The 71,776-nt window shown below is 44.1% G+C and overlaps 2 protein-coding genes and 1 long non-coding RNA gene across 4 annotated transcripts; 2 read left to right on the top strand and 1 right to left on the bottom strand.

Moving 5' to 3' along the window:
• Positions 1 to 11,988: 11,988 nt before the first annotated feature.
• On the bottom strand, positions 11,989 to 17,975 carry LOC112912512 (C-C chemokine receptor type 1-like). 2 transcript variants are annotated; one of them, XM_025989203.2, is made up of 2 exons: positions 17,573 to 17,975; positions 11,989 to 14,418 (listed from the first exon to the last, which is right to left on the bottom strand). In XM_025989203.2, exon 2 carries the CDS (start codon positions 14,353 to 14,355, stop codon positions 13,288 to 13,290), a length of 1,068 nt encoding a protein of 355 aa, XP_025844988.1. In that variant the 5' UTR covers positions 14,356 to 14,418; positions 17,573 to 17,975; the 3' UTR covers positions 11,989 to 13,287. The 2 variants fall into 2 exon arrangements, with proteins under 2 accessions (XP_025844988.1, XP_072577189.1); XM_072721088.1 differs by lacking the exon at positions 17,573 to 17,975 and adding an exon at positions 16,967 to 17,558.
• Positions 17,976 to 41,101: 23,126 nt separating this feature from the next.
• LOC112913258 (C-C chemokine receptor type 3) lies at positions 41,102 to 57,858 on the top strand. The gene is made up of 2 exons (XM_072722451.1): positions 41,102 to 41,181; positions 55,199 to 57,858. The coding sequence occupies exon 2, from the start codon at positions 55,209 to 55,211 to the stop codon at positions 56,286 to 56,288; it is 1,080 nt and encodes a 359-aa protein (XP_072578552.1). The 5' UTR covers positions 41,102 to 41,181; positions 55,199 to 55,208; the 3' UTR covers positions 56,289 to 57,858.
• Positions 57,859 to 62,947: 5,089 nt separating this feature from the next.
• Positions 62,948 to 68,535, top strand: LOC140593943 (uncharacterized). The gene is made up of 2 exons (XR_011994428.1): positions 62,948 to 63,183; positions 67,109 to 68,535. It is a non-coding gene; the product is annotated as an uncharacterized lncRNA (long non-coding RNA).
• Positions 68,536 to 71,776: the final 3,241 nt, after the last annotated feature.

Raw genomic sequence — 71,776 nt, 5'->3', positions numbered from 1 at the left:
AGATGAGAAGCTTTCTTCTCAGAAAGGGAGGCAGCAGGATAAAATAAGAAGCAAAGGGCTTCACACTTTTGACTAAAGGCTAGGCTCCTGTCAATAACAGTGCCGAGCAAAGACCTCCAATATATGAATATTCATGTTGCGATTGAGTTATAGGGGTTCCCTGTATATATCAGATATTAACCTCTTATCAGGTAGATGGTTTGCAAACATTTTCTCCCTTTCAGTAGGTTGCCTTTTTCATTTTGCTATTTCTTTTCCTGTGCAGAAGCAATTAAGTGTGATGTAGTTCCATTTGCTGATTTTTGCTTTGTTGCTTGTGCTTTTCATGTCATCCAAAACATTGTTGTCAAGACCAAAGTCCTGTATGTTTTCTTCTACTAGTTTTACAGTGTCAGGCCTGATGTTTTAGGTCTCTAATCCATTTCAAGTTGATTTTTGTGAATGATGCAAGGTAGGGGTCCAGTTTCATCTTTTTGCATGTGAATGTCCAGTTTTCCCAGCACTGCTTATTAAAGTATTGACTATTTAATACTTGTCAAATGTTAGTTGATCATGTATATATGGGTTTATTTCTGAATTCTTGATTCTGTTCTATTGGTCTGTGTGTCTGTTTTTGTGCCAATACCATACTGTTTTGGTTACTATAGCTCTGTAATAAAGCTTGAAATCAGGAGTTGTGATGCCTCCAGCTTTATTCTGCTTTCTCAGGATTGCTTTGGCTATTCAGGGTTTTTTATGGTTCTGTACAAATTAAAAACATTTTTTTTTCTATTTCTGTAAACAATGCCATTGGGATTTTGATAGGGATTGATTTGGCCAATCTGTAGATGACTTTGAGTAAAATGAACATTTTAATGAACTTTAATTCCTCCGATCCATGAACACAGGTTATCTTTTCGTTTACTTTCCAATTTCATGTAATTTTCAATGTACAGATATTTCACCTCCTTGGTTAAATTTATTCCTAAGTATTTCATTCTTTTTTGATGCTATTGTAAACGGGATTGTTTCCTTGGCCAAGCCCAAAGTCTGAAGATTTCCTTCTGTGTTTTCTTCTACAAGTTTATTGTTTTCGTTCTTACATTTAAGTCTATGATTCATTTTGAGTTAATATTTGTGTATGGGGGCAACCCGAGTGGCTCAGAGGTTTAGCGCCGTGTTCAGGCCAGGGTGTGATCCTGGAGTCCCGGGATCGAGTCTCGTGTCGGGCTCCCTGCATGGGGCCTGCTTCTCCCTCTGCCTGTGTCCCTGCCTCTCTCTCCCCCCCCCCCCCTTCTCTCTCTCTCTTTCTCTCTCTCTTATGAAAAAATAAATAAAATCTTTTAAAAAATATTTGTGTATGGTGTGAGATGAGGGTTTAAGTTCATTTTTTTTTACATGCATATACTGTTTCATGATGAGACTTTTTTTCCAGCACGTAAGTATCAGTATCAGCTTAATATTCCATTTCACAAACATACTATAAACACTGGGGGCCTGGGAAGTGTTTAACAACTGTCTTTCAAAGTATGTCCTGATTTGTAGCATCCGCCAATTTCCCTGGTGTAAATACTCCAACCATATCTAATTTCAAGGTACTGATGTTACATGACTTATCATGGAATTGGGACGAGATTACCCAATTGGTTCTTGTGAGCCGTTACAAGCTGACTGTAGCACATGATGGGTTTGTTTTTTGTTTTTTTCTGGTTTTGGTTTGCTTCTTGTTTGTCCCCTTGTTTACCCTCGGTATACAAAAGGCTCCCCAACGCAGGAAGAAGCAGTCTATTTTATTCACTGCTATAAATGTGTGCTGGCTCTCTAGGGAGTTTCTGGTTCTCCCTCATAATGACCACAGCTGTGGACTACATCCTTGCAGCTTTTCTGTGATCACACTTCGTGATGCCCATTATATTTACCTTCAGGACAACTTTGAGCCTTGCTTCCTGGTGAAGATAAAGAAAATTGAGTTTTGCCCAAACAGGAGAAGTATGAAGCTGCTTGAACTTCTGCAATTTTACAGATACATGTTCAAAATTTAAATTATAGGAGTGACTTCTCCTTTTTTTCTCTCCCTTTTGGGAATCAAGTAAAGCAAATGCTGCAGGGTGAAAGAATTGTCTTGACAGGCACTGAGGTGAGGTCAAGTGTGAACACCACACTGCATCAGCTTCCTGAAGGTGTCTGAGGTATCAAAGTAACCGGAGGAAATCACTGGAGTGTGACATGGTTTCAAAGAAAATGCACCAAACCTTCCTTCTGAGGAAAACTTGTAAGAAAAGCAAAGAAATGGAGGGGCTGCTCTGGGGCAGTTGCCTTTCATAGATTATTGTTAAACATCATTTGCCACATCCTTATCTGCATTGGGTATTTTCATTAATGGAATTAAATGAACACAGTCTTATCAGAGAAAAGAAGCATCTGATTTTAATTAATGTTTCTCTTATTACTATTGTGATTAGTATTTTTATAGTAATGGTTAATGCATTTCTTCTATGACCTATGTATTTATATCTCCTTTCATTTCATAAAACAGTTGGTATATGGAAAAATTGTGTGATAGGAAAATCCCAATGGTTTTCCTATTGGTTTTATAAGATTCCCTTATGTATTATGGGTTTTGACCTTTGGCGTCTAATTTTTAGTTTTGGTGGGGTTTTTTTTGTTTTTATTTTTGTTTTTTGCTTAACATCTTTGTATGCACACTTTGTATTGTGTGTTGGTATACAATCGGGCATGTTTCTCCCTCAGTAAAATACTTTTTTGAAATTCGCTTAGAATGTCTCACACCTTGTTTCTCCAAGTGAATTTTAGATTTGTTAAACTAAGAGCCAAGACAAAATACTCTGGAGGTTGAACAAAAGCTACAAAGTAATTTGGTGCTGGCCTCCCAAGTCTTTGGTCAAAATCACTTCATTGGCCCTGTTTCCCCTCTGTTGAACTGACCACCTCATGCAGCTCCTGCCCCATTCTGGCACATAGAAGGTTCCAGTGCCTGTGGGAGTGGCAGGTGCTTCTCCCAGTGGTCTATGTACCCCAGGTGTCTGGCTCAAAGAGGTTGTACTGAATGAAGGGATGATGAATGAATGCATGATTGAATACTGGCATTTGGATGAATGAATAAACACACAAGTGGATGAATGAAATTTGCTGGTAGCCCTTCTTTTCCCCCTTCAGTGCCCTGTTCCAGGGATTGTTTCTTCTTGCTTTCCTACAAGGACAGGTAGCAAAAGAGACTTACAGGGTTTCTATAATGTAGCGGTGTCCAAAACTCTCGCTGATGGTTTCAGAACATCTCACAGCTCCAGGCTTCCAGGGTCCCTCTGCTTTAAGTGATCCCAAAGCCTTGGCACAAAGCAAGTAAGCCAAGCCACCCATGGCTGGAGGCTGGAGATGCTCCAGGGGGATGGGGCAGTGAGTGTAGCAGCTGCATGTGGCTAAAGCTGGAGGGAAGCTCTAGTTGAGGAAGTGCACATGGGCAGGCCCTCTCTCCCCTGGGGTATGGCAAGGAGATGGGGGAGATCTGAATAACCCCTTCCTTCTTCTAAGAGGCACAGTGCCCAGGGGTGGGGACAGAATGGAAGCCCTACCATTTTTCCTTTAACAGTCATGACCCTAGTTCCTTTCCTGCCATCCAGTTATTAGTTTTTACACTGTTCCTCAGCTACTAACACACACAAAAAAATGGGAATGGGAAATGAAAGACCAGAATAAATACTGGACAACTTCAAAGCAGGAAATTCTTGCATGACAGAGATCTGATTGCACTGAACTCTGTCTGAACAGAGTGACAGCAATGGACTTAAAAATCAGTTTTCTTTTTTAAAAATTTTATCCAGAGAATTTTATGGTACAAAGTATTAGTTATCGCACTGAGTGTGAAGCATCCCATTAAGAGGAGAAATGAGTATGACAGGGAAGGAAATGTAAAAATCAGCTAACATCAGGGTTTCTATTTGCCCCTGCCAATACTGAGTCCTCTACATGTGAAAAAATCAAAATCTATTCCATCTTGCTGGTGTTTCTCAAGCTTTAGTTATTAGAATCACCTTTTTGATTTTTACTACATTTTCACATGTTTAGTAACTTACTAAATGTGGCATGGATTTTATTACATCAAAATTGAGAATTTCTATTCAACAGAAGATGCTATACATAAAGCAATACAGCTGAGACAATGATAGAAGTCATTTGACATGTCTAAAGCATTAAGAAATTAAAATCCAGAATATACAAAGAACTTTTGCAAATCAACAACAAATGACAGAAAACCAGATCACTTAAAGCATTTTTCAATTCAATTGAAAAAATGATCAAAGATAAAAGTAACTTACAGAAGAAGTAACTCAAAACCCTGGCAAACATATAAAGATATATTCTAACTCATCAACAATTGGAGAAATGTAATATGAAGCAATTGTGAGTATCCATGTACTTGTTAAATTAGCAAAGATTAGAAAGGAGTATAACACAGTGTTGGTAAGGATGTGGGGAGAGGAACCTTCAGGCACAGTGAGTAAGAATGTAGACTCATCTCATTTATATCTCTTTATGATCCAGCATTTCAAATCTAAGTCTGTATGAGGATATTGCAGCTTTATTTACAAAATCGCAGAGTTGGAGGCCATCTTGGCACCCATCCTTAGGAGAGTAGATCAGTAAAATACGCAAAATACACTCTATGGTGTACTATGCAGGAAGTGAAAGAAATGGATTGGATATTTACATAGCAATAGATAAGCTTGCAAACCACATACGATATTTAAAAATGAGAAACATATCACTTGCTTAAGTAAAAAATTGTGCATAAAAAACCAATAACATATTCTTAACACACAAAAAGAAAATGAAATGGAATTACTAGCATTTCCACTTCTGAGTATTTCCACTTGAGTATATAGTCAAATGAACTGAAAGCAGGATCTTCATGTTCATAGCAGCATTATTGACAATAGCTAAAGTGTGGGAACAACTCAAGAGTCAACAAACGAAGGAGTAAGTGAAAGAAGTCCATCCATATAAGGGAATATTATTCAGCCTTAGAAAGGAAGAGAATTCTGACTTAACTACAACATGGATGAACCTTGAGGATATTATGTTGAGTGAAATAGCCAGTCACAAAAGGACAAAAAACAGCATGATTCTACATATATGAGGATCTGAGGGGATGGAGGAATAGGACATTGTTGTTTAATGGGTTTGAGGTTTAATTTTTACAAGAGTTCTGGTGATGGATGGTAGTGATGGCTGCACAACACTATAAATGTTTTTAATACCACTAAACTTTACACTTAAAAATGGTTAAGATAGTAAATTTTATGTGTATTTTACCACAATTTTTTAAATGGGGAAGAAAAAAAGAAAATGATACCCATTAAAAACCTTAACCACCAGACCTATCTTCCAAGAAATACTAAAGGAAATTCTTTCAGCAGAAGTAAAAGAATGCTAATTAACATCACAAAAACATAAAAAAGTAACATAAATTTCATGGTAATGATAAAGATATAGTCATAGTTAGATTCTGCAATATGGTAATAGTGGTGCATAACTCACCTACAACTCTTGTTTAAATGTTTTTTAAAAGGTGCAAGAAAAAAACTATAACTACAATAGTTTGTTATTAGTTACACAATACAAAAACATGTAAATTATAATAGCAATACCTTATAATATGGGGGGGTAAAAGTGTAAGATTTATGAATTTTATTGAAGTTAAATTATCATCAGTTTAAAATAAGGTGTTCTTAGTTTAAGATGCTTTATGTAAGCCATATGGTAACCACAAGGGAAAATCCTAAAGTAATTACACGGAAGAACATGATAAAGGAATCAAAGATACTGATACATCAAACCACTAAAACTGACAGCAGTATAAGAAACAAGGAACAATGGATCTATAAAAAAGCCAGACAACAAAGTGATAATATCAAATCCTCACCTATCAAAAATTACTTTAAACATAAATGGATTAAATTCTCCAATTAAAAACATAGAATGGCTGAAAGCATAAAAAACAAAATCCAACAATATACTGCCTGCAAGAAACTCACTGTAGTCTTACAGACATTCACAAACTGTGAGTAAAGGAATAGAAAAAGACATTTCAAACAAATGGTGACCAAAACAAAATACAGGAGTAGCTACCCTATCATACAAAATAGACCTTAAACTGAAAATGACAAAAAGAGACAAGAAGGTCGTTATATAATGACAAAGTGGTTAATACATCAATAAGATAAAAAAATTGTACACATTTATATGCCCAACATCGGAGCATTTAATTATATAAAGCAAACATTAACAGAGCTAAAAGGAGAAATAAATACGAATACAGTAATAGTTGGGGATTTTACTGCCCCAATCTGAACAGTGGATATATCATCCAGACAGAGACTCATTGAACAACATTGTAGACCAAATGGACCTAACAGACATATACAGAACATTCCATCCAGCAACAACAGAATACAAGTGGACAGATCATATGTTAGGACACAAACAAGTCTTAAGAAATAAGATACGATTGAAATAATACCAAGTATCTTCTCTGACCACAATGGCACGAAACTAGAATCAGCAACAAGAAGAAAACTGCAAAATTCACAAACACATGGAAATTAAACAGCACTGTCCTGAACATCCAGTGGATCAAGGAAGAAATTAAAGGTTTCTAGCAGCAATGTCCACAATAGCCAAACTGTGGAAGGATCCTCGGTGTCCATCGAAAGATGAATGGATAAAGAAGATGTGGTCTATGGATACAATGGAATATTACTCAGCCATTAGAAACGACAAATACCCACCATTTGCTTCAACGTGGATGGAACTGGAGGGTATTATGCTGAGTGCAGTAAGTCAATCGGAGAAGGACAAACAGTGTATGTCCTCATTCATTTGGGGAATATAAATAATAGTGAAAGGGAATATAAAGGAAGGGAGAAGAAATGTGTGGGAAATATCAAGAAGGGAGACAGAACATAAAGACTCCTAACTCTGGGAAATGAACTAGGGGTGGTGGAAGGGGAGGAGGGCGGGGGGTGGGGGTGAATGGGTGACGGGCACTGAGGGGGACACTTGATGGGATAAGCACTGGGTGTTATTCTGTATGTTGGTAAATTGAACACCAATAAAAATTAATTTATTAAAAAAAAGAGAAGCAGAAAAAAAAATAAAGGAGGAGATACAAAAGTTCCCTGAGACAAATACAAATGAAAACGACATACCAGAACTTAATGGATATTACACATAGAAAGATGAAACTGAATCCCTATCTTACACCACTCACAAAAATTAACTCAAAATGGATTAAAGACTTAAATATAAGACCTGAAACATGGAACTCCTAAAAGAAAACACTGGAATAAAAGTTCTTGACATAAGACTTGAAAATTATTTTTTAAAATATGATACCTAAGCATAAGTAACAAAATAAAAAACAAATGGATCCACATAAAACTAAAAAGATTCTGCACAGCAAAAGAAACTATCAACAAAGTGAAAAAACAAACTACGGAATGGAGAAAAGTATTTGCAAACTATATGTCTGAAAGGGGTGAATATCCAAAACATATAAAGAACTCATAGAACTCAATCACAAAAATAAATCACCCAATTAAAAAATAGGCAAAGTACTTGAATAGATATTTCTCCAAAGAAGATGTATGCAAGGCCAACAAGTGCATGAAAATATGCTCAACATTACTCGTCATCAGGGAGATGCAAATTAAAATCACCGTGAGATATCACTTCACATCTGTTTTATTTTTTAATTTTTATTTACGTATTCATGAGAGAGAGAGAGAGAGAGAGAGAGAGAGAGAGAGAGACAGGCAGAGGGAGAAGCAGGCTTCATGCAGGGAGCCCAACGTGGGACTCCATCTCAGGTCTCCAGGATCACGCCCTGGGCCAAAGGTGGCACTAAACCTCTGAGCCACCCAGGCTGCCCTCATATCTGTTTTAAAGACCATCATCAAAAAGACAAGAGATAACAAATGCTGGTGTCGGTGTGGAGGAAAGAGAACACTTGTGCACTGTTGGGATTGTAAATGGGAATAGCCACTATGGAAAACAGTATGGAGCTTCCTCACAAAATTAAAAATAGAACTATCATATGGTCCAGCAATTCCACTTTTCAGAATATATCCAAAGGAAATGAAAAAACTAGCTTGAAAATATATCTGCATCCTCATGTTCATAGCAGCATTATTTATAATGGGCAAGGCTTGGAAACAACCTAAGTGTCCATCAGTGGATGAATAGATCAAGAATTGTGATATATATATTTCAAAAACATTAAACCATCTTTCACATGAGAAATTATATTAAAATATTTTATATATATATATTACATATATATAATCAGCCATTAAAAACAAGGAAATCCCACCACGTGTGACAATATGGATAGACCTTGAAGGCACGACACTAAATGAAATAAGTCAGACAGAGAAAGACAAATATTGTATGATCTCACCTATATGTGGAATATAAAAACAACAGCAACAACAAACTCATGGAAAAAGAGCTGAGACTTGTGGTCATCTGAGGCAGAGGGTGGAAGAGAAGGAATCAGAGGAAGGGGGTCAAAGGGTACAAACTTGCAGTTAAAGAATTAGTGAGTCCTAGGGATGTGATGTGTGACATAATGACCACAGATAACACTGCTATAGGATATATAGCAAAGGTGTTAAGAGAGTAGATCCCAAGAGTTCTCATCACAAGGAGAGGATTTTTTCCTCTTTTTGTCTCCTTTTAAAAAACTGTATCTGTATGAGAAGGTAAGTGTTGGCTAAACCTATTGTAGTCATCATGTCACAATATATGTTAATGAAACCATCATGCTATATGCTTTACACATGCATAGTGATTATATATCAATTATGTCTCAATAAAACTGGGAGAAAAAAAACCTTAGAATGGGGCTTCCACTTTGGGTTGTCCACTTTCTTCAGTCATCTGTTGATGGAGACTTCTGTTGTTTCCATGCCTTGGCTGTTGTGAATAATGCTGCAGCAAACAGGGGAATACAGATGCCTCTTTGAGATAAATACTTTTTTTCCTTTGGGTAAATACACAGAATTGGAATTGCTGGATCATATGATAGTTCTACTTTTAATTTCTTGAGGAACCCTCCATACTGTGTTTTATAGTGATTGTACCACCTGACATTCCCACCAACAGTGTACAGAGTTCCCTTTTTCCCCACATCCTCACCAATACTTGTTATCTCTTATCTTTTTGGTAATAGATATTCTAATGGGTGTGAGATGGTTTCAACTTGCATTTCCTTGGTGATGATGTTTCCTGAGTGATGTTGAGTACCTTTTCATGTATCTGTTGGTTATTTGTATGTCTTCTTTGGAAAAATGTCTATTGAGGTTCTTTGCTTATTTTTAAATTGGGTTATTTGTTTTTTTTACTTTTGAGTTATATGAGTTCCTTGTATATGTTGCATATTAACTCCTTACCGATATGTGGTTTGCAAATATTTTCTTCTACTCCATAGGTGGCCTTTTTATTTTGTTGATGCTTACTGGTGCTGTGCAGAACCTAACACCATATATGCCAAAAAGTAAGAAAGAGCTCAAAAACTGATGGTAAAAATAGCAACAGCATGTAGGATCCTGCTCGAAGGGCTCCCATTAGATAAATCTGGGACAATTTGTACATCAAAACAATAAAAATAATATCATGTTCTATCCCATTGATATAAAGGGAAACTGTGAGGTCATGATGTTATAAGCAAATAAATGAATAAATACATAAGTGGAGGAGAAAAGATGCTTTTACTGTATGGTGAAATGCCCACTAATGGGCACTTATTAATTAATCACTACAATATACTTGACAGTAGAGAAACCTGGTGGAGACTTTCTGAAGCAAGTGATAAAGTTAAACATCTTTAGTCAGGGGGCAGGTTGGCACCAAACGCCTCCAAATATGATGCACCGAGAACAACACAGCATCAACTTCTGTGATGCTCTAGTTGCTTCCTGCTCTAGTTGTATAAACGGAATCTAATCATCAGGAAACATCAGGAAACCCACAACAAGGAACCATCTGCCAGATAACTGTGGCATTCAAGATGTTGAGATCAGGAAGGACCAGAAAAGTCTGAAGAATTGCTCCTGATTGCAGGAAACTAGGAAGGCATCATGACTAAGTAAACGATGATTCTAGATCCTGGGACTACGAAGGACATTATTTGCAAAGTGGGCAAAATTGGAAAGAAGGCTACATATTCCATGATGATATTGTGTCAGTTAGTTTCTGCTTTGATTATGTGGGAGAGCATCCTTGATGCTAGTAAAATCATTCTGAAGTACAAAAGGCTGACGCGGCATCATCTTCGCACCCTGCTCTCAGATGGTCCTGGAGAAAAATAGTACATTTATATCTATCTATCTGCCTGCCTGTCTTTTGAGAGAGAGGGGGGAGGGAGAGAGAGAGAGAGAGTGATGAATTAGAGCAAATGTGGTAAAATGCTGACAGCTGGGAAATCTGGATGAGAGTTACGGAAGTTCCTTGGGCTCCTCTGGCAACCTTTCTGAAGATGAAATGCTAGAAACAACCATAAATGCCCTGAGTGAATGAGGAGGGGCACTGGCAGGGGGAGTCAGATGTCTTATCTGACAGACTTGGAAGAAAGATCACCCAAGAAACAGACTCAACTACAGAGAATACACTGCTGGTTACCAGAGGGGAGAGGGATGGGGGAAACAGGTGATGGGGATGAGGGAGGGCACTTGTGATGCGGGGATGTACGGAAGTGCTGAATCACTCTGTTGTACCCTTGAAACCAATGTTATGCCATATGTTAACTGACCTGAATTAAAATAAAATCTTAAAAAAAAAAAAAGAGATCACCTACTTGCCTTGCTTGGCTTCATTTAATCCTCAGGTTAAATCTGCCCCACAGGGGTATATACTAGTCTTAGCCTCACTTCATAAAGAAACTGGGGGCTCAGAGATCGATCCATTCCACCAGCATTTACAAGCGCTCACTATGGTCCAATGTGACCACAGCTACACACAAAAAAATGTAAAGTGTGATTGCAGATGTGTGTGTGTCCATTTGGAAAGAAAAGCAACACAGGGGACACACCGTGACATTAATGGGCTAAGAGAGACCGCCCTGTGCGGGTTGTGGGTAGTGACTACATGTGCTTCCGGTTTCTTCTTTGGCTTCTTTATCTGTTTCTGGTTTTCTACAATGAACATTGTCGCCTTTGTGACCAGTTAAAACATAAGCATTATTTCATAAATGGACCTGGAGGAGGTTATCACGACAACCTTTCTCATTAGGATAGTTTCATGGGTCAAATCCTGTTTCATGATGCAGTCTTAATTTACCAAAATGGTAGACAAATGTTTCTTCATTCCGTCATGACTTCTCCTCTCCACCCTACAGAGACAAACTGGCAGGTTTACAAGTAGAAAGCTGACTCCCCACCCGCCTTGACTCTCAAGGCATGGGTTTGTTCACATTTTGTATGTGGAAACATAAGCCCAGTGCAGTGTGACCGCCTCCTCTCCAGACAAAAATTTCCCAAACTATCATGGTACGGGCCTCTTTATACAAAAAAAAAAAAAAAAAAAAAAGCCTGGGCACATAGTGGGTCTCTGACTGCAGGGGAGGGTGGCTTGATAAAAGCATAACTCTAAGATCCGAAAAAAGAGCAGCCAGCCCAATGATGTCACTGTGTTATAAGATGGGACAGCCACTCACTAAGGGTACTTCCTGACTGATGGATCCCTTCCTCCCCTTTGCTGCCCAGCACCACAGGCTCCAGGGCAGCCCCATCCATCCTGCCTGGGGTCTCCCAACATCCCTATGCCTGTGTGCCTCCCCGGGCTCAGAGAACTCGCTTTGAAGGAAGCAGATCCTCAGTCAGTCAACACTGGTCACTTCCAGATGGAATCGATTTGTGCAAGCAATAGTGGGGAAATGGGTGGGATAAATTAGGATATAGCCCTGCTGTGGAATTCAGCGCAGCCTTCAGAAACAACGTTTTAACAGGATTTATTCACCTAGGAAAGTGACCCCAACATACTTCTACTTAAAAACAACAAGAGTACAGTTGAAGTCCATCTTTGTCGTCATCGTAAATACACACAGGAAAGACACCAAGCTAAAAGAAAAGACATCCAAGAGTGCACGGAAGTTGTCTTTGGGTAGTGAGAATTGGGTGATTTTGGTGTTCTCTTTTTTCCCTTTGTGTTTTTAAGCTGTTTTTGTTATTGGGAAAATTCTTTTTAAAGAAATACACATCCTAGGGAAAAGGGAAGAAATTTGTGATGACCAGGAGGTCCCTGGTGAGAGATCAAGTGTTAAGGACATTTAGGGGAAATATGTTCCTTTGAGTTTAGGATCCTCTCAACCTTCCACATCAACGTGAGTCCCCTCCTCACCCTCCTCCCTCTCAGCCTCAAACACTGTTAGCTGCACACCAGGTCATTTTTCTGTGGCTGTGTCCCAGGTGGCAGCCAGAACTCTGACCTGTAAAACCAGAAGGCTTGGGTGGGGAAGCAGAGCCTGATATTAATTTCTGCAATAAAGCCATCAGAATGTACTCCCACATCATCCAACTTACAAGGAAGGGAGATTCTGGAAAATATTCAGAAAGAAGAAACTGGAAATAATGAGTCCCTCCCCTCTGTGGCGATTTCAAGAAGTAAAGCATAGTATGCGTGTGATCCGTGACTAGTCCACCACCTGAATTGTTTGATTTTTGCAAATGTAACAATTCTCGCCAAGGGCTTTCTCAGTTCCACTGCCAAGGACAGTTCCCCAATCCTATTTCCCACTGGGGCTTGAGTTGTTTCTCAGGGTTTCCAAGGGTCTAAACCCTGCAGTGGGGGTGGAGTGGGGGTAGGTGAGGGTGGGGAGGAGGCTGCTGGTTCCTGTTTGACTCCTTGCTCAGAGTAGAGTCAGTAGGAAATCACTGACTCCAAGTTCACTGATGGTAGGGACAGGGATGTGGGCAGGGGTGCTCAGTGGCTTTGTTTACAAATGTTAATGATCACAAATCTGAAATCCTGTTGGGGCCCAAGCTTTTCCCCTGCACCCACCCTCCTAGTCTTCTGGAATGTTCCATTTCGCTCACTCCCCTTCTTCCTACCAGGGAGGAGTTCTTGGAGAGGATGCAAGCTCCAGAGGTGATTTCGTCTAGACTGCCCTTAAACTCCCTCACCCCCACATGGCTGCAATTCCATGCTGTGCCAGGTGTCTGAACCTGGTGGGGAGACCCAGCCTGCCTCAGCTTGGGTCAGAGTGACTGGCGGGTCACCCTTGCTGGGCCCCAGTCAGAACCCAGCAGAAAGCTCATGCTCCGCCGTGGAGGGAGACATGGAGCTGGCCCTCTCGAGTCTGTCCGTGGAGAGGAAGGGGAACCTTTTAGCCAGATGCCTGGCCACCAGCCTGTGGAACAGCTGGCGCAGGTACCTGCGGAACCTCTCCCCGACGAAGGCATAGATGACAGGGTTAACGCAGCAGTGCGTGTAGGCGATCACCTCAGTCACCTGCATCGCCAGGTCCAGCTGTTTGCTCTGCCTACACTCATCGGTGAACAGGCTGTCTTGGAAAGCAGAGACCAACATGGTCAGGTTGTAGGGAGTCCAAAAGAGAAAGAAGACGATCATGATGACAAAAATGAGCCGGACGGCTTTGGCCTTCTTCTCGTTGGGTCGCTTGAGCAGAATCTGTATGATTGCTGTGTAGCAGATAATCATGATCAACAGAGGCAAAACCAGCCCCAGTAAGTTCAGTTTCAGAGCCTGGAACTGTTTCCAGGCTTTTAGGTTTTCATAAGGGAAGTGGAGGCTGCAGGTAGTGTGGGAGAGTTCTCGCTGGGTCTTAGAAAAGTAGAAGCCTGGGATGGAGGCCAAGAGGGCCAGGACCCAGGCACCAATGCTGCTGATAATACCAAAGATGACAGTCCGAACCCGCAGGGCAAACACAGCGTGGACGATGGCCAGGTACCTGTCGACGGTCAGCAGGATGATGAAAAGGATCTCGCTGTATAAGCCTGTGTAATAAAGCCCCGAGAGCAACTTACAGGTGCCATCGCTGAAAATCCAGTCATCCTTTAGCTTGTAGTCAATCCAAAAGGGCAGCGTGAAGAGGAAGAGCAGATCCGACATGGCCAGGTTGAGAAGGTAGATGCTGGTCATGCTCTTGAGCCTCCTGTATTGCATGAGGACCAGGAGCACCAGGATGTTGCCGACCAGGCCAATGATGAACACCAGGGAATACAAGGGGGGCAGCAGCTGAGCTCCAAAGGCCCGTACCTCTCCCTTCTGGCATGGGGTTATGCCCTCATAGTCATACATTGTCGACTGGTCATAGTCCCTGCTGGGGGCTGTGGTTTCCATCCTGGCTTCTTGCACGAGTCAAGGCAAACGGTGTCTGTTTGCTCTGCTGGGAAAGGCAGTGGGCTGTGGACAACAATGTTAGTGATTATAGGTCTTCGACCACCTGACAACTGATTACTGAGTACCTACTGCGTATCAGGCCCTAGAGCGAGGGGGATCCAAGTCCTCTCCGCCTTTCGGGGAACCTGGAATCTAACAGAGGGCGTAGGCGGTAAACGGAGGAGCCCACCCATTGTTAATCCAATTACTTGGGCACTCAGGGTCGTGAAGGACAAGTCCATGGCTGGAGAGCACAGACAGAGGGAGATCTCACCACACTGCTCTGAAGCAGCGCTGCCCGAGGTCTTGGCATTGGACTAAGTGCTAGACAACTCTCCCCCACTCCCACAGAGGGGGTGCCACTGTTCCTCAGTCTTGAGGTGATGATGGAGGAGTTCGAAGTGGTAAGGTATCTATGAGAATGAGAGCTGGAGTTGCTTTCATGGAGCAATGGATTTGCATTGGGGGGTCCCCAGGAGGAAGCTCTCAAGCCCCAAACATACAAATGGGTCTTCATGGCTACGGAGACTAAAAAGATTCTCAGGCAGGAATGATGTAGCATGGTGGGGGCACAGGAAAATATGCGGGTTTTGTTTGTTTGTTTGTTTGTTTTAGTTGCCACAGAGACTAGGGGATGCTACTATCTGGTCATTGAGTAGGCAGGGCCAAGGATGTCCTGTAATACAAACATTATCCTACCCCAAAGACCCATAGTGCTGCCACAGTGATATTCTAAAGGCCAGCCCCATTCCTTAGTAGATGAGGACCCTGAGGGCACCAGACTGGGTCAGCTTGAATATCTTAGATATTTTTACCCAAGGTTGCCTTGAAACAAAGAAAAACAAGAAGAACCACTAGATAGCTTGCCTTTGTAGGACTTCCCCAGCTCCTGATTTTCAGTGCTCCTTTCCACTTCTAAAGACACCTCCCCAAAGGGACCATGGGTTTTTGTGTAACCTACCAGCTATGTGACTTTGAGTAAGTTAATCTACTTCTCTGAGCCTCATTTCCTCATCTGTCATGTGGGAAAGTAACATCTTGCATGGCTACTATCGTGTATGAGAAAAGCCACCCCCTTGTACTTAGCGGGTCCTCAGTAAATATTAGGGCTCCTCCTTCCCTGCACTGACCCTTCCCTGAGGCCAGTCCCAGGCTCCAGTCCTATTCTGGTTGATGTACCCTGCTCCCCAAGTCCCCCACCATTTTTCTTCATAGTTAATCTGGCAGATGAATTCTGCTTGACAGTGGGGGACGGTGACAGTCCCTTCCACGTGAAGTGCACTTTGAAATTTTCAGTAGCCACCAGTTTGAGTTGATTTGACATAAAGACTGATCAGTAAGGTAGCTGGTTCCTACATCATCATTCCCATCCAGAATCTGGAGTCTCTAGCACTCTTTCTTCTCAATTGCTTAATGAATGTTTCCTTCTTACACAATTCACATTTCTGCAGTGGCCATTAGAACATTAAGCACATTGGTGGTGGTGGGGGGGCTGGTCAGTGTCATACACCCTGCCTGGGGGACTGTCGTTTCCAGTCAAATCCATCCCTGTGTCTGACGCCTCCAGCTCTGAACTTGTCTGTTCCTCACCAGCCCTCCAGGGCTGACAGGTCGGTTTGGGAGACAGCACTTTTGGGTGGGCTGGCAGGTCTACAGCAGAAGCTACAAGCAGCTTGGAAGCACAGAGAGCAACTGGTGCAAGACCCACGAGCTCATGAGCCCAGTTTCTGGAGAATTCTGGCAAAGGCTAAGTCAGCATTGCTCTTGCCATTTGAACAGAGGATCGCCTTCACCAGCCCTCTCCCCGCCCCCCACCTCCAACTCCATTTACTGTTCTCCCAACTTGCCAGGCACCCCACAACAGCTCTAGGAGAGGGATGACCTGGTGTGGGGCAGTGGAGGAAGACACAAGGACCCTGTTGCCATCTAGCCCCACTGGAGTCTGCTGCAAAGTCTGCCCCAAGGCCTTTGGGAGCCTGGAGCCCGGAACCTTGCAGTGCCAGCATCCTCCAAACCGGGAGTTGGTGAAGTCTTTGAGCCAAGAAAGGGCAGTCCGATGATGAGACACCTACGCCTGGTGGTGTGCAGGGGCTGATTTATACTGGCTCATAAAAACCAATCGTGTGCATCTTTCCCCAACTCTGCATTCGGGGGGTCGGTAGCTTGAAATCAATCATAGTGGGGATGTTTACACCATAGAAATCCACACACACTAGAAATCAGGTGTGTGTGTGTGTGTGTGTGTGTGTGTGTGTGTAGAGCCAGTTGTTAAACATTCACTGGCACTTCCCTCCCCACAGCTGAATAGCCCAGATTGTCCCGTTAGAGTGGAGACTCAAGGGTCAGTGAGTGGTACACAGCCTGCTGACAAGCTATGCAAACTTCTGAGAGGTTCTAACTCTGAGAATCTGGGGCACTCCACATTTTATGGAGGAACAGGTGAAGTAGATACCTCCAAGTAGCCCCCACGCCCCTCCATCTTCAGAACAAATTCTGCCCTGCCTCTTTGTTAGAACAGAATGGATGCATCCCAAGAAGACCTCGCCCTGCCTGCAGGAGGGTAAAATCCTACCTTCTCCAAGGACAGATCAGCAGTCCTGATTGTGAGGCTCCTTGGCTCTAGCCTTCTCAAGAGATTGGTCCACCATCAAATCATCCTGGCATCTGCAATGTTTTTTTGTTTTTTTTTTTTCTAATTCGTATTTCCCTTTTGCTACAATTTCTTCATACACCATGTTTGGTTTTTGTTTTTGTAGGGCAATTTGGCAAGTGATTTCCTCTTGAATCATTTTTCACAGAGAGCCTCTTGTTTCTTAACTGACTTTAGAAAGGTTGATTTTTCTCAATCAGTTGCTAACAACCAATCTTTCAGGAAAGCTTCCCTTTTTTTAGCAAAAAAAAAAAAAAAAAAAAAAACCCCACCTTATTTTACTATCTGAGCACCTAGTCTTATAAATTCACCCATTGTCAGCATTGCTATACAATTAATCACCTTATAGATGCATCAATGGGCTACTTAGACATTTGCTTGGCCCTCAAAGAATTCTTCACCTTTGAGGAGACAGGTAAATAATGCCCTCAATATGAGGCCCGCAGTTCCGCCTGGCGACACACATGTCTTCAAACGAGATTGCCCTCAGCTGTCACTGACAAGACAGGAAAGACAAGTGACACTTACTCTGATCTCTAAGGATTTTGTCCACGAAGTCTCTATTTCTGGAGCTTGTAGAATCTTCATGAAATCAAGGTTCAACGTCCTGATTGAGCAGGAAGTCCTCAGCTTCCTGTGTGATGATTTCGGACTCCAGGGTTTGCAGTCTCAGAATGACAAGAAAGGGACAAAGTTCTTCTTTTTTGTATGGTTGGGTGTCCGTGAATGGCCACGATACCCGCCAGCGGCAGTTCCTCGAGGCTGGGTTCGCTCTCAGCTGTGCTCCTCCCTGGGGAGCTCTGCCTTAAGGGGACTGGGGAGGGTGGGGTTGGGTGGAGTTGAGTGGGGGAGAGATGGTGTGAGGTGTTCCCAGAATTTGTGAAGCAATCAAAGGCTGAGCTTACGTGTGTTTTGGGGGTTGAGGGAGGGCAGGGCATAGAGGTCTTGTGGTCAGTGAGTGGCCCTTTTTTTTTTTCTTAAAGCTCACAAATGGAAGGATTTAAACCAGAACCTGGATCCTGTTCCTCAAAATGAACTGGCAGAGAGCCCGAGAGAGGCAGCAGCTTCTCTCTGGTGCCCCCTATGTCCTTCACCTCTGACCACTTGCTGTCCCTCTCTGTTCCCCATTTTCTACCTCATCAAACCCCACTGAACAGTTTCACCTCAAGGAACCTCGGCCTGGAGTGAATCCAAGTCTCTGGGTTGGATTTTGGCCATTCCTTTCTTTTTTTTTTTTTTTAATTTTTATTTATTTATCATAGTCACACACACAGAGAGAGAGGCAGAGAGAGACACAGGCAGAGGGAGAAGCAGGCTCCATGCACCGGGAGCCTGACGTGGGACTCGATCCCGGATCTCCAGGATCACGCCCTGGGCCAAAGGCAGGCGCTAAACCGCTGCGCCACCCAGGGATCCCCTGGCCATTCCTTTCTGATCTCACGTTCCTGTTTTCTGCAAGAGTCCAACTTGGCCATGGCCAAGTCTCAGCTCTCTCCTTGAGACAAGGGCAGACAAATGTGCCTTGAGAAGTCTTGGCTTCTCACGCCATCAGATGAGATGACTGAACACTCGCTCGGAGCAGGTGTACACGGTCAGCTCGTAGGTGAAGAGTGTCACGGAGCACCTGGCCCAAGGTAAAGTGTCTGGTGAAGGATGCTTCCTGCAAGTCTCCCCACAGTCAACACCTACTCTGCTCCTGTGCTTGCGTCCCCCTCAGGTTCTACTCCTTTTCCTTAACACGGGACCCCACTAGCCTTCCTCACAGATGGTGCAAAGCACCATTTCAGAAAGGAATGCAGGGTGCTTTGAAAATGTCACTTGCCCCTTCAAGGCTGTTTCCTCCTCTGTATAGTGAAGACTTGAGGCAAGATCTTCAAAGGAACATTCCGTGAGTCTTCTGGGGTCGGGTCTCCCCTCTTTGGCAGCCTGTCCAGAGAGATGGGGGTGGAGGGATGCAAAAGGCGACCAGACTGACAAAGAGGGATACGGGCCTAAGAAGTTGCTGCCTTTGTGTGGAGAGCAGGGCATGCGGGAGCACTGTGATGGGCCTGGCAAGTCAGACAGTCCTGTATCACATCCTGGGGTCTACCTCTTGGAAACTTTGGCTGCAATCTTTATGCTTTGATCGTCTCTTTCCTCTTCTGTAAAAACGAGGCTAATTAGGTTGACTTTATAAAGGATTGAATGAAGATATATACAGGCATCTGAATAAATGATTTGGTGGAGTGCTTGGGATTGCTTTGGATATTACTGATGTTCTGTTTTTTTTTTTTTTTTTTTAGATTTTTATTTATTTATTCATGAAAGAGAGAGAGAGAGAGAGAAGCAGAGACACAGGCAGAGGGAGAAGCAGGCTCCATGCAGGGAGGCCAACGCGGGGCTTGATCCCGGGTCTCCAGGATCACAGCCTGGACTGAAGGCAGTGCTAAACCACTGTGCCACCTGGGCTACCCCATCAATGCTCTGTTTTAACTTAGGGTTCCCTTTTAGGTGCAAACCCTGGAACGGAATGCAGATGCAAGTAGTGCATTTGCAGGGGAATCCCAGGAAGCCCTGCAGGGGTGGGGAAAATGGGCCAGGGAAAGGAATGTGACCATGAGGGGAGCATTATAGAAGGGCCTCCTGGGGAGCTCAGGGAGCCTCCCACTGGGGGGGGGGGGGGTCAGGGGTGAGAAGACCTCTCGTGTATCTAGCAAATCGCTACCTGCCCAGCACTGAGTGAGGGCTGCTTCTCGATGGCTTGTGTCACTGAGTATCCTCCCCAGGACATTCTTCTCCACCAGCGCACAGGGCTGGGCATTCCAGGCAGTGGCTGTAGCCATAGATGTAGTGGAGATGGATGGAAGAATCAGCAAGGTGCACACCACAAGATTCTAACCTTGACTTTGCCCTGGCCTCTGATTCCTTCATTCGGCACCCCCTTAATTTGTGTCAACCCCTCACCTAGCCTGCCGAGCCTCTTTCATCTTGCACACTTTCATTTTGTGTTTCACCCATGACATCTAATATTGACTCAGCCATTTCTGCTGCTCCTTTCCTGTCTCAACCTCAACATCCCAGAGATCTTATGCTCTGTTTGGCCAAGACAGGGCAAGGCCAGACTCCTTGACTGCGTGGAGCCTGGTTCTCACTGAGGCTCACCCTTCGGGTTCAAGTGCTATACTGTAAATAAATTTCCAGGAGGATGGCAGTGCCATGACAATGGAGCTCTCTCCGCTGCCCATTTCAGGCCACAATGTCTGGCTACTTGACAAAAGAGGTTGCTTCTGACCCTAGGCCACTTTCGGGACACCAAAGCCGGACTGATGAGTAGCCCACAGGTGGACAAAAGGGTCTTTGGGAGACATGGGTGGCTCCTAGGCAGCAGCCTACCCTTGCCTCTTCCACACCACTGCATTTCATCCCCACCTGACCCTTCCACCTTGTCTCATTTCCTTTCCTAGCCTCTCTTTCTACCACCCTCCCCCTCCACATTTCTTCTTCCCAGGTGGCAGTTCTCCTCCTTAGTCTCCATCTGTCTCTCACATTCCAGCATGCTACAAACCCAGCCTGGCAAACCAGAGGAAATAAGTCCAGCATCTTTTCTCCCCTCTGGTCTGCTTGGCTGCCCTATTGTGCTGGGTCATGTCCTGGTGTCACTGAGGGGGTTGAGCACATCCATGACCCTTCTCAAACTGCCTAGACCATTCAAGAGGCCACTTCCTCCTTGAAGCCTTCCCTTTCTGCAGCAGGAAGTCATCTAAGAGGGGCAGATGCTGGAGCTCTGAGAGTTTTAAGTTTTTCCTGGGGGTGAGGGAGGGGGTGGAGGTCCCTTTATTTACACTTAATTGTGTATGTTGGATACTTTTGACAATGAACAGCAAGGCAGTCCACTCAAAGTAGCTCAAAAAAAATTAAAAAGAATAGAAACTATTCTTTTCTCACAAACCTAGATCTTATCTCTGGTTTGTTATTAGTCTCTAATATTCTCTTGTAATCATTCTAAATGATTTCACAATCTACACGTCTCTGTCTACAGCCTGACACCCTCACACTTAGGGGCTCAATATCACAATGACATCATGGTATAAATCTGTGGGTTGCATGGGTGTCCCTATCTGGCAAAGGGGCTGGGGCTTGACTGGGGTGCCCCAGTATTCCACGTGGCCTCCTGTCCTCGAGCTGGCCCCACCAGCTTCATTGCCTTTGGGGTGGGGAGGGGTGGAGGGAGTCCTGGACATAAGCAGAGATCACAGTGTCTTCAGGCATTGTGTCAGAGGTCGCCTAATGTCGCCTCAGCTGCATTCAGTCAGTGAAAGCAAGTCACAGAGCCCAGCTGCAACCAAGGAGTCAGGAGATGGGATGCATCATTTTAGCTAGAGCCATCGGGTCACACTATAGGAGGCTGGGTGCTCCAGGACAGGAGGGCCTGGAAACCATATGTTATCCTCCACCAAAGTGCAGGTGTCCTGCAGCCCTCTGGCCATCCCCCACAGTTATGTCTTCCATGTCCCTCAGCTGCTCACCCTGGGATCCTAAATCCCGGATCTCACTATCACACCTTCGGTTCCTGGCACCCCAGCTTCTGACCCCACTTCCATCTTTCCTCCCTCCTGCCACTCAGCACCACTGGTTCCCCAGCCCCAGCGGGACTGTGGGTATGTGCTTTCCCCAGACCGTCAGCCTCCTCCTGCCCTTGCTGGCCATCATCTTAAATCCATGGGCCATTGTCATAGTCCCGCACACACACCCACAAAATTGACGGCGGTAGGAGGGAACCATGCCAGCATCCAGCCTGGGACCCTCCTGCAGGAATGATGGCCCTGCGGGAGGGGCCACAGTAACCCGTGGGCAGTGTGGGGCGCTACGGTGCCACGCCACCCATCTTTCTGACATGCTCAGACCAGCCTCTGCTCCCCGCCCAGTGAGGGCTGCTGGCGTCACCTCCAGGCACTGTGACATCTAACAGAAGACAGGGCTGCTTCTTCTTTTTGTCAGTTTATAGGAAGAAGGAAGCTCTGACAAGTTCTTTGAAAAAAAAAAACAAACAAACAGTCCCCAGAGAAGTGGCTTCTCTCCAGTAAGATCAGGGCAGCCCCTCCCTGGCCGTCTAGGGCAGTGCCTGGGTGACAGCCCCTCAAGGGAGAGCTCCTTCTTGCTCTTCTTCTGCCACAGGGCGATGCTTGGCAGGAAGCAGACGCTGGAGGGCAGGGTTTGAGAGCTTAGAACAAACCAGCAACGGGAGGGTGGCCGCGGCTACAGAAGCTGCTGAGCAGACCACAGCAGGTCGCAGGGCTAAGCGCCCGCAAGAACTGAGAGGTACCTCACTGTCAGGAGGCAGGGAGGAATGAAGAAGGTGACGATACCCTCCATCCCTCAGATCTAAGCTGGAGGCAGTGCGGTGTGTGAACGTGTCCCCTCTTGCTGAACCCCATGGTGGGCTCCGGCTGGCCCTGGATTCCCTCCCACCTCATTCATCACACACCCGTTACAGTGCCCTCCGCCTCCCTCGGATCCTGGGCAGCTGTGGGCCCCAGGTGAGTTAGGCAGGACCTGGGACTAGTGCTAACTTGGCGGGGAGGTCTGTGGGCTGGAAGCATCGGCACCATGTGGGAGCTGGTTGAGAAGAAAGATTGTCAAGCCCCATCCCGGACCTGCTGAATCAGAGTTTTCAGGAGCCGGGTTTCGACCCAGGAAGCTGTAAGCCCTCTGGTGCGTCTCATTTATGCTGCAGTTTGAGACTCGTTGCTGTTTGAGACTCGACTAATCAGACACTTGCTGATTAGGGTGTGATGGCAAGACCTGAACACACATCCAGAAGTGCAGACTAGAGGCCCCCAGGGAGAAACTGCGTTTTCACCAGATCCCCCCAGGGATTTGTTTGCATATTACGGTGTGAAGACACCCTCGTCTAGAATGTCACGGTTGAGCAGGATATCTGTGTAGGGTTCAAGAGATGCACAGGAAGGTGGGTGGAGTCCAAACATCCTGCAGAGACATTCACACCTCGTCTGGGCTACAGAGATGAGCTGGAGTCTGTCAGGTGGCCAGGGGCAGGAGATGGGTGAAGGATGCCTCTCAGGGTGTAGACGCTCGGTCAACAATGGGTGACTGCTTGTCGCACAGAAGTAGCTCACTAGCTGGGCTGCCAGATAGACTCGACTCCCGGGACCCAGCCTGAGGCTTAGTGGGGACGCCCTGGGTCCTGACCCCGCCTCTGGTCCTTACGCTGTGTTGGTGGGGTTGAGGAGGAAAGTCATGCCTATCATGCCTACCCATTGCTGGTGGGAGTAGAAATTGGGTCCTCCTCCATGGAGGGCTGTTTGGCCACGTCTATCAGAATTGGAACGTGGGCATCTTTTGTTCTAATTCCACTTGTAGGAATTTATCTTCCAAAGATTTACACGTGTGGCAGGAGACAAGGTTACAAGGATGTCCCCTGTGTTGTGGGGACTAGTTAAGGCATATTGTGCAAACTTCTGTGTTGGTACAAAACACACCCCAGGCTGGAGGGACTGCCAGCGGGGAGGTGTGGATGCTGCAGGTGCCAAGTCTCTGGAAGGAAGCACAGTGAACTGCTAATATTCCTGGTCTCTGGTGAGGGAAACAGGTGACCAGGGGAGAGATGAGGCCTTAGTTTTCACTGTATGTTATTTTGTACCACGTGGCTTGTGTACCAAGTACAACTGCCATCTATCTGCCTGGCAGTCCTCAAAATGTGGCCCAAGGACCCCTAGGGATCTCCCAAACCCACCCGACCTGAGGCGTCCCTAATGTCTCCCCTTTTCCGGATATGTATCTGTGGGTGGCTGGGTTTCCCCCTTAAACTTCATTCAGCGACAGCAATCACAACCGACCCGGGCAGAAGCAGCTGTGGGGATCCGGCCACTCTTCCCAATGACATTTTTTTTCATCTGGGAAAATATAATTATTTTCCTAAAAGTATGGTTTATGTTGTTAGGTAACAGTTTCATCACTGCTACTTTCAGTGAATCACTGAAAATGTTTTTAAGTTCTCGGTTTTGATTTCTGCGACAGTAGGTAGTAATAATCCACGTACATGAAAGCTCTTTGGTGTGGCGTCACACTGTGCGGCGTCCGCGTTCCTGAGGCCCCACCGCTGGTGCGGGGCACACCGACACAGTGAAGGCCTTCCAAGTTCCTGGCTCCACTCGTTAGTGGTTAGTGAACCAGGGCAAGGTAACTATTTTTCTGAGCCGCACACTGAGCGTGTGAATAAAACGGTGCACATTCAGCATTGAGCACAAGGTATATACTCAGTAAACACGGTCCTGACGGGTCCCCGAAGCCCACAGCCGACTCTGGCTACGCTGCTGCGCTTTCAGTGGCGGTCAGTTGGCAGCTTGAACTGGGCCACAGGGAGGGTCCTCACACCAGGGAACCTACATCAGTGGCTTTTCCATCGTTCCCTGCAGGAGAGCTGATGTGGAACGTTGGCCGGCTCCCCACCGCAGGGCAACGACGGCCCTGAATGTACCAGGGGAGGTGTTTGCCCCCCTTTAGTCTTCCATTTGTGAGGGCAGAGGGACCTGATGAGAAATTCTGCATCTGAGTGCATACAGACCTTCAGTCTGGGCAGAAGTGAGCTTTTATTTGAACGTCTGCCCTTTGCACACGGAGCTGGGGCCCAGTTCCCTAATTGCAGGGGGTTCCTTCCCATTCCAGATGCACCCACCCACCACTCAGCAGCCCAGACCCATGTTGCTGAGCAGGCTCTCTGACCTTTAGGGGGGTGAGGAATGCCATGTCCAGCCCATGTCTCTCTGTCTGTCTCTCTGTCTCTCTGTCTCTCTCTGTCTCTCTCTCACACACACACACACACACACACACACACACACACGCACGCGCAAGGAAGTTCTATGGCCCGGAGCTTGTGCCTTGGGGCCAGGCTTCTTGTACCCACTTCATACTTCCCTTTTCTGGACTTCTGGTCTCCCTCCCATCTTCCTTTCCCTTCTGTGGGTTTTTGCAGGGGAGGGGATGGTGGTATTTTGTTCTGTTTTCTGGTCTTCATTTTTGGTGTTTGCTTCCCTCCCCGACTCCCCCCCACCCAAGCACCAGCTGGCAGTTTCCCTGTCATTGGAGATCACGTTCAAGTTTTTTCTTTGAGAATCTTCGGTTCTTTCAGCCCTTGTGGACCAGGCCTCCTCAAGGTCACGGAGGGCGGCCAAGGGGAAGATCCATGAAGGGAAGCAACTTCCTGCCTCCTTTGTCCTGTAGCAGCATTTCCTTCCCAAAGTGCCACCAGAGTGCCCCCCACCTCTTGATCAGGGGACTGCCCCTCCCCCCAGCATGGCCTCCACATCCAGCTCTGGGGCCTCCCCTCCCGTCTTCACTGCTGTCCAGACAGTGCTACTTTCTCATCTTTAATTCTCATTTTGAGTCTCTTGTCCTCTTTCTTTCTCTTTCTTTCTTTCTTTCTTTCTTTCTTTCTTTCTTTCTTTCTTTCTTCTTTCTCTTTTTCTTTCTTTCTTTCTTTCTTTCTTTCTTTCTTTCTTTCTTTCTTTTTCTCTTTCTTTCTTTCTTTCTTTTTTTAAGATTTTATTTCTTTATTCATGAAAGACACAGAGAGAGAGAAAAGCATAGACACAGGCAGAGGAAGAAGCAGGCTCCATGCAGGGAGCCCGATGTGGGACTCGATCCATGGATCGAGTCTCCAGGATCACGCCCTGGGCTAAAGGTGGCACTAAACCGCTGAGCCACCCGGTCTGCCCTCTTGTCCTCTTTCTGATGCTTCCAGGTGTGCCTGTTTCATGAGATCTCTGCAAAGAGGACTCAGAGCCCCTTCAAAGGCCTTTACAAAGATGGCTGTTGGGGAGCCTTCCGGGTTGGATGAACTTGAAGCCAGTTACACCTCTCTACCCTGGGCTTCCATTTCTCATGAGTTTTAGTGACAGAGAGTACCGGGGAGGGACTGTCCTGGGAGAAGGGACAAAGACCTCTAATCCTCGAAGCTCAAGGAGGGAAGTCTGTCAGTATGGCCTACTGGGGGGTCTAAAGAAATTACCAGGGGAGACAGAGATAGAGCCAAGGGACTGCCCTCTCCAGAGTTACACAGGAGTAGAGAGGAGGGTGCCTGGGTGGCTCAGTGGTTGAGTGTCTGCCTTTGGCTCAGGTCATGATCCTGGGGTCCTGGGATCGAGTACCCCATTGGGCTCCCCACAGGGAGCCTGCTTCTCCCTATGCCTGTGTCTCTGCCTCTTTCTGTGTGTCTCTCATGAATAAATAAAATCTTAAAAAAACAAAAACAAAAACTGAAATGTAGAGAGGACAATGGCTCTGGCTAGAAGGGCCCACCATGACCCAGTCCTTTGGAGGGTAAGTCGGACCCTGGCACAGGCTTCCTCCAGGGCCTGACATTGAATATCTTCTTAAGGTCCAGGCAGTAGGATACCTATTTCAGAACGGTGAGGTCAGAAGAAGCAGGATCCCATGCCACACCACTACCATGGATCCCCATCAACGTGGCCTCCCTGCTCCCTAGCCATGGCCCTAAAGTGTGGTCTCCGGAATTCCTGGGTGGGCAGGGTAGAGGAAAAGAAATGGAGGCGTTACAGGGACAGATGATTTCCAGCCCAGTTGGGCACGTGAGGCAGCACTCCAGTCTGGGTTGTGACAGGGAAAAGGGCTGCCCACCTGGCTGTGTAGCTGTCTCTTATCTCATTTGTCTCTCTCTTGCTGCTGCCCAGCCACCCAGACAGCCTTAAGCTGTCTCCTTGAAGGGTGCCACCAGGCCAGCAGAGAGCCAGGGTGCCCCTTTGCTTCCTGGGGCTGCATCAGAGAACTGGCTCTGCAGGGCTTGGGTTCTACTTTCCTACTGTACACTGCCCCTGCCTTGCCTCACTGTCTAAGCATCTCCCAGCAAGCAGTGAGCACCCCAGCATGCCAGCCTTCAGTTCCAATTATGGCTCCATCAGATGCCAATTGTATGATCTTGGGTCATATTCTTTACCACTTGTCTGAACCTCAGTCTCCCCATCTATACAATGGGGATGTTGATATCTCTTCCTTCAGAATATTGCAAGAATTAAATGTGATTTACTACGTGCCTGGCACTTGGTTCAGCTGGTGGGAATTATGTGGCTCTCTATTTCTTCAACCCAAGCTTCAATCAAAGCAGCAAACATGGGTGGAGTGCCTCCTGAGTATAAAAAAACTATCCAAGAACTCCCTTCCCCCCCACCTCCATGCCAAAAAGGGGAAGGAGAGAGTATCTCAAGGAAGTGCCCGAAAAACTTCCCCTCCAGCCTCAGCCCAAATTAGCACTTATGGTTGTGCACGCGTTGTTTTAAAACTTGGATTCTGAGCTTATTTATGTATTGACTAACACACACTATCTTATTATTTCATGGAGCCTGTGTTACATCTTTTTTTTACAACTAGGTTGAAAGCTTCTCAGTAGCTGGCCCCATGCCCTGTCCTTCTGCGTGGGTTTTCCATGGTGCCTAGCACTAAATTGCAGCACAAGAGGTGCCAAGATCCAGACCTGCACATTAAGGTTGAGGCTTTTATGTGTGCATGACCACAGGTGAGGGTGGAGTTTGACATCTTTGGTCCAGAGTAACATTGTCAGGCATCTGCTTAAATAAATTCCTTGTCCCTTTTTATTTGGCCCCAGTTCTGGGAGTGAGAAATCTTCTTGCTCCTGAGGAAGAATTGAGGGGAGAAGCAACAAGTGGGAGAGACTTGTGTCCTGTGGCTGGTCCAGAATCTGGCCAGGCAGGGGCTGGCCCAGGGCTGAGACCCTGGTAGAAGTATGGGAGAATGGCTGGTGTCTCTCGCAGGGTCCAGAAGCTTCAACCTGGGCATTGTTGCAACTAGAATGAGCGTCAGGGGGTTGCCAGGAGCTGGGTAGAAAGGGCAGGAGTGCCCATAGCCAGAAACAGCCCGAGGTACCCCCCCTGGATGAGGGACTCGTAGACAGAATAGATTAAAAACTCCTAGCAGTCAATTTGGACATGATAACCTAATTTTCTTTTAGATAGGCCAAAGACTTCACAGAAGAGGATATCCAGTTAACCAACACATATATGAAAATGTACTTGATACCACTGCTCATTTGAGAAATGCAAATTAAAACCACAGTTTTAGACAAATAGATTAGAGATAGCAGCACATACCCACTAGGATGACTAAGGGAAGAAGAAAGGAAGGAGGGAAGGAGGGAAGGAGAGAAGAAGAGAGAGAGGGAGGGAAGGAGGGAAGGATTCCTAGGAGCAGTCAGTACCAGGTGTTGGCGAGAATGTGGGGTCAACCGGAGCTCTCACACACGCTGGCGAAAGTATAAATCGACACAACCACTGAGGAGACCATTTAGCAGTATGTGAAGTAAAACATATGGTTTCTTTATGACCCGAAAATGCTACTGCAAGCTATACACCCAAGAGAAAGAACTACATATGAATCCAAAAGATAAGCACAAGACTGTTGCTAGTAGCTTTATTCAGAATAGTCCCAAACTGAAAATCCCAAATTCCTGTTCAACGATAAAATGGGTAAATTTTTTTTTTTAGATTTTATTTATTTATTCATGAGAGGCACAGAGAGAGAAGCAGAGACACAGGCAGAGGGAGAAGCAGGCTCCATGCAAGAAGCCCGATGTGGGACTTGATCCCGGGACTCCAGGATCATGCCCTGGGCCAAAGGCAGGCACTAAACCACCGAGCCACCCAGGGATCCCCTAAAATGGGTAAATTGTGATATATTCATATGATGAAACGCTACACAAAAATATAAAAGAATAATCTGTTGTTATTGTATACTACTCCATTTCTATTGAGTTCAAGAACAGTCAAAACTAATCCGTGGAGATGGAAATAAAATAGTAACTACCTCCCTGGGTACTAACTGGAAGTTACCCAGTCAGGGAATGTTCTGGCTTCTGGCAACGTCCTGATTGGTGTATACACACCTGCAAAATTCTAAGATTAGTGTGCTTCAGGCATTTTACTAGATGCATCCTGCATTTCAACTTGACAATCTTTGATTTTTTTTTTTTTTTAAATTGAGATAAGTTGCCCAGAACGTGACTTCTGGGTTATACTGTAAGCAAGTGTTCTAGTTTTGTAAGAAACCGCCAAACTCCTTTCCAGAGTAGCTGTATTATTTTAGAACTACACCAGCAATGTGTGAGTGACCCAGCATTTGATTTTGTCACTTTTGTTTCAGGCATTCTGACAGGTGTGTGGTATTATCTCGTGGTAGTTTTCATTTACATTTTTCTAATGTCCTATGATACTGAAGAGGTGTTCATGTGCTTACTTGCCTTCTGTATGTCTTGCCAGGGAAGTGCCCATTTATGTCTTTACCCGTTTTCTAACTGGAATTTTTGCTTTTTGAGTTTTAAGAGTGCTGTACCTTTTAGATACAAATATTTTGCTGGATATGTTGTTTACAAATATTTTCTCTGAGTCTGTAGCGTGTATTTCCATCTGCTGAATAGAGTCACAGAGGAAAGGTTTTCATTTGGATGAAAGCTAATTTATCCGTTTTTCTTTTTATGGATGGCACTTTGGGTGTCAAGTGTAGGAATGCTTGACCTTGGCCCAGATGCCAAAGATTGCTCCTTTGTCATCTTCTGGAGTCTTCCAGTTTTACATTTACAAATAAGGCTGTGATTGATTTGAGTTAATTTTTGTGTGAGATGTGAGATTGAGGCTGAGGCTTATATTTTCTTGGTGCCCATGGATATCCACTGGCTTTAGCACCATTTGTTGGAAGGGCTGTCATGGTGCCTTTGTCAAAAAGCAGTTGGACATCTTTGTGAGTCCAGTTCTACATTTTGTGTTTTGTTCCATTGATTTATCTGTCTGTCCTTCTGCCAAAACCACACTGCCTGGATTCTTGTAGCTCTGTACGTACGACATCTCAAATTCCAAATCCTGAAATTAGATAAAGTGACTCCTCTCGTTTGCCCTTGTTTTCAAAACTTGTTTTTAGAGATTTGAAGTCTTGTGACTTTCCATACAAATGTAAGAATAATCATCTTGTCTATGTCTTTTTCTACAAAAAGACCTTGGCAGGATTTTAATCTAAATTGTTTTATGTATATAGATCAATTGGGGGGAGAACTGACCTCTTTACTATGTTGAGTTTCCCAACCCATGAACATAGTCTGTCTCTCTCCTTTTATTTTGGTCTTTGGCTTATTTCGCCAGCATTTTGCAGTTTCCAGCATTGAGTTCTGCAAATGTATTGTTAGAATGATACTTAAGTATAATCTAAAAGCCTTTAGGAGCAATTGTAAGTGTAATTGTGTTTTCAATTTTGGTTTCCAAGGGTTCATTAATATATAAAAATGTGATTGATTTTTCTTCATTGGGTTTTTCTTTCCCTTGGCAACCTAGCTAAATTCAGTTATTAGTTCTGAGTTCTTTTGTAGATTCTTCAGGATTTTCTCCACAGATGACTGTGTCATCCTCCAACAGGGACTCAATTTTATCTCCTCCTTTTCAATTGGCATGTCTCTCATTTCCTTTTCTTCCTTATCGCTGTCTAGGATCTATGGTTCGGGAGGAGTGGTGAGAATGGACATCTTGCCTCCTTCCTGATCCTAGAGGAAGCACTCAGTCTCTCACCCGCAAATTTGATGCAGTCACTGGCTCTCTGTAGTTGCCGTTTATCACGTCAAGGAAGTTAATATTCATAGTTCACTGAGACTGTTTACCATGAATAGTCAACTATCTTGTCAAATGCTTTCTCTGTGTTACTATTCTGCAAATGGGCTCATTTCTTGTAAGATTTTCCATTTATGAGCATGATGTTGTTCATAGTATTTTCTCATGACCCCTTTTTTGGCTGAAGAATCTGTAGTGATATTGCCTGCTTCAATCCTGACATGGATTGGTGATTGGTTGCTTTCTCTCTCTGTCTCTGTTTCTCTCTTTTATGTCTTGCTAGAGGTTCACCATTTTTAATGATTTTGGGGGGAAAAACAGATTTTTGTTGCATTGATTTTGTGTGTTGTTTCTGTTTTCAGTTTTATTGATTTGTACTTCTTCCTGCTTACTTGGGTTTATTTTGCCCTTTTTCTAGTTTCTTGAGAAGGAAATAGATTACTGATTTGACACTCTTCTAACATAACCATTTCGTGTTGTCTGTTGGCTTCTCAGAGCCACCTTAGCTACCTCCCACTGATGTTGACTGGTTATATTTTTGTTTTCACCTAGTTCTATGTATTTTTAAAAAATTTCCTTTGAGACTTCCTTGTTGACTCATGGATTATTTGTTTCGAAGTGTGTTTTTAAATTCAAGTATTTAGAAACGTTCCTGTTATCTCTCTGTGATTCATTTTTAGCTGATTCCATTTTGGTCTGAGAATGGGAATTCTGTAGAATTCCCAGCTTTTGAAAAAAATTTGAGGCCCTGGATGTGGTTTATATTGGGAAATGTTCAGTGGGCACTAAATGTTCAGTGGGCACTATTGGGAAATTTTTTCTGGTTGCAAAGGAGTTGAAATCCTATATTAATTCCCTTTCTGGCCAAAGTTACCTACAGAAGCCTTTTTTCATGGCCAAACTCTGACTGATAGAGGATGGTTATATCCCACACTGCTCAGCAATCCATCCCTTATGTACTTTCTACCTTCTTTTTCCCAAACTCTTTCTCATTTGCTGTCCCATTGCTGAGTGTATTCCCTTTTGGCCCTGCACAGCCTGGTGACAGTCACATCTCTCTTCCCAGACCTCATGTCACACACCCTCCCCATGCCACTCAATCCTTCTCTTACCTACAGAAATTTCTCCTCTGTCAAATTAAAAAAATTTGTGCCCTCCTCGCCCCCATCATCTCATTAAGAACTTTCTTTGTGATTCATTCTCCTTAGAATGCAGAGAGAGTGCAGAGAAGACTATAAGGAGAGAATAACTCTCGCCACCTCTTGGGTTGAGTTGACCACACCCTTGGATCGATCGGTGGTGCATTCGTCTTCTTGACCATCTGCTCTGGGGTCTAAGTTGTGGGAAGCTTTTTCTAGAGTCTAGAATCCTTCTAGAATCTTTGAACAACAATGGAATCTTGGTAATCTTGATGGTTTGGGTTATTTTGAAATCTTCTGCTATTCAATAGCTCCCATGGGAGTGTGAAAATGCTGTCAATTTGTTCTTCTCCATGCTAACAGCAGAGCATTTAGGAGTCCAGAAGGATCGAGGCATGTTGGATGGCTGTGCGGCCGCGGTGGGTCATGTAATCTCACATTGCTTTCATCATCACCTGTAATTTGGACACCTATAAATCGTGATGATAACCTGACAAGCCATGGTAAACCTTTGGCATGAGACTGTTCAAAAGATGATCATTGTTCTCATTGTGTGTTATTTTGTGGTTGTTGCTGTGACATCATATGGCAGTGTTTCTTGCTCCTTCCACTTCCTAGCTATCTTTTCAGCTTCCGAGAGCTCTATGCATACCTGCGAATGTTAATAATTGCTGGGTACACCAAGAGACTACCTGTCGAGCCTCTCTTGCATTTTTGTGTGGTCATAATCAGAGTTCTAGCCTGTGGAATTGGTACAAATATGACGTGAGCAATTTCTGGGCCTGCTCACAAAACACTTTCATACTCTTTCTCCTACCTCTTGGGTGAGGCAGCTGTATACATTTTGATCTTTAGCGATATCAGACTCACCATACATAAGGTGCCTCACTCCCTGAAATAAGGATTGGAGGCAGACTGCCACCGATCAGTGATCTTGACAAGCTATACATGATCAAGAAATGCATGTTTAAGCTCATTGTGCATTTTGTAGTTTGTGAGTAACTAGCATTTTCCTAACTGATGTAGAAATGGGTACCTTGAAGTGGTGCTGTACAAAAACCTAAAATATGTAGTATTGGCTTAATGCTCAGGCAGTGGGCGGCAGAGAAACTGATCTCAAGAACTGGAAAGATGTGGTTGCCTGGAGTTGGGGGCAGAGGGAGGGACGGACAGCAAAGGAGCTCAAGGAATCTCTTGGGGGGGGCGGATGCAAATGTTCCATGTCTTGACGGGGTGGCAGGTGTTTCCCAGATACATATGAGCATCGAAATTTATTAAATGGATGCAGTATACTGTCCAAAAATTGTATCTTAATAAGTTGATGCCAAAAAACAACTGTCATCTATGGTAAACTTCCTATTTTCTCTCAGGTTTCCAAACCCTGAGGTGAGGATCCACATGGATCCTCCGCTATTTTTATTGTTTTAATTTAAATTTTAGTTTGTGAACAGCCAGTGCAATACTGGTTTCAGGAGTAGAATTCAGGGATTCATTGCTTACGTACAACACCCAGTGCTGATCCCAACAAGTGCCCTCCTCAATACCCAGCCTCCATCTAGCCCATCCGCCCCCCGCCCCCCGCCCGTCAACCCTCAGTTTGTTCTGAGTGCTCTCAAAAACCACCAGCAAGCAAGGGAATGAGAAAGCAGGACAGGCTGGGAGGTAACTGGCAGGAGTGACCTCAGGCAAAGTCACCCCTCCACCCAATGTGCAGAATGCTTGTTTTCTTCCAATTGCCTTTTTTTCTTTTTAAGATTTTATTTATTTATTCATGAGAGACACAGAGAGAGAGAGAGACAGAGACACAGGCAGAGGGAGAAGCAGGCTCCATGCAGGGAGCGCAATGTGGGACTCTATCCCAGGACCTTAGGTTTACAACCTTCGCCAAAGGCAGATGCTCAACCACTGAGCCACCCAGGTGTCCCCCATTGTCTTTTAAGAAATGGAGAATTAAAGCACAGATGTTCTGATATAGAAGTCAGCTGCTGGATCTTGCGCATGGGCTCCTGGAGCTGGATGGGGTCCAGGCCAGCTGCACATCCCCCCAACCAGCCCTAGCCCCGCCCTCTGCCTACCCAGAGCTCTAGGGAGGCAGCAGGGCAGGGTGGTGGGGAGTGTGTGTGGGGGGGCTTGGCTGGGATCTGGTGGCTGGGGAATCCAGGCCCAGCCCTACTGTGTTCTGGCTGTGTGATCTTGGGCTCATTGCTTAACCAACTCGCTTCAGTTCCTCCTCTGCAAATGGTAATAACAAACACACTTACAGGCTCACGGAGAGGTGTTTACTCAAGATGAACCACGTAAAGCCCTTAGCAGAGGCCCTAGCGTGACACAAGTGCTCAGAGAAAGCTGTTTTTATCATTCAACCACCGTTTCTCTGCCCTTCCCCCCCTCCTGCAACTTCCCCACTATGGACAACAGCCCCCACCCTCTGTCACTCCTGGTAGCTGTGAGTCCCCTATGTCCTCTTGTATTCAGAACACCCCTACACTGGCTCTTTTATACCCGCCTCCCCAAGAGACTTTGGCACATTTTTTAATTCGTTCAGCATTCACACTGTGCAAAACAGAAGTTTGGCACGTTTAAAAAGTATCCAGATTAACCTTGTTTTGTGAAAATGAACCATCAGTCCTCTCCAGCCAGAGATCTCACTTCTGGGTAGCTTTCCAGTCACTGGGGTTCATGGGAGCCTCCCATACTCCTCACCATATTCCTGAGTCATGAACAAAGCCAGAAATGAAATTTTCTTGAATGGGAGAAACATTGCTGGCTGTTATTTGAAGAAAAATGAGCTTAAGGTTCTATTAGCTACCATCCCTTACAGATTGTTTCTCTTGTCTTTTTCTCCCCCTTCCCCTCCCAGTTCCCCCTTCTCTCTCTCTCCTTTCTTGCATTTCCAAGGGCCCATCTCAGAGTGTAAGGTAACACAGAAGAAAGGACTTCATTTATTCTACTCCACTGACATTAGGTACGTTCGCTCCTGCTTATTTTCAAGTGTGTTGTATCCCATACCCAGGGGAGACAACTGTGTTTTGTGCATCATTTCTAAGTCCTTGCAAACCTTTTTCTTCACCATCCTATTAATTTGCTAATTTTTACACTAGATTTTTGGTGTTTATGCCAAAGAATAAAAAGGAACAAAATGAAACACATAAAATGGTGAGATGGACCAGAGTGCCAGCCCAGAGCCTCATGGAAATGGCCTCGTAGGGCCTGGGGCCTGTTTTCAGGCTAATCTAAATATACGGGTAATGCTAGTCCAGATCCCTGAGAAGCAGACACTAAGGAGGTTTTATACTGGTCAGAGTTTGTTAGGGGAAGCACCATGAGGAGACATGGGTGAGGGCCAGGAGAGGCGGGGAGGGCTGTCAGGCCCCACGTGGAGTGGGACAGGATGGCAGAAGCGTGCTGGCCATCACACAGACTGAGGGATGTTTGGCGTAGCATTGGGAAGTCCTAGCCCTAAAGTCAGCCAGCAGAAGAGGAAGGTGTCCCAGGAGTGGGCCTGCATCAGCATCCCCACTGTGCTGGGACAGGGACAGATGGGGACCATGGGACATGTGGCCTTGGGACAAGCACAGCGCTGACTTCAGAGCCCGGCAGCGGGGCCTTGGTCAATTCCACACCACGCAGCTGGAGGTGTGCGAGGTACGTGCTCATGGCCACCACGAGGGAGGGTTTGCTCCATTTCTGGTTTAATTCTGGACTTGAGTTGGAGGCCAATGCTGAGGCTAGACTCCACTTTTCTGTTTTCTGCACATCTTGAGAAGCCCACTACCTCCCCAGCTAACAGCTTCCACGAGTTCACTCTGGCCCTTCTTGTGAGCCGTCCAGGAGGGGGAAAGTCATGTTGGTAAAGGCTTGCTTCTGTAGATTTTTGAGCTTCCCAGGAGAGCAGTGTGCTGTGGACAGAGGGGATTCAGAGGTACAGTGGACCACCAGTAAGCCAGAGGCAGGCAGGGCTGGCCATCTGGGCCCTTCCACTAACCCACTGGGAAAATGTTACGGAAAGGACCTGCAAGGTCTGAGCTCAGTCTCCATGCCCCGGAGACCTTGTACCTGGGAGCTGGTGACCAGAAGGTAGGTGCAATTGAAGGAAATGTGTGCTCTCTGCTGCTCTGCCAATCACTTCCTTTCACACGCTCAAGGCTGAGGTTGACCTGACCTCTCCTGCAAAAAAACTTCTTGGCCTCTCATAGCTTCGGATGGTTTTTTGTTTGTTTGCTTCTCTTGCCCATGCTCCTATATTCCTAAGCTGTCTTCTCTTTGGTTTGTTGTTGTTTTGGTTGTTTGGTTGTTTTCCCTCCAAAATGTTTCTGTTTTAGTTTCTGTGACATTGAGAATCTGGAAGATCACGGAGTATTCTTGTTTGAGGTCAGGTTTTCCTGTGAGCTGAGCACTTTGAGTGGCCTGAAAGAAGCTCCAGAAATCTCTTGCCCCTCCTAGGAAGAGCCAAGACAGAGCAAGCCCCTGTGGACCTCTGGGAAACCTCCTCAGGTTCTGTCCGTACATTTGGACACCATGTCATCCTTGTGGTCAGTGGAAGCTCGGTGCACACCTTTCCTTCAGATGGTAGGAGAGTGGAGGAGAAGCAAGTACTCAGTGGATAGTCTACACTCTGGGGTGGAGCCCAGCTTTGCACTTCACCCTCCCTGTGGCTTTTGCCAAGTCCCTTGACATCTCTGTTTTCTCGTCTACAATGTGGGGGTAACAAGACCACCCCTGCCCACCTAGTGGGCTCCTATAAAGACCCCCTATCAGTATGATAGAATGGGCCAGAAAGCAATTTGCAGCTGCGCTGTGTGCTGGGTCTATATGCTGAGCCATCACAGACCAGCATCTCCCAGAGCTCTAAGGAATCCCGGTCCTGAAGAATGTTAACAGGTGTTCTTTGAAAGAAAACAATTTTTGTTTCTACATTAAAAATAGGTTTGGGAAATGCAATGTTAACAGAGTTTAAGTGGTTCTACACTGCAGGATTTCTCGGAGACTTCAATGTGCTGTGAATCTCCCTGAGTGTTTTCTAATAGTGCATGAAAGAATCTTCTTTACGTAGGAACCTGTGGTGTCGCACACAACACCCTCTAGTAGAAATGCGTCTGAGATAACACAGCCATCCTGGAGGACAGAAGGCATCAGATTTGGTGCCAGCTCTTGTGGTAACGCTGGATCACAGGAGACACCAAACACATTGGATGGATTAGTTAGTTTAATCAACACACGGGCAACGGGAAGCCACAACCTGCAGGACTTGAGGTTCTTGATACCAAAACCAGCCCAAGAATCCCTGACATGGGAAGAGTCTGACCAGGATCTCCCAGAGTCACCACATGCCCTTCCACAGCCCACATAGAGGCCTGTGAGTCCTGTTTCCACCAAAATCATATATGGTCGTGTGCATCCTTACATAAATTAACCCCCATCAGAACTTTCTTTAAATCTTAATCTCCCAGTTGATGACAAAATGGTCCACTGACCAGAGCACCCAGTGGACAGGCTCCCGTGGTTGGTCGCTTGCACATGGAGCACGCTGTGGGGTCCATTCCTAGAGGAGTGAAGCTGCTGCTGAACTCCATACTCCCCGGCCATATACCCCAAACTACTGTTTTCTGCCCGAGAACCATCATCTTCTTAGACCTCTTCCTGTTGACTTTCTTCTACCAACATTGCCAGCACTTGGCTTGTTCCACCCGGTAAGGAAGTTCTTGGTTCGCTTCAATCACTCCAGAAGAAATTCTAAGTCCACAGTGAGAGGTGGCTGGCCACGTACCAGATAGAGGGCCCACTCCCTACCCAGCCCTGTCCCTGCCACTCACCCGCCTTCTCCTGAAGGTCACTCGGTATGAACACCCATGTTCCATCCTCTCCCCACCACAGGAAACATGATGACATTTGAATTTAGAGGCAGGGAAGGCTTGGCTCAGCTCTATCTTCTTTCCCCAGGAAGGAGAGTTGCCTGTGGCTCTTGGTGTTGACTGCGCCTTGGTAGATGAAGCATCCAGCTCTGCTGTTTGGGGAACAGGCTACTTTTGGGTCCCTCAATATCTTCACTTGCTCAGAACCAGAGAGCAAAGGGGACAGGTGAGGAGGGCAGGGGTGCTTACTTCTCTTCAGATGATTCGGAGCTTCAGAAAACTGGGTGAGCCATGAATACCACAGAAGTTCTGCGGAGGTGGCGAGGACCAAGCACCTGTTGCTTCAGAAAACTGGGTGAGCCATGAATACCACAGAAGTTCTGCGGAGGTGGTGAGGACCAAGCACCTGTTGCTTCAGAAAACTGGGTGAGCCATGAATACCACAGAAGTTTTGCGGAGGTGGCGAGGACCAAGCACCTGTTGACCATCGTCCTGGTCAGCACCAGTTGGGCTGTTTCCACAAGCAGGCACTGGGTGCAAGGTGCTTTCAGGGCCACCTCACCTGACCCCCTGTCCATGTGTGATGTTTGCAGAAGAGGAAGCCAAGCTTAGTGCCAACGACCTGGACTCAGAGTTCAGTCCTTCGAAGCTGAAAGGGATATCTTCCCAGGGAGGCTGGGCCTTGACTGCAGATGGGGTGCAGGCTAGCAGAGAGGGAAGAGGGTGGGACTGAGGCGGGCAGGTCTGAGCCCCACACGGGGCTTGAATGGAAGATTTGGGGCAGAAAGAGAGGCCCAAGAAATGCAACTGAAAACCCTGGAGTTGGATGAGGCCTCTGGGATTTTCCAATCCAGCTTCCCACCTGCAGAGAGAGTTCTCTTTATTCTCAAATAAAATTTATTTTAATGTTCTCTATGGATGGCTATTTCTGTGATTTGTCTTGTGTAACCAACCACCTGGACTTGCATGCACACAAGCAGGCTAAGAAATGTTGTTTATGAGACTTGTGCCGTGTAAATGACCTTGGGAACCTGGTTAAAATATATTATCTGGCTTTTAGGTCAGAACTGGCTGGGACACCAGTTCTGTTCTGGACACTAAGAGCTACGAATCTGGTCTCATATCCCCTCCTGATCCAGGCTGAGCTGCCTATCTCCCCACCTCCCTGAAAGGAAACTGGGAGCGGGAAGGCAGACACACACAGCCCAGGCTCCTTGAAACTATAAAATTATGATTGCATAGAAATGCAACTCGCTCCAAACTGCATGTAGGCCAACAAATGTTTAACTTCCAACCCTGTCATTTGCCCCATAATATGGCCCTCATGGGGATGGTCAGGTGGAAGTCTCTCACCTGAGGGGAGGATGCTCCACCCAGGCCTCTTGATCCATCAGGACTCCATCTGCGCTGTCTCCACCAGGCTTCCCCAGCTGCTGAGGTCGGATGTTGCAAGTACTGCATTTGATGAAACTTTGCCTTATTCTCATGTATTACCTACTATTCCCTTCATCTACGTGTAGATTCCTTTCCTCTTCTGTTTCTATTAGGTTTCTGTAATAATGATATAATTTTTTTTCTTTTTGAAATTGAAAACATAGCTGTTATGAGTCTTTTTCCCAGAACAATTACAAAAATGAGTCCTTCCTTTATTCTTTCACCTGTTTAATAGGTACTCACCTGGTGCCATCAGTATGCAGGCATGGGGTGGCAAGGCAAGCAGGGGAAGCAGGGCAGGCCTGGCCCCTGACCCCTGGGGAGCTGCCCTTGCAGAAATGAGTGCAGAGGGCCCCAGGCTATGCATCCCCAGCTCCTTTATGGGGACCCCAGGACACTCCCTCCCTGGTGGGACACCCTGCTGAGACTTCTAGTTCTCTGGGGCAGAAATCTGTCTCCTGACAGCCTCTCCACCTTGGCCTTAGAGAGTCCAAGGGAAAGGCCAACTGCATTATAATGTAGAACGACATCCTATCTTCTTCAGAAGCTTCCAATTCCTCTAATTCTTCTCAGGCAGGGCTTCTGCAGACCCACCTGACATTGAATCCTGGCTATCAAGCTCCCTCAAACTCCAGCCTCCAGGATGCCCATGAGCCCTCTTTGGCAGAGTCCTTTCTTTTTTCCCTATCTTTTCTTTGTCCTTTGAAGCATGTAACAGAGCTCTGCATCCATAGCAGATGTGTGATAAACACTTGGTGAACTTCATTGACGTGTCCACTTAGCCAGTTTATCAGATGCTGGTTGACGCAGATTCTTCCCACAGATGCTGGGTGACGCAGGTTCTGTGCCCAGCACCGCGATAGGTCCCCTGGACATGTCAGCAATAGAGCAAGCACGTGTCTTGGTGGTATTCTACTCATTGCTTATGTTTGCTTAGCCCTCTGTATTTGACAGAGTTTTCCCCCAAATTCCCACAGATGCTGGGTGACGCAGGTTCTGTGCAGCACCGCGATAGGTCCCCTGGACATGTCAGCAATAGAGCAAGCACATGTCTTGGTGGTATTCTACTCATTGCTTATGTTTGCTTAGCCCTCTGTATTTGACAGAGTTTCCCCCCAAATTTTAGTTGATTTCATGTCTACTCTATGGATTTACAGATGAGAAGACTGAGGTCCAGCAAGACCTAATGGTGAACACAAGGTTATGCCACAGTGGGGGCCACAGCTGTAAGTCATTCTCAGGTCTTCTTGGGACATCTAACCCTGTGCTTCCATCTTGACTTATCCAAGTCTCCTGTTGAGTTGTATAGAACAATTAGGTTATCCCGCAGTCCACATTTCATAGGAGAATTCTGATTTCATTTGAAAAATTCTTTTAGGGGCTCCTGGGTGGCACAGTTGGTTAAGCTTCTGCCTTCAATCCCAGGGACCCGGGATCGAGCCCCACATTGGGCTCCTTACTCAGCGGGGAACCTACCTCTCCCTCTCCCTTTGCCTGCAGCTCTGCCTGCTTGTGCTCTCTCTTTCTCTCTCTCTCTGTAAAATAAATAAACAAAATATTTAAAAGAATCCTTTTAGTATTGAAGAACAACTGGCAGATAATGCTACATTGGTTTCAGGTGCCTAACATAGCGATTCAACAATTCCATACATTGTGTAATGCTCACTACCATCTGTCAGATGTAGTTACTATCCATCACTCAATTTCACTTTTTACTCTGCCTCCCCCAGCTCAAGGCTATGCTTATTTGAGAACTTTCTCCCCCTTGCAAAAACAAAACAAAACAAAACAAAACAAAAGAGCAATGCCAAGAGAATGCAGAACCCCTGAAATAGCTGTTGAACATCAGCAGTGTTCATTTCGAAGATTACTCAACTGCGTGCTTTAGTATGTCATGTCAATCATAGAAAAGAAGAACTGTACCAAACTTGATATCTTCTGAAAACTTGCAAAACCTGAGCAGCTAGTCTGTTTAAAAGAGGAAGCTGTATTTTTTCCTACCTTACTGATGTCTCTGATCAGATGGTTTCTCCATTTCATGAGTGGTGAGACCTTAGCTGTCACTGGATGCATAACGGACTTTGCTAAAGCAGCAGGTACTACTTATCTTCTTTCTGTTTTCATCTAGGCAAGAACTTATTAAATGCAATAGATATTTGTTTAGAAGTTATTTCCAAGTATATCGCTGGGTTTCTAGGAACAGAGAGATGGAAAAGGGGTCTAGGCAGGTGGAAGCAGTACCTCCCAAGAGTGCTCTTGGATTGAGGAGGCAGAGGAGAAGGGACTCTCTGCAATTTAGTAGGTAGTATGGGGCCAAAGTGGGAGAATTTGTTGTGACATATGTCTATTTTCTTCTTGCTTTCTCCCATTTTCCTTTTCCTTCTCCCATCTATTACCATGATATGCTTGCTTCTCCTAGTCATCCAAACTTGGTCCCTTTTACCTCTTTAGTCAACATGCCCATGTCTGTGCCCACAGTGTGTTTCCCTGTGCTTTCATAAATTCTCAACTGCTGAGAACGTGACCACTCCAAAAGGATTACACTTAGTAGTTTTGTGTTTATGGATATTGACTTGTAAGAAACAGTGAAAATAGAATTTACATATATGTGTATATGTATATAAACATTTGTTTATATATTACATTTGTATATAATTTGTAATTTCATATTTATGGTATGTATGTAAAACATATTTATGTGATACATACATAGTATATACATATACATATAGTGTGTGTATATATATATGTATATAGATATAGATAAAGCTCATTGAAAATTCACTCTAAGGCAATGAGATGAATCAGTTAATCAACTGATTTGGTCTTTGTGTCTGGATTTACAAGGTTGACTATTTTTCCTGGACCTGTACTAGAGGATAAAGATAGAAATGCCTCCTAATCTTCTGAAAAACTTGGATTGATGGGGATGGAAGTTAACTGTTGACAAATGTCTCCGGGGAGGGTGATGGGACTATGATATGTTTGGTATATGGAAGAGATAGGGGTACTTGTCACTCTTTTTAGAAGATGGTAATGATGACATTGAACCATGCAGGCTGAGTTATTTCTCCTGGGGGGAGAATTGTATGACTCAATAAGAAAAAAGCTGATGTACCCAGTGGAATGAAATGGGTAAAGGGCACAAGCACAGAAAAGGAAAAATGAATGACTACTAATTCCAGTTAAAAACGATTCTCAGTAATTAAATACATATTAGTTACACAATAATGACATCTCTTTTGCCCATATAATTGGCCAATTTTTTTTTTCTTTTCTCTCTTCTTAGTGTTGATGTATGCTTGTTGAGACTGGCACCATCGTCTATGAGTGCCAAGAATATATACGTTGCTACACACTTTCAGGAAGCAATTTGGGAAAATGCATCAAGAAACTTAGAAATATGATCACAGGTAGAAATTGTGCTTTGGGAAATCTACTTTAAGGAATTAATTAAAAAATACAAAGATGCTCATTGCAGCATCATTTATAAAAGTGTAAATCTGGAACAACGTGGTCACACAATAAGACAGTGATTAAATAACCATGAATATCTATCTATACAGTAGTTGGGGGTCTTTACAAATTATATTTTCTTTTAAAAATATTTATTTATTTATTTGTTTTATTTTATTATTATTTTTTCATTTACTTGAGAGAGAATGAGAGTGAGAGAGAGAGAGAGTACAAGCAGGGGAGAGGGAGAAGCAGGCTCCCAGCCAAGCAGAGGCTCCATCACAGTATCCTGAGATCGTGACCTGGGCTGAAGGGAGATGCTTAACTGACTGAGTCCCCTAGGAGCCCCCCCCAAATTTATTTATTTTAGAGAGAGAGAGAAAGAGAGCATAAGTGGGAGGGGCAGAGGGAGAGGGAGAGAGAATCTCAAGTAGACTCCACAATGAATGTGAAGCCTAATGTGGGGCTTGACCTCACAACCCTGAGATCATGACCTGAGCTGAAACCAAGAATCAAGAGTTGGGTGCTTAACTGACCATCCCCTACACATTATATTTTCAAACAATTATTAACTACATGGAGCAAAGTACAGAATATAAAATTTAAAATATCAGAATACAAAAAATGATATAAAATTGTGTAATCAATTTTAACAAACGTGGGACCTAGAAAAGAGGCAGAGGCAGCAGTGCTTTGTCCATGGCACAGGTGTAGGTGGAAATAGCAGTGGCCAGGAAGGTGAGCCCTCAGGTCATGCTGAACACCCCCCAACCACGTTATTTTGACTACATAGTCATGCTTTCCCTATGAAAACATATTCTTCATAATCATCTCCTTCAACTAAATAACATACCACCAGCCTGTATACAATTAAAATTCAACCACATTTAATTCAACCTACTGTTGAAATTCAACCACATTTAATTCAACCTAATGTTGAAATATAAGGAGTAGATTTAGTCTTTTACAAGGAACTTGGTAAAAAAAAAATAACCAAAATCACCTGGCAGGTGAATAAAACCAAGTCACTTAATGAACTGACCATATTCCAAAAATGGGGTGTAGCCTTTGCTCTAGTAACTAATGACAATAATCATCAGGGAAGTCCATGTGCTGCCCCAGAATACAGTGCTGGTATGTGTCTGCAGCTAGCAAGAAGATTGCATTTATTCATGATTGCATCCTTGAGAGGTTCTTGTGTGTTTCCAGGGAGGGAACTTCGTGGCTCACCAGGCAGCCTATTATGTTCCCACAACCTGGTAATTCCTGGCAAGTCTTTCCCCCTGTGGGACTGAATGCAGTCTCCTCCAATGCTATCAGATTTCTCTGCTCTGGGGACTCTACTTCCTCTCCTGTAGGAAAAGCTATCACATCAATCTATATCAAAGGGATTCTTCTATCTCAAAGGGACCTAAAACACTGCCTAATTCAGACCTTTAATTAAAAAGATTAGAAAACTTTGGTACAGATACAAACAACGCTGGCCAAAAAAAAAAAAAAAAAAAAGGAGAAACTAAAATTAATCTGAGCATTAGAAGACTTCTATTTTTCATACAAAACATTCTAAGTTCTGTTAACTATGGCTGGTATTTCTGGACCGTTATCATTCTAGCCTGTCCTGTACTCCAGATGGTTACTAACCCTCTTAAAATATGGCACCTGGGGCAGAACATAATATTTCAAATGTGTAGCCTGCACAGTGAAAAGCAGAGTGAAAATTATTCTGGTTCATCCTCCTGTCCATTTCAGAAGTGTTTATTAAGCAGCTATAAATTGTCAGACATTAAATGGACATTAGTCACTAGTTCGGCACTGTCCAGTATGATGGTTACCCGCCACATACGGGTACTTAAATTTAAATTCACCGAATTTCAATAAAATGAAAAGTTCAGTTTCTCAACAGCACTAGCCACATTTCAAGTGCATAATAGCCACTTGGCTAGTGGTGCCTTATAGGACAACACAGATACAGAACATTTCTATTGCTACTGAAAAATTCTCTTGGATAGTGCTGCAGCAGATAATTATTTTTTCTGACTACCGCAGGTTCTCTGTAAAATAAAACAAAATAAAAAAGGGAAAAGGAAAGGAGGCCTGGCTTAATTGTATAGGCGGGAAGCAATTTGAGTAGCTAGTTAGATAGGTAGTTGGATGGATAATGAAAGGGGAGCTTTTAGAATCACTGTGTTCTGGATCCCACCTCCAGAAATTCTGATTTAACTGTTGGGGGATGGGGCATAGCCTGGCATTGGGATTTCAAAAACTCCCCCGCAGTTCCCATCTGCAGCCAGGGCTGAGAACCGTCACTGGAATCAAACTTCTCATTGTGGAAATCTCCTTCTGCAAAGTTCCTGCCAGGCAGTCACCCAGGCTCTGCTTGGATGCCTCTAGGCACAGTTTGCTTGGCACCTCAGGAGGTACCCATTTCATTTTGGGTAATCCCACTCAAGCTCTTTCTTATGTAGTGTTTGAATTTGCCTCTTGGAATGACCTCCTGAGGGCTCTGGAGGGCACCTCTGTGAATCACATTCTGATTCTCATCTACAAACTAGTATCTTGCTCTCTTTCCTATTCCAAAGTGTCTTTTGTCCTGGGTGAGTGGATACATCTGGCTCTATCAACTCATCTTTCTTGGGTAGGGTTTCCTCTCCCCTACATTTCAGTTGGCAATGTTCACATGCCTGGGGCCTAGCAGGGTGCTCTGGATGTAGTCTCAGACCACCTGAAAATCCCATCACATGCTAACCTGTAATTCTAGTTGCCCATAAAGTTAGCAAGTGATGGGGTTTTTAATTTTTATTTATTTACTTTTAAAGATTTATTTATTTGTTTACTTTGAAGAGAGAGAGAATGCACAAGTGGGAGGGGCAAAGGGAGAGGGAGAGAGCATTTCAAGAAGACTCTGAGCTGAGTGTGGAGCCCAATGCCGGGCTCAATCTCACAACCCTGGGATCATGACCTGAGCTGAAATCAAGAGTGAGATCCTTAACCCATGGCACGACTCACGTGCCTCTGGAAATTTTTTTTAAACTTCCTATGTAAGATAATCAATTGCAGCATTATTTGAAACAACAAAGAGTATCTGTTTATAGGGGGACTGGCTAAATAAACTGGTATATCCTCACAATGGATTCTCAGCAGTAACAAAGAATAAGAAAAACTTATGTGGTGAAATGGAAAAAGCAAGGTGCGTGATGACGCATGTAGTATTCTGCTTTTATGCAACCAACAGGGTAAGGTTAGTAAATATATTTATATTCGCTTACAGTTGCATATGGAAATGTGTCCCTGCCAGGTAAAGAGTGGGCAGGTTTGTTGTCAGCCAGTGTAAAAGATTGGGGGTTCCTACACTCTGATTCCTCAGCTGTGAGGTAAGCCTACTGTGTGTGCAGCAGCCACCCGGGCCACTCCACATGTCCTCCAGGCAACTCGGCAGCATGGAAAACCAGTGGGAACATTCAGTCATATGCCTGCTGTGCCGTTATAAGTCCTTTGTCCATTATCTAATTGTCATGTGCCTTCTGGTGGTAGCCGTAAAAAAGTGTCAGTCTTACTTGCTAGCTTACAGGTAGGGTACCCTAGATCCTCTACAGTTCTTGATGGGGAAGAGGTGTACAGAGATGGAGCAGGATGAGACTTCTTATTGTGTATCTTCTCATAATATTATGTTTTGAACCATATGATAGTGTGTATTACCTCCTCAATTGTAAATAGCATGTAATTTGAAATAAAAATGTTACTCTTGTAAAAATCAACTTCTTTCATGTAAATTTAGATTAAGGTAATGGAAGTATTATATGTAGGTTAGGAGAAATGATAATTTCTTAGCATCCTAAAGTGGTCAGAATTAAGTGCTCAGTAGAACTCTCCTTGATTCCTGGTTGTCCTCAATGTTCTGGGAATTCATCTACCTACCTATCTATATAGCTATCTATCATCATCTATCTCTACCTGTCACCTACCTGTCATCTTTGTGAAGGATAATCTGACCTCGGATATCTCTCCATTGGACATGTCAGTGAGTAAATGGATTAATATAATCCATGGTTCCCACTAGGTTATTTAATTTGGTTGAGATCCAAACTTGTTTGTAGAAATTCAAACACTTCATTTAGAATAGCTAAAGATTTTAATGAAGTCTGAAATGTCTGGTTAAAACAAGTTATTGGATACTAATCATTGTAGGTTTTCTAGAACTCTGGGTAACGAACTACTGACTGGATATTTGTGGAAAGATAAGCATTTCTGTTTAGGTGGAAGAGATACTTGCTCCTCTGAAGTCATATTATACTACTTTGGACAAGATCTAAGAAATATTGGAAAGCCCTGAGAACTTAAAAGTAAAGAAGGTCAATGGTTGGGGGATGGGAGAAGAACTAACACACTTGCCTGCTCTGTGTTCTAGATGCTCTTGCATGTGTTGGTTCATGTTATCCTCACACCACTCCTCCCTCCTTGACACCTTCCTCACTTGGCTTCTGGGACACCAGCTTTCCTGTTTTTTTTTTTCTCCTACCTCACTGTCCACTCCTTCTAAGTTTCTCTTGCTGAGTCCTCCTTGTTCCTATGACCTCTGATTTTTGATATACCTGAGAACACCACCCTTTACTATCTGTACTCACTTCTCCGGTGCTTTTACCCAGTGTCAGGACTTTAAATACCATTTATGTGATGACAACTGTCAATTTTAGATCTTCGACAAGACCTCCCCTGGAGCCATATATCCAACTGCCTACTAGACATCTCCACTTAGATGACACACAGGCATCTTGGACTGATATCCCCGCCTTCTTTATCCCGCTGATGGCAACTTCTTCCTTCCAGTGGTGAAGGTCAAGACTCTTGGAACCTCTAAGTCTTGACCATTTCTCCGGATATTCATCCCTCACTCTTCCTCTGATCACACTGGGCTTCTTACTTTTCTAAGACCATATCCAGGCACTCTGTCATCTCAGGACACTTGTACTTGTCATTTCTCTGCCTGGAGCCCTCATCCTCCCACTACCTGTCTAACTCATCCAGTTACTTCCTCCAAGTCTTTTCTCAAATGTCACCTCAGTAGGCTCCCTATTGACCTCCCCTCCAATTTAAAAGTGTCCACCTCCAATCTCACCTGGTTCCTTTTCCCCATCTCCTATTTTATCTCTTTCCAGAGCACTCATGACCATCTGAGACCCTGTCGTTTTTAGCTATTTATTCCCTGTGTCCCCCAACTAGAAAATAAGGTCTATGGAGTCGGGAAGTTTGATCTGTTCAGTTCCCTGATGTTGCCTGTGTTCCTGGACCAGTGCCTTGCCCATCATAGGTGCTAATAAGTAATTGCTGAATGAATGGCTGAAGAGCCCCATGAGGCAGTAACTCTTCTCATCAGCATGTTGCACGTAAAAATCCTGAGGCATAGTGCAGTTAAGCTACTTGCTCTAGGTCGCACAGTCATTTCTTCAGACACAGTAATGAATCATTATCCTACACCAAGGAGTATACATAAGGAAGGATACATAAGAAAGAAAATCTTATAGCTATGGACTCCCTTGGCACCAGATATCAATGAAGTCAAAAGTAGCTAAGGTCTTGGGCACAGGACCTGATCATAATACCAGGTGGTCCTGCAGGAATGATCACTGGAGTTATCTGTAGGCAGGGCTCTTCTAGATGGGCAGGTAGAGTCAGGGTGGCAGGCAGTGACTTCACACATGTTCTCTTCTCTATATTCTTTGGACGATTTATCAAGTTCACCTGAGAGGCTGATCCCCTCAAAGAGACAAAACACTTAAACACACACACACACACACACACACACACACACACATATACACAGTCCAGATTAGTGACTTTACTAAACTGGGATATCATTCAGCATGTGGTCTTCTATCAGACAGGCCTGGTTTTAACCAAACTTCCCCTACTGTCAAGGATCAGCACTCTCCATCAGTAGCATAACAGATTTCCACTTTAGTGAAGTTTTGTTATAAAACAGATCTTAAATCCGTAGTATCTTTCTTCATGCATCTGACAAGACCTTGTTGACATTTATTTCTAAAAGCATTCAGACAAGCCTGAGAAATATTGCAAACGATTAGCTCAGAGTATCTCTGGCTTTGGCTGCCATAGACAGACCACAGGTTGTAGCATTGATGCTACTGGAATGTGTGTGTTGGGGGGTGGGGTCATGACTTCCATTTACAGTAGATGTCCACAGCGAGGAAATGATGCTGCAACTGAGAAAGGTGTTCATTATCACACCAAAGGTCTCCACTCATTGGGTGGATGCTGATGGGCAGATGTGGCTGTAGAGAGCCTAGATTTCTTCAAGCCAGGAACACGTGAGCTCAAGTCCCAACTTTGCCATTTGCTCTCTGTGTGATCTTAAGTTATGGAATTGTTTTGAGCTCTTTTTTTTTTTCCTGAACTCAATTTTTTGGGGCCATATGCTAAGAATAATAAAAAAAAAAATCTACCAAAGCACAGACTAGAGGACAATGAAGGACCTGTTAATTGGTCTGTGCTTTGGGGCCTTTGAAAGGCTGGGGAGGATCATGTCCCGTTAAAATCAGGAACCGTCGTTACTTAACATCACTGTGGAAATTCCAACCAAAGCAACAGGGTTAGAAAAACAAATGAGGAATATGAACAAGGAGGTTATAATGTCAGCCTTGTTTTGCTCCCGACATGGAGCCTGCTTCTCCCTCTGCCTGTGTCTCTGCTTCTCTCTCTCTATGTCTATCATGAGTAAATAAATAAAATCTTAAAAAAAAAAAGAAGGAATACTAAAGAATTTATAACAAAGGTGATGTTTTGAGACTGGTGGAAATGCACTTCATGCCATATATCAAACTCAATTAAAAGTGAATTAGAGATTTATATGTATGAAATACCGAACCACAGGGTACCAAAATATATATAAACATTCATGCAATCTTGGGGTGTGGAGGTCCTCACTCAGTGGAACCCCAAGGCAATGACAACATGGGCTTTAGGACAAAAGGACACACAGGATCAAGTCTCAGCTCTGCTGTGACAGAATAGCCTCAGGCAAGTGAGTGAGCCTGCCGAGTCTCTGTTTGCTCATTGGTAAAATGGGGATATAAAAATCTACCTTGTAAAGTTGTAAGATGGAGTAACCATGTAAAGTGGTTGGCCTAATGAAGGCTCACTTGTCATGGACTCTTATCTCACATTGGCTATGTGTAAAGAATGTAAACTTCCTGAACTCAGAGACCATTTTCTCTCTGGTATTTTGTTCCTTCCCAGGTGTTTGTTGACAATAAGGGGGAAAACATGCATTGAAAATTTGACCATGTCATTCATTATTTGAACCATGCTGAAAAAATGAGTATTTCTTCCATTCAGAGGCATCGTGTGGGCTGGTGCTCAAGACTAAGGAGTTGGAGTCACAGCTCACTGGTTTCATTTGGGATGTCTTTGGAGTTTAACAAGCCTCTCTGAGTTGACACTTATTAGAAGCTCTGGCTTGCATCTGGGAAGTGTTTGAGGGTGCAGGGAAATGGTCTCTACTTCAAAGGCAAGGAGGTGGGAATTACTGTAAACCCATGGAAGTGCCCTTCTGAGCTTTCCTCAGGGACATCTAAACCCAGAGTCCAAGCATACAGGTTGAAAGTCTGGGGCCCAGGGAGAGAAGAGCAGAGCCCCGTGGTTACTCAGTATTTGCCAAAAGCACTAAGAATCGCAGAGTAGGAAGGAGGAAAGAAAATATGAGTGTGACAGTATTACACACCAGATAATCTGAAAGCATTCGGGGATCCCAGGTCTACACAGCCCACATGTCCACATGCATGTGTGTGCCAGGTCATCTGAAGGGCATCTCTGTCTTCCATGGAGGCTGACCAGTTCATGTCTCAAGACCTAAAGAGAAATTTCTAAGAGGAACTGTCCCTCCCCCAGTCCTATGGTGTATGTTAACTCCACCCAAGACCAAAGAGAGACAAACATTAAGATCTTTAAAACAAAATTTAAATACTCTACCTGGGGTGACTTCCACTTCAAGTTTCTTAGATCTCAGTTTGTGGTTTCAGATTCTGATGACTAAACCCTTCATCTTGTAATTCGCCCACGTTTTCAACCCAGTTACCTTTAGAAAATGTGAAATCTCCAGCAGAGCCTGCTGGAAGGCACTTGCTTTTCATTACAGTTTAATGCACAAGGGAATATAGAAAAATTCCACATCTTTCAACTTTAAAAATTGTCATCCATTTCCTTTCTACAACTATTTTTATTATTTACCCATTTCCTTTTTTTTTTTCTTTAGGAGAGGGAGAGATTGGGGTAGAGGGAGAGGGAGAAAGAGATGCTTAAGCAGGTTCCATGCCCACCACAGAGCCCATCACCAGGCTCAATCTCATGATCCTAAAATCATGACCTTGAAATCATGACCTGAACTAAAATCAAGAGTCCGATGCTTAAGCTTAGGGGACTGAGCCACCCAGGCACCCCCCCAAAACTGTTTTAGTGACTACATAATAACCTATTGCAGTAAGTGGACTAAAATTTATCCAAAGTCTCCTTCACTTGTCAAAGTGTCATTTAAATTGCTTCCACCTTTTTTTGTTTTCTCCGATCATGAAAATGAGGCCACAGTGAACATCCTGTTTTGGTTTGGTGGTGGACTTCTTCCCCATAGGGTAAATTCCTCAGAGTAGGACCAATGGACGAAAGTCATGTGTATTTTATTGGTTCTTGTTATGTACAAAATTTCCTAAACATATTGAACCAAGTCATGTTGCACCAGGGATGCATAATTGCTCCAGGCAGGGCCACTGCAACCTCACCAGCATGGGGTGGCATCATTTACTTTTTTTTTTTCTTATGATTGAAATGGCATTTCAAACCTCAATGTATTTTCTAAAGAACCCTCTCTAGGGAAGCCTGGGTGGCTCGGTCAGCTAAATATCTGCCTTAAGCTCAGAACATCATCTTGGGGGCCTGGGATTGAGTCCTGCGTCAGGTTCCCTGCTCAGCAAGGAGTCTTCTCTCTCTCCCTCTGCCCTTCTTCCCTGTTCATTCTCTGTCCTAAATAAATAAATTAATTAATTAAACAAAAACTTTTTTTTTTTAAAGAAACATCTCTAATTCTAGATGTTTATGCTCAATTCAGCCTTGTGACATTCATTGAAATTTTAAGTTGATGAATGTAGAACTCTGCTTGTTCCCATGGAGAAGAATCCATTGCATATTACACAGTAAAAACTGAGGTTGCACACACAGTATTGAGCCTGGCCAAGGCAAGATTGGAGGGCAGAGGGAAGGGGCAGGGGAGGAGGGTTCTCTCCTCTGACTCCAGGAATTGTGAGAAAAGGGTTAAAGGTCACAGATGGAAGTAGTCACAACTCTGGGTTCCTATCTTCCCCATCCAAGCTTTGACCAGAGTTGGAGGATATGAAGGGCTGTTTGATAAATTGAGGGGGGCCCTCCAAGAGGATGTCTCTCTGCAAGTCACTTCCTTACCCTCATGGGTGGCCATCACAGTTAAGCTGGTGGTCAGGCAGGAAAATAATTTAGTTTGTACCCTTGAGTGTTCCTTAGTTTGTAACTGGCATGGACATAGAGTCAAGAAGCAGTATGTCTGCCTAGGTGCCTGCCAGTTCAGGAGGAGGTGCCTAGCATGGGCGAGGAGCCTGATGACGTGGCAGGAGCAGAGAGGGTCCTCCATTCCAGTGAGAGCTAGAGGGGTCTCTATGCCCAGGGACAACTGAGAATGAGTGGACTGTGAGGCCATTAGCTACAAAGCAGCAGATGTTAGCAAAAAGTTCAGGGTTAAGATCGAGTCATCATCCTTCCTCAGCAGACACCAGTCACCAAAACAGGACCAGCAGGAGACCAATGCATCTTCTTTGCCCTCTGCCCATGCTGGCCCCTCCCTCATATCTCCACTGCCATCTTAGAAAGGACCAATGAGAGAAGACAAGAAACCAAAATTAATGAGCTGGCACCGTAAAGCGGATAAGCAAAACTGAAGTCCTCCTTCAAATGAATGGGTCAGGCTAAGTTTAAACCACTTCGGACTAAAATTTGTGAATCCTTTTTCCTGCTACCCAGTGGAAAGTTGGTAAGATCCAAATTGTTTTGGAGACTAAAGAAATTGCATTTGCATTGCACGGCTGAGTAGTACTATGAGCAATTTTAGTGAACCAGCAAAGTAGTATAAACTCATTTTTTGATAAAACTTGTATCCGTGTATGCATATCTGTGTAGAGAAATGTTAATAGTGGTAAACTGCATGGGGGCATTTGGGGTGGTTCTTACTTTTATGTTTTTGCCTTTATTATCAGTGCTGTTTACTATTACTGTACCATATTTTTTAAATGCAAAAAAGACACTTTTAAAAGCCTAATTCAAACTTCTTGACTACTTCAGACTTAAATATTATTTTGATTTGGACTGAAAACAATTTCAGTTTTCAAATCTCTGACCCATGTAACTGGGAGTCAAGGACTTGGCTTCTCACCCCAAAGAACCAGCATATTTCCCTATGCATTGCAGTCTAGAGCCTCTCAAAAAGATCCTATAATTTTATCATGGTCATGTTGAAAGTAACACATGAATTAAAGACATGATCATCAAGTTGAACAAAATCTTAGCCAATTTTTTTTAATTTGACTTATTTTTAGATCAATCTCAGAGAAAAGGAAAGATAATAGCAATAGTTAAATGGAGGCTTTTATAGTTTTGCTTCTCTAGAGCAAGCAGCTCTGTTTTGGGGTCTTTTTTTTGTTTTGTTTTGTGTTAGCCATTAAAGTTTGAGGGATGTTCTCTGTGATTGTGACTGTGCAACAGACAAAATAATGAATGGGTATTTTTTTCTCAGCAGCTGTAGATTATGGGATTAAGAATAAAAATGATGATAAGATCATACAAATCAGTTGTTTTCACTCTCATCTTCCACCTCAAAAGCCTGGATGTGTTACTGATCAATGAGATATAGTAGGACAGAGCCATGGAAACAGATCAAGTTCTATCCAAGAGACCCAAGTTCCTTCATAATTTTATATGAAATGGTTTCTTATTGCTTTTCTTTATTTCTTTTTTTAAAGATTTTCTTTTTTACTTGAGAGAGCATGCGTGTGTATGTGTATGCTCTAGAGAAAGCACAAACAGACAGAGGGAGAGGTACAGACTCCCTACTAAGCAGGGAGCTCAATGGGGGGCTCAAACCCAGGACCCCAAGATCATGTCCTAGGCTGAAGGCAGATGCTCAACTGTCTGAGCCACCCAGGCACCCTCCTACTGCTTTTCTTTCAGTCCCACTTTCTACCAATTTTATAGTTTTTTTTAAATCTTATTTGATCCTGCACATAACTTCAAGTGGTATCATGATCCTCATCATGGTATCATGATACCTCAAGTGGTATCATGAGTAAATGAGGTTCAAAGTTCAATTCTTGCCCAGGTCCTACAGCTGGTGAGAAGAATGGCTGGGAACAGCTGCTGCCCATGTCTATTCTCATTTTGACTACACAGGACCCTGACAGGTGCTGACCATTGGGGTCCCAGTAGTCTTGTCATTGGCCCTAATTATTGCATTTCTAAGACTTACTTTGAGAAATGCCCATTGATATATACTCATGTCCTCACACTTGTCCCTTCCTCAGAGAAAGGAGAAAGTCAGGAGGACTTCTTCCAAGGAAACAGTGCAGGGATCAACTGTCCTCCTTGGAACTCCTTCCTTGTCTGTTTTTCCATCTTCTCCAGTGAAGTCTGTAATATTAAGAAGTGCAGACACGGGCCCTAGGGATCCTAGTCTAGAAGATATCAAGTCTGCTGAGAAACTCCATTGGCCTCTCCCTCCCACTCAGTCCCTTTATGAAGGAGGAGCTCTGAGGGGTTTGCTGTTGGCATAGGGATGGCTTATCTCAGCATTATCAGGAGCAGGTAAAGGACAGCAGCCTAGGTTACTGTTGTTTAGAATGTAATTGTCACACAAGTTAATATTAATTATAATGGTGCAATCTTAAAAAATTAAACTTAAAAATCACAGCATTAGAATATAGTAAGAAGAGAATTATTCATAGATACTGAAGACCTAGCCTGAACTTTTAAACTTACTTGTTAGAGGACTTGGGATAAATTACTAAATTTCTCTAAGGTTCAATTTCCCTATCAGCTATAATGAACAGTACCTTGTTAAGGGACCCCAGAGAGGGGAAGTTATTTGTAATAATAACAATCACTATTATTAGTAGTAGTAGTATTTGGTTTTTATATAAGGAAGATGATTTTGAAAGTCATATATAAACTATAAAACCTAAAATTCAAAATTCCTGAAAAGATACAGCAATAATAATTAGCATAAAATTATTGTTTTCATTCCCCAGCCTGCTTTTCCCTGCTTTGTATTTCCTCCTTTAAATGCTTGCAGAAATCAACATCCCCATTCTTTACCAACATCCGCCACATTTCTGTTTCTTTTCCCATGGTGGATTGTGTTGACTTTCAAAACTTCACATCTTTCATCCCTGACACTTCCCTGCCTTCCAGCATCTCTGACACAACTTTGAAAAACATGCTGAAGAAACTTTAAATGTCTAGGCTGTTTAATCACATGTGGTTTTGTGGGTAAATGGATAAATCAATGGGTGTGGCCCATCAAGGGTGATTATGCCTAATTGTGTGGTTGTTTTTGTTGTCATTTTTCTAACACAGGGACAAAATAATGGAGGCCACTACAGCTGAGATTAAGACCATGGATGAGTCTATCCAGACCACAGTGTTTGACTATGAGAATTCACTGCCGTGTGAAAAAGTCAACATTAAGCACCTGGGAGCCCAGTTCTTGCCTCCACTGTATTCCCTGGTGTTCGTGATTGGTCTGCTGGGCAATGTGGTGGTGGTGGTGATCCTCACAAAATACAAGAGACTCCGGATTATGACTAACATCTTCCTGCTCAATTTGGCCATTTCTGACTTGCTCTTTCTATTCACTCTGGTATTCTGGATTCATTATACTGGATGGAATGATTGGGTTTTTGGCCATTCCATGTGTAAGCTCGTCTCTGGGCTTTATTACTTGGGCTTATATGGTGAGATCTTTTTCATCATCCTGCTGACCATAGACCGGTACCTGGCCATCGTCCATGCCGTGTTTGCCCTTCGAGCCCGGACCGTCACTTTTGGTGTCATCACGAGTGTTCTCACCTGGGGCCTGGCAGGGCTAGCAGCCCTCCCTGAATTTATCTTCCACGAGTCCCAAGAGGAGTCTGAACAGTTTGTCTGCACGCCTCTCTACCCAAAAGACCAAGAAGACAACTGGAAGCGTTTCCATGCTCTGAGAATGAATATCCTGGGTCTTGCTCTGCCTCTGCTCATCATGGTTGTCTGCTACTCTGGAATTATTAAAACGCTGCTGAGATGCCCCAGTAAGAAAAAGTACAAGGCCATCCGGCTCATTTTTGTCATCATGGTAGTCTTTTTCATTTTCTGGACACCCTACAACCTGGTCCTCCTATTTTCTGCTTTTCAAACGATCTTTTTTGAGACCACTTGTGAGCAGAGCAAACAGCTGGACGTGGCCATGCAGATCACGGAGGTGATTGCCTATACGCACTGCTGTATCAACCCCATTATCTACGCCTTTGTCGGGGAGAGGTTCCGGAAGCACCTCTGCCACTTCTTCCGCAGGAATGTGGCCACCTACCTGGGCAAATACATCCCGTTCCTTCCCAGCGAGAAATTAGAGAGAAGCAGCTCTGTATCCCCATCAACAGGAGAGCAGGAATTCTCATTTGTATTTTAAGAGAGATGTGGAAAATCACCTAAAGCAGATGCGCAGAACCCATGAAGCAAACATTTCAAGTTAATCATGTTGACCTCAACGCCAACCCTTTAACTTCCAGCTCAATGCTGTAACCCTTAAAGACATTAAAATATATACACAATCGTATCAGTATATGTGCGTTGGCCCAGACATGACCAGGGGTCACTAGCTAGTCAGTTCACTTAACTGCTAACCTCAAAAAGCAGAGCTTCGCTTGGTTCTCCAAAGAGTTACATACATAGTAATGCCATTAAATGTTAGGTAGTTACAAACAGGTAAATCATTTTAAATTTAAACCTTAATTTTAGCCAGCTATTGCATAAATGAAACAAATTTCACAAAATACAATATGTCAATCATAATACTTTTAACATGCCTAGCTCTCTCCTTGCTTGATGAAAAAGCTTTTTTCTTTTCTTTTCTTCTTTTTTTTTCACTATGTATACATGCTCTCAACCAGCATAATGGCACTTTGTTCAGAGTAGTCTCTCTCTCTCTCTCTTTTTTTTTTTTTTTTAAGATTTTATTTTTAAGCACTCTCTGCACCCAACGTGGGGCTTGAACTCACAACTCCTGAGATCAAGAGTCACATGCTTCACCAACTGAGCCAGCCAAGTGTCCCTCAAGTATTATTATTAGTGAATGGATTTCCTGTTTACACCAAATGATCAGATTTCCTATGAGCGACTTAATAAAAGGAGAGCACTTTGATATTTTCAGTATAGAAAATACAGGCCTTGCTCTTGGAAACTTCTCAGAGCCCTGAAAGGTGCAGACACTGTCCTCTTAAAAACTAGGCTCACTGTTCATCCAACAACTCTGTATTAGTTGCACCAACATTGCTTTAGGTTAAGTAAAGGACCCAAAAAGTGTGCAAGATAAACACAACCCTTCCTTCTGGTAGCGGGTGTGAGACAGAAACAAATAACTTCAGAACAAAGGGGAACATACTCAGTACTCTGCCTGGGCCAGGAAGGGAGACACCATTTCTAGCTGGAATATGAGGGAGGAAGACTTCATGGAGGAAGTGGCTTTTGAGCAGGTCTTTGAAAATAGGGCAGGATTTGGAGGGGGGGGGGCGATTGGGTGAGGTACCTGAAGTCAATGGAATGTCCAATACAAAGGTAAGGGGGGAGGCATGAACATGAATGGATGGTGTGGGGGATGGTGAGCAGGTTCGGATGGGCCATAGATTTCAGGCAAAGCATCTTGGGTTTTGCTGGGAAGGCAAAGAAAGCTACTGAAGGGGAAGAGTAGAGGAGAAGGATAATCACCATGGTGCATTAGGAAGAGAAATCTGGTAACACAGGGTGGAGTAGAGACCCCAGAACTATGTAGGAAGTTGGTTAGAAGTGTATGTGTGAGGCAAGGAGAGATCAATGACTAATGAGAGGGGCCAGAAGAACTCAGAGAGGAATTTGGCCAAGAGACAATGGTGAAGGGAGAGTCAAAGCACTGGGAGCAATATAGGATTGACTGGGGGAAAAGAGCAAAGACAAAGGACAACGTATCCTATGTTAAAAAATGAAATGAAAAAGAGATACAAACAGATTATTTGCTGTGCTTGAGTGCATTGCCCATCCCTTAAAGGACAGGAAAGAAAGTAGTAGTCTTTGGTTTTCTTTAGGGAGGGTTATGGGTGGAGAATAGAAGTATAACTTTTCTCTGAATGCCCTGTGCCTTTTGGCTTTTGAACCAAGGGAATGTGTTACCAATGAAAAATACAAACAAAACTTTAGAATCATATATTTAAAAAAAAAAAAAAAAGCTAAGCTGCTCTTTAGATGTGGTATCCATTCTACCAGCCATAAGGGCATTGGAAACTCTGAAGCACCTTTTGTCTTTTTTGTGGTTCAGTCAGAATGTAAATAAAGCAATTATCTGAAGACTTAACTATACATCATTGGTTTTCTCTTGTCTTGTGAAGTAATGTCTGTCCTTAGGTAAGTACAAGTGTAGGATACAGGTACTTGGTCATAAACCCAGATCCCTAAAAGCTTTAGGAGTATTGTGACCCACACAGAATGGCACATAACCAAACCGTGTGATATCCAGGTTATGTGAGATCCTCAAACTAAATCAGGAAACATTTTGTCCTATCTGAAGACTGAGAGGCTTTCCTCGGTTCCAAAAGTCTAAATTGCATGTCCAGTAGAACTAACTATAGTGATAGAAATGTTCTATACCGGTGTTGTCCAATAGGATCACTGCTAGCCACATGCAGCCCGGAAATGTGGCTATTGGGACTGAGAAACTGAATTTTTAATTTTTATTCAATTTTAACTGAAATAGCCACAAGTGGCTAGTAGCAGCAACATGTGCTCAGCTGCACAGCACTGACCTCCACCACCTTGCATTTCTGCCTCTCTTCTGTCTATCTATCAAGCTTCTGGAAGCCAGCAAACATACAGCTTGAACACTGTATGACAGACTAGGGAAAATACCAGTGATGCAAAGATGAGTAAGACCCACTTCTAAAAAACTCACTCACAGTTCGGTGGAAGGGATTCATCCGAATCCAATAACTATAATGAAACACAATAGGTGCTTTCTCCTGCAGGTGGAAGTAAAAGGGAGAATTGAAGAAAAGTACCCAGAAAAAGTCACATTCTGCTTAGGTTGGCTTCTCCCAAGAGCACTTCCTGAGCAAGGATTGGAGAGCAAAGAATTTATTTGGAAAGTGCAGAGAACTCCAGTAGGAAAGGGGGAAGTAAGACGGGACTGGGAAGATGTCAACAAAGGGTTCATTATGAAGTACCTTCCACTGGGGGTGCCTGGAGCTCAAAACCACTAGAAAATGCCTGGCAACAGGGTAACTCCCACTCAGCTATCCCACTGGAGGGGGAAGGAGGTTGGGGTGTTTACATTCCACTCCTGTGAGTCATTGGCTGATAGTGGCTCCTGGGGTACATTAATTCCTGACTAGCTCTGGCAGAGAGACCCTTCCAGCTTTGGGGAAAGCTCCCAGGCAAAACGATGATGTAGATACTGGGCGTCGGAAGCCAGCCAGGCACACTCCATGAAGGCTTGAGGGATAACACAATTTGCTGCCTACTTGAACAGGTTTGTGAACAACTTTTCCATGAAGCAAAGAGTGGATGTGAGAGTGGTGTCCAGGCAAGTGGGTCAATTTGTGGGAACACACAAAAATGCACTGCAGAGAGAGCCCGCTGTGACAAGCCTGGAATGACCGACCTTGAGAGTGGCAGGTGGTCTTGAACAAGCCCTGCTGCTGCTCCTCCTTCATGTTGAGCATCACACTCTGCTAGTTTTTTTTTTTTTTTAAGATTTTATTTATTCATTCATGAGAGACACAAAGAGAGAGAGAGGCAGAGATATAGGCAGAGGGAGAAGCAGGTTCCCTGCAAGGAGCCTGATGCAGGACTTGATCCCAGGACCCCAGGATCAGACCCTGAGCCAAAGGCAGATGCTCAACTACTGAGCCACCCAGGTGCCCATCACATTCTGCTACTTTAAAAAAAAAATGATCCTTTTCCAGCTTGAGTTTCTGAGATTTCCTTCAAATTCCAGAGCTAAAATTCTCAAGTCTGGTTCTTAACAAAGTAGCTTCCTGTCCTTCATAGCTGTGGGTTTTCAATAACTTCACTGGGATTCTCTTCCATTTCTGCCCAGATAAGTCCCCAGTATAGTTAGGGTTGTCTTTCTCCATCCACTGATCTCTCCCAGGGGTTCGTGAATTGTGCCTCCAGGAGCCAAAATGGCCCAAGGCCCTCTCTGTAAATAAAGTCTCATTGGCACACAGCCATGCTCTTATGTTTATAAATTGTCTGTGGTTGCTTTTGCGCTACCACAACAGAGTTGAATAATTGTGGCAGAGACCATACCGCCCACAGATCCTAAAATAATTTACCTCCTTATCCATTACAGAATAAGTTTCCTGACCCCTGACCAACCATGCACCCATACAGGACCCAGGGCCCTGGTATGCATAGCTATGGCAAGGGAGAACTTGGGATGTGAGGTCTGTAGACAAGCTGCTTCAATGCCCAGGCTGGTCCTACCTTGACCCTGGAAGCAGTGAAAAATACACAAAACAGGGTTGGGTGGTGTAGCAGCCAAATACTGGTCTCTAATGCAAAACCCTAACAGTATGTACTGAGACAGTACACTGGAAGCTTTATTGAGGCAGCAGAATTCCATAGATGCGTATTCCAAAGTAGACTATAAGCAGACCTGACACAGGACCTGTAAAAACAGGTTTTATGACTCTTTAGACCCCCTCAACTTTACTGGGAACAAAGAGATTGCATTGATGAAAATAGTGAGATAGTTGAAAAGGGGTTCTTTGTAGAAGGTGGCTAGCGCCCCCCTCCCCTGGAGAGGAGAGAGGCAGGTGGGTGCTTGTGGCTTACCTCAAGCCTGCAAGAATGATGCCAATGGCACCGCCCGGCGGCTTGATATGAATCATCCTGATTAAAGAGACCAGGCGCATGGGATCTGGCCAGCTAAGGGAGAGCTAGTCCACTGGCCACTGCCCCAGGTCGTCAGAAGAACGGCTGCCTCTTGCAATCTAGACTTTTGGAACCGAGGAGAGCCCCTCAGTTTTCAGGTAGGACAAAATTTTCCCTGGTTTAGTTTGAGGTCCTGGCACACCGACCCCAGTAAACTGAAGCTCAGGCTTTGCTTGCTAACAGCAGCTTTGGTGACAGTTGCAGTGGGAAATGTGAACACTAGGCGGCCTCCGCCCATGCGAGAGGCGCAGAGAGCCCTGTGGTGGTTCAGTAAGCCGAGAATACACCCGCGTGCAAGGTGGGAGGTGGGGTTTTGATATTACAGCAAGAAACTTAGTAATGCCTATACCTGATGTTGTTCCACTCTGTTGCAGGAAACTTTAGGGGATACCATTTATGTCTCTAAGAATTGTGCGGTGCAATGACCCAGAAGGAGCAACAGAAGAAGGGAAACACAGCTCCAATTTATTATTATCTGGGCTAATTTCTAGTTCCTTGATGTAGGATTTTGGCAAAGCGGTTATAAATCGACGCTTATGAAATTCCACTATCTCTTCCGAAACCAAAATTCAAACCTTATTCCAAAGGGTCGTGGCCAAGCCCAAAGCGATGGAAACGCTGAACACGCATGTGAATAAAAGAGGACAGAGAAAAGCAAGATAGTGCCCCTGTGAGAAACACCCTGACTCAACACAATCGCTGTTTGCAGGGTGAAAATAGAGTTTCTAGTCCCTGCGTGGGACCTTTTTTTTTTTTTTTTTTTTTTTCGTGGGACCTTTTAATACCCAGAGGCCCGGGCTGCTAGTGTGGGTGGCCCCGGCCATGTTCAGAAATCTGACAATGAGAATGGCAACTTCTCTGGCCCAGGACAAGGGGGAATGGAGGAGCCCAGCCTATGTTGTTCAGTCAAGAGGCTGCTCATCTGTCAAATCCCAGTTGGTCACATGTATAGACAGCTACATTGTCCTAGTCTTTATGGGGGCGGGGGTTGGGGTGGAGGGGGCAGTGGAGGGAAAGATAAAACGTTGGTTGCTGGCCACAAGAGGACACTTTACCTAATCAAAGAGTGTATCGGACATCATGGCCAATGCACTTAGATGCACTCTGTGTGCTTCTCTACCCTGCCCTGTGCCCGAGAAGCTGCCCTGCACGGATGCTGCCAGCATTCTCTCTTGCTCTCTAGATGGAGCCCATAGGGAGCACCTGCAGGAGGGTGGAAGAAAGGGAAAGAGTAAGGTCTGAGTGTTTATTTCCCCAGTTCCTCCTGAGGCAGCGCTAGGCCAGGTGCACCCCAACTGACCGCGGCGGACCTCTCCACACTGTTTCCCCCACCTTTCACCCCATCACGACTGCTAATGAGCCCCGCTGCTACTAGTTTCATGCAGGGGGCTAACGTCTCCCTTCACTCTGCTATCACTATTGTAAATGGCCCCCTTTATTAAACTCTTCTCAAATTGCCCAATTTAAGTGCTTCACCTGTTTCCCATAGGGACCCTGAGCAATGAGGAGACAATATATAGCACAACAGAAGAAGTTGGCAAAAAAAAGGAAAAATAGGGTGTCAAGTAAGAGTTCTAGGAAGACTTCCTGGAGAAGGAGGCAGGAGGCTGGATCTTAAAGGCAGGAAGCTACACCCCTGAGGAGAGCTGTGGGAAGGGGCTAAGCAAGGCAGCCTTGGCATGAGGGGGAATGTTCCAGAAGCAGAGACAAACAGTGGGTGTGGAATGGAGAAATAGGGAAGATTAGGAGTAGGAGTTCTAAAGCAAGGGCACTGTGAGGTCTGAATTAAGAACCTTCAAGTGACAGATTTGAATGTGGAGTGAGTGATGGGGAATAAGTGACATTGCTCCAGGCACAACCTGAAGAGTTTGCCTAGCTTGTAATGATTCCCACAGTGACCATCACTAGGTCCCTCCCAGGTCCCCTCGACTTGTTTGATCCAACCTTTTGATCCTAACCTACATAAGATAGGCCACTTGGAATTCAGAGACTCCAATGAAGATAGAAGGAGATGGGCAGAAGGCATGGATCCTATCATGGCCATGGCTTAGGGAGAGGCTGCATGATCTCCTGAGGCTAGGTGGCGCTTCCTTCTTCCATTCTGGGAGCTGTCCAGACCACGCCCATGAAGTCATTCTTAGCTGAAGCTGGGGTTGTTTGTAAATCAAGAAAACTAACTGAGGTGGAAGTGAATGCTAGGGAGCAGACTGCAGACACAGACTTCCGTGGAGGTGAGGCTCACATCCATGTTCCGGAGTAGATAGATGGCAGCCCCTGTGATCTGGTAATCAACCAGTTAGTTGTCCAGTGATGACAGAGCCAGGCCAGCAGTGGATGATGGGTGGCAGGAAAATGCCGTTATTCGCCAGTCTAAAGAGGATGAGTTCCGGCAGAGCCCGAAGGTAGGATGGATGCTCCTGAAGGCACCAAGCAACTTAAATAAGGGGGGGGGGGACCCAAATACTGAAATTTTTATCTTCAAGTTAGAGTAAAACTTAGAGCCTTTCTGTGACCATGTTGGAAAGAAACAAGTACTTGCAGCTGCCAGGTTAAGAATATTGGAAACCAATTCACTCTAAATTGTCAGATGTCTTAATTATAATATGAATTGAATGCACATATTTGCCAAATAGCATGTGTGAATATGAGAGCATGAATTGAGACAGACGGAGAACCTGTGGGAATGAGGGTATTTGGAAGGATGCAGAGGACTCGGGAAACTCTGATCTTCCATTGCCCTCTGGCATACTGCCTCCTACACCATTCTCTCCTCAGGAAACCATTTTTCCTTAACATGATAAAGTTAACAGTTCAACCCATGGCCCACTCTTCACGGTTGTTTCTCCTGATAAGTAGGGTTTCAATTTCACATGGGCCAGAAGATAAAATGCAGAATTAGAGTAGGGAAGAAAATTCCAAAAGAAATGACAGAAATTGTTTGAGTTAATTGTTTAATTATCAAAAGTTTGGGTTTGGATTTTGAAAGTGCTTAATAAAAGTGGGCAGAGCAGAATTTTGGATTGGGCTGGATGTATGGATATGTGCACTCATCAGAAATATTGAACTCCATGTCTAGGGTTCTAAGAGTTTGCTGATTGGACTAACACAGACTTGAACCAAATGCTGGTACATGTTAGGTGAGTGTGAAAGGTCAGGGATCCCTTGGAATAACCTAGAGGAAGACTAGAACATTATATTATGTCCACCATGTGGGTTCTGACCAATCTACTTCACTCTTGTTCTCTCTAGAGCCCAGAATACAAGATTAGACAGGAAATGTCATCTAGAATGGTAGTGGGAGGGACTATAATTGAAATATAGTCTTTGACCTTGAGATAGAAAGCTTACAAAGTCTGCATGTTTTACCTGTCAGAACCAGCAGGTGTGACCAATACAAAAGCTGTCTAGAAAAAGATGGTAATCAGAACTAAAGGGGTGATCTGACATCCAGAAACCTCTGACTGTGTTCACTTATCATGGGAACTCCAGAAATTAAATCCTGTCTGATTCAAGAAATTTTCAGGTCTGGAAAAAAACAAAAACCAAAAAAACCCAACAATACAAAATACCCACTAGGGAATATGGCCTCTCCAAATTCTCAGAAGTGAGTCATTTCATAAAGCCAGGGCCTCTTGAAACCACACATCTTTGAGAAAGAGCTTTACAGTATTGCCACTCAGCCCCAGCCTTTCCCAAATGGGCCTTATGCCAAATGTTGAGCCTGCCAGCCCCCTTCTTAAGCCCCACCTTCAAAAACTCTGCAGTCAGGCAGAAGTCCCTCAACAAAGAGATTAGAGGAGTCTTCTCTGTGGAAACAAATGGCCCCAGAGGAAGACACCTATAGGTACTGATGTTCAAGGGGGTCCCCCAACATAAAGACCAGCTCCCCATCACTCATGTAAAGCCCAGCAGGGGAGGAGTCCCACCCACTCATTTCTTCCAGTCAGCAGTGGTGCCTTATCTTAAATATAAATGGAATGTTAGGCATTGCCTAACATTTGAGGAGAACCACCTACATGGAAGATAGCAAGTGGAATAACATCTGGGGGAAAAGGAACTCAGAGGAGAGAGAAATATGAGGGCATAAAAACAAAAAACAAAACCATTATACATTCTCAGAAAAACAAAAGAAAAGTGTGGATCTCTAAAGCATTGAGAAATGGGGGTAAGAGAGAGATAAATAGGTAAGCAGGTAGGTAAAAATTGGAAAACATGGGATGCATGGGTGACTCAGTTAAGCAGCTGTCTCTTGGTTTCGGCTCAGGTCATGATTGCAGGGTCATGAGATTGAGTCCCTCATTGGTTTCTGCACTCAGCGCGAGTCTGCTTGAGATTACCTCAGTCTTCCTCTGTTCCTTCTCCCTCTGCACATGTGCATTCTCTCTCTCCCTCAAATAAATAAATAAATCTTTAAGAATAAAAGCTATAAGAAAACATTCTTGGAAATTAAAACGATAATATCAGAAATTGTATAATAAAAGTTAACTAAAGGCTTGGAAGATAAAGCTGAGTAGAAAAATAAACTGTGAGCAGACAATAGTAATAATTAGAATAAAGGCCTGGCTTTAGAGACCACATGCTTAGCCACTGTGCAATGTGAGAGAAAAAGGAAAAATCATTGGCTGGTCACAGGAAAGAAGGGGGGTGGCATATAGGATGGTGTCCAAAATTTGACCAAAGGATTTTGGAATAGGAGGGGAAAATGGTGGAAAGCATATTATCATGTCATCAGGGCAGTAGTGAGCCAGGAGAAGTTCCCAGAATGGAAGCACAGTGCTCTCTTGAATAAAGGGGACTCCAGGTGCCCAGCTCAATAAATGGATGTGGACTCTCTGCAAATCACACCCTTAGGAACTTCTAGAATGGCAGGGTAGACAAGTCTATTGAGAAGTTTCAAGGAGAAAAAAAAGGGAGGCAATAAAAGGAATTGAAATGGACCTAGTGTCAGGCACTCGACAACGCTGACCAATGAAAGATGGTGGGGCAGCAATTGTGCAGTTTCCAGTTCAACCAGGGAATCTATTTGGTGCCAAAGTAAAGATCAAGTATGAAGGGAGAGAACAGATACTTTGAGACATGCAAGGACTTTAACATTTGCTTCCAATTTACCCCTTCTCAAGAAGAGACAGCATAAATGCTTTGGCAAAATGAAGGAGTAAGTAAGAAAGAGGGGATCCCCAGATCCTGGAAACAAGATTTGACATAGGAGAGCAGCAAAGAGAACTTCAGGACTCCCAGAGCAATCAGTCTGGATCGGCCTTGAGAAAGAATGTAGAATTTGTGGGGTTTGAGCATTCTGAGAAATTACTGTTAGGCAATAATCAACAGATCAGATTGGAGCATTTTGGAAAATTGGTGATAGGTACAAAAAAAAAAAACCAAACCCAAGCAGCTCAAGGAGGGGGTAGGAAAGAATCTGCTATCAATTCCAGGAATACAACACATTGGCTCCATAGTGAATAATATTAATGTGGTCATAATAACTTGAACATTAAGTATCGACTCAACCAGAAACTGGAAAATAACCCTACTGAGAAGACACAGGGAGGGAAAGGAAGTGCAAGGGAGCGAAACTCACCTACAAGAACAGGAAATTGATAAAAAATGTCTAAAATTGATCGACCATGATACACGACATAAGTAAGCTCCAGGAGAAATGGCCAGTAGGAATGTCAGTGGTCACCTCGGAGACATGTGCAGGGGTAGATAGAGGTTATTTCTGTAACTATTTGTTCCAACTTTCAAGAAAAGTATCTTTAAAATATTTCATGTTATTAGATGAGGAAATAAGAGCAAAAAGAAAATAAAAGCAGGAGAGGGAGATTAAACCATAACAAAATTCCTTATTGCGCACTGTAAGGCCCTGACAACTGACAGAGATGAACACAAACTTGACTACGTGCTTCTCAGTAACCCAAACACCAAACAAACAGTCCAATGTTAGTTAGCTAAGACTCCAAGTGTTAGCCACATCCAAGGCCCAAATAGATGGGCACCACTGAAGGAAAAAAATTGCTGAGATTGAAGAACAAATTGAAACATGTAATTATAACTGCAGTTGTGTTCTTCAAAGTGAGTGCTCTGATTCTTAAAGTTTGACATCATGGTTCAGAGATAATCACTCCCCTGCACCATCAGTGTTCCATGGCTCCTGTGGTCAATCTGTGGCACATGTAAGGTACTACACAGTTACCGCCTCCAAATGAGGTTTGTGGAGGAGCAAGATTTTGTGTTTGCTGTTCCATTTGGGGGAGGTGCCCATGGAAGTGCCGTCATCACCAAATTACTAAGCTTTCCTTTCTTTATCTCTCGTGGTTATCAACCAAGGTTTATCTCTTCCTCAATTCCTGGAATTAAAGATACCATCACTGGTGATAATGTAATTTCATCAAGCACTGTTTGAAGAAGATGCCTTTGGAACAGTATTCTCAGAAGCCGACTGCCTGAATACCTTGTAAGAACCAATTCCAATCTTCTCAGCTTTTTCTGCTGGGGGCTCCAGTCTACCTCACAACAGGTGCAGCCTGGTGGCACCTGGTCCAGGCCAAGGCCATGCCTCTCCCCACCTATCCCAGGACATGTCCATCACACAAGGCACCCACACACGTGCAAGCTGGAAGTGCAGGGGACTTGGGGTCCAGCAGGAAGAGCTTTGAACAATGGGAGAAAGAAGTTGGTAGAGAAATGTGTCTGCTTCTATCCCCCAGATGGACAATTCTGAGAAGCACCTTGACTTCCAGCACCCATGGCAGTGGCCACGGTGCATCCTTGTACTACTTGCTCCCTCCCTGCTTTACCCCTGTCCCTCACCTCTGTCACCTGAGATCATGTACTCTGATGAAGTTCTGGCTCAAAAGCCTGGACCTCGGGCTCTGCCTTCTGGGGAACCCAAGTGAAGACACAGGATTGTGATTACCTTCACCTTCATTTTTAAATTTCTAATATTTTCCCATGCACTTGGAGTTACATATGAGCACTTGAGAAGACTTTGTTCTTAAATCTTGAATCTAATAACGTGCCCTGAAACGATGTGACCACTATTCAATATTTTAAAAAATTGTCTCAGATTCTATTTGCATCTCAGCTCTCATTTGCATACACAGCTCTGGAGTGGAAGGATAGGACTTTACAACATGTTGAGTCCAAAATACTCGTGCTTTCAAGATGACTTCTTCAGTGGCTTCCAGTAAATCAGTTATTTTTCCACAAGCAACTGATTGTTAGCAAGTTCTACTATGTCGGTACTGTTATCTGTCAAGTATATGATTACACTTTGTTTTCTTTTTTGAGAGAGAGAATCCTAAGCAGACTCCATGCTCAGCAAGGAGCCCAGTGTGGGCCTCAATCTCACAGTCCCAAGATCACGGCCTGGGCCAAAATCAAGAATCAGACACTTAACGGACTGAGCCATCCAGACACCCTCTGATTACATGTCTTTTGATCAAGCAGCCTTTCTAACACATTATGGATGTGATGCTATTTGTTTGAGCATTTGGGATAAATATGTATCAGAGAAATTTCACTGTTTTGGAGATGCCATATAATTTACTTTTGGCTAAAAACTGAAAAATATGGGATGCCTGGGTGGCTCAGTAGTTGAGCGTCTGCCTTTGACTTAGGTCATGATCTTGGAGTCGTGGGATTGAGTTCCGCATCAGGTTCCCCACAGGGAGCCTGCTTCTCCTTTTGCTTATGTCTCTGCCTCTATGTGTCTTTCATGAATGAATAAATAAAATCTTTTTTAAAAAACTGAATAATACAAGCAGTCTTCTATCATTTTGTTTATGCCCAGGATTCTGCTGCATTATGCTGTGTTGTGGTTACTTGGTGAAAGGTGTGAACAAAACATGATATGCTTGTGATCCCTAAACCACTCATAGCACTACCTCATGTTTTGTTACCACTGACAGTTACTTAACACTTGGCATCAATAAAAGTTCTCCATTAAATATGTATTTTTTCCTTCAGATTCACTTTTTTATTATCTGTACAAGACCCGGAAATCTCTTGACAAGCAAACAAAATAAAAGCATAAGAGACTTCAGCGTGATTCCACTGAATCTCCATGACCTCCATTCTTTCTCATCGCCTTTTAATGTTATTTGTATGCTAATAAACATCTCTCTGGGGATCCCTGGGTGGCGCAGCAGTTTGGTGCCTGCCTTTGGCCCAGGGCGGGATCCTGGAGACCCGGTATCGAATCCCACATCGGGCTCCCAGTGCATGGAGCCTGCTTCTCCCTCCACCTATGTCTCTGCCTCTCTCTCTCTCTGTGACTATCATAAATAAATAAAAATTAAAAAAAAAAAAGAATAGTTTAAAAAAAAAATCCATCTCTCTGCCTAAAGCTGACAGTGTGCTTACTATATTGTCCAGAGGACATATACTCATTACTTGTTTTAACTTCATTTTATTTTGCCTATTTGGGTTTTTTTTTTTTTTTTTGACTCTAGAACCCAGGTGTTTATTTATTTATTTTTGTATTTTTTTTATTGAAGTTCTATTTGCCAACATATAGCATAACACCCAGTGCTCATCCCGTCAAGTGCCCCCCCCCCCAGTGCCCATTTGTTTAACCATTTGAAACATCTTAATTTTTTTACCTAAAATTGACAGCTGGTATTATCATTAGTTTTTGCCACATTTTACTCTTGCAATAGTCAACATGCGTCCATATTTCAATTGGTTAATAGGACTTCAACACATAAAGCAGATAAGGAGATTTTTCACTGTCAGTGACACCCACATGCTCCCTTATATTGGAAGTGAATGTCCTATTATTTACAGTGAACTTGTGTTTCTACTGCATGTATTGCTCCAATGGGAACTGGCATGACCACATGGCCACTAAGCAGCCATAAGTTCAGAAATCGCCAAAATGACACTGAGGCAGGCATCCAGATTTTTGCCCTTCCGGTAACTAAGGTCAAAGTTGAAGTCAAAATTAGGTTCTTTTAACCAGGCTTTTTACCTACCCTGTAGTACCTCAACTACATTTTTGAACGGCATTGAATTCTCACCTAAACCATATCCATCCTGGGTACTCGTCAAAAATCTCTATGTGTTGTTTTGTTTCTTGTGACTCAGAAGAAGTTAAAATAGAAAAAAAGGAGAGTACCATCTGTGTGGTTATTTCAAGAACTATAGATGTATCAGGAAGTCCTAAAAGATGCATTGGTAGAATGCCTTTCTTTTCCTCACTATGCCTGAAAAATCACTAGATTTTTAAAACTTGGATAAACATTCAACTGAGTTCGCAGCTGAGACAATATCTTGATGATTGAGATAGTCTAACCTCAGAACCAAAGCCAGAAGGCAGAGGTCCAGGAACCACAAGGTAGAGATGGGTGGAGAGAGGTGGGAGATGGTGACACATCTCATGTTTTTACCTAATGATCCACTCATAAATGTGACTTCCTGTCCTCACACCTCCAGGCCCTGCTGGTCTCAAGGTGTTAGTGCCCAAATGACCCAAAAAAGTTCCCCTTCATTGGAAACTGAGAATGCCACCTGACCTTGTCATCATTTCCTTGCACAATTAGAAAAATGCCCCACCCCCTAAAAAGATATGCATTCTGGAAGATTATATACGCGAAATCTGGGGGAACATTTTACGTATCTTGCAGTATTATATCCCCCAAAAAGAGTTAACCAAAACTACTATAGTTCTATACACAGTCTAGGGATGTCTCAGATCCTCCCTGGCTGAGGAATGGCACATTAGGCCACTCCAAAGGACTCCACCCACAGAGGTGGTGGCCAAAGAAAAGGGGAACATGAAACATTTGTGGAGGAGGGTCTTAAATAGCGGCTTCAAAAATAAGTCTTGTTTCTGCCTATGCTCCTCTTCTTTCTTTACTACTCACTGTCTTGTATATCAGTTATGTTGGTTATGGTTAACACCTGGTTTCCAGGCTGCAGATTATCAATAGGATCGCAGTGAAACTCCAGTAGAAATTGGCATCACTGGGCGAGCATGGACAGTGAACTCAAAAACGTATTTCTAAGTACAGTAGTGGGTGGCAACTTTGGGCAGTACCCTGCCACCACCATGGAGGAGCTGAGTGCTTTTGAGGTTGACCCACCACCCAGGGTCGCCTCTGGATAATCAGGAAGAAAGGCCAAGTGTGTGTCTGCATGTAGCCAATGAGTGGACTATAAAGACCTCCCAGAGAGGGGTCAGTCAGCTCACAAAAAATTCCCACAGTGACTGTGGGCATGCCACCTGACTCTACTTGCTGGCCATGGAACTGACCCGCGCTGCATGACCAGATTTGAGAATTTCAAACAAAATTGTTTTAAACCTTCAAATGAAACCATTCTGGGACCATAGGTGGGTAGAAGTGAGTGATCTCAAGGCTCTGGAAAGCATGTCCATGAAGTCCAGCTACTGAGGACTCCAGAGTTTTCCCAGTTGCTGTTCTTCCCAACACCAGGCTGCCCAGCTCATGCTTCCATGCTGTAAACTTGCTGTGCATTCTTCCAACAAATCCATTTGGAGGAGAAATGTCAGTATCAGTAGGTTTCTGAAGACACTTAACTGATGCGAGTTATTTCAGGAAGTTTGAGCTGGTAACAGAGGACACCAGATTGGACTGGAGGTAGTAGATTCAGAGCAACTGTAGAGTTATTGTAGGATAAGAAACAAGGACGTAGTCAAGCATGGTGCTCAGACTAGAGTGATTTCAGGACATGTAACTTCTGAGGAACAAGTGTTGAGTGGGGTGTGTGTGTGTGTGTGTGTGTGTGTGTCTGTCTGTCTGTGATGTGTTTCAGGGCTCCATAACAAAACTCCAAACCTGAATGGATTATTTTTTTTTCCTGAGTGGATTAAGACAACAAACACTGTCGTATCTCACAATTTTGTGGGTCAGGAATTCGGTAAAGTCTTGGCTGAGCAATTCTTCCCCAAGTGGCACTGACTGGGATTACCTGGTGATGTTCAACTGGTGGTGAGGCTGGTCGGGAGGAGCCAGGATAGTTTCACTCCTAGCC

The sequence above is a fragment of the Vulpes vulpes genome, chromosome 9, assembly GCF_048418805.1.
Source record: "Vulpes vulpes isolate BD-2025 chromosome 9, VulVul3, whole genome shotgun sequence".
In the NCBI taxonomy this organism is placed as follows: domain Eukaryota; kingdom Metazoa; phylum Chordata; class Mammalia; order Carnivora; family Canidae; genus Vulpes; species Vulpes vulpes.
Note: the sequence above shows the minus strand (reverse complement) of the source record. Positions and strands in the feature narration are given on the sequence as shown.

What these genes read in the sequence shown, in the direction of transcription:
- LOC112912512 (XM_025989203.2), bottom strand. Translation starts at nt 14,355, where the DNA reads ATGGAAACCACAGCCCCCAGCAGGGACTATGACCAGTCGACAATGTAT.
- LOC112913258 (XM_072722451.1), top strand. Translation starts at nt 55,209, where the DNA reads ATGGAGGCCACTACAGCTGAGATTAAGACCATGGATGAGTCTATCCAG.